This window comes from Cetorhinus maximus, chromosome 13 (assembly GCF_964194155.1).
Source record: "Cetorhinus maximus chromosome 13, sCetMax3.hap1.1, whole genome shotgun sequence".
In the NCBI taxonomy this organism is placed as follows: Eukaryota; Metazoa; Chordata; class Chondrichthyes; order Lamniformes; family Cetorhinidae; genus Cetorhinus; species Cetorhinus maximus.
The window spans coordinates 75,817,929-75,890,017 of NC_135891.1; the positions used below are offsets into that span (position 1 = coordinate 75,817,929).

At 45.0% G+C, this 72,089-nt stretch overlaps 1 protein-coding gene across 1 annotated transcript; it reads left to right on the plus strand.

Moving 5' to 3' along the window:
• The first annotated feature begins 17,257 nt into the window (after positions 1-17,257).
• LOC144688715 (tripartite motif-containing protein 60-like) lies at positions 17,258-54,744 on the plus strand. The gene is made up of 6 exons (XM_078555589.1): positions 17,258-17,783; positions 22,973-23,068; positions 34,737-34,967; positions 35,391-35,413; positions 36,926-37,053; positions 52,796-54,744. The coding sequence occupies exons 1-6, from the start codon at positions 17,262-17,264 to the stop codon at positions 53,344-53,346; spliced, it is 1,551 nt and encodes a 516-aa protein (XP_078411715.1). The 5' UTR covers positions 17,258-17,261; the 3' UTR covers positions 53,347-54,744.
• Positions 54,745-72,089: the final 17,345 nt, after the last annotated feature.

Below are 72,089 nucleotides of genomic sequence, written 5' to 3' on the forward strand. Positions count from 1 at the left end.
CTGAACATCAAGCCATTGTTTCCAGGATAGTTACTGACCTCATCTCCTCTGGAAATCTTCCTTCCACAGCTTCCAACCTCATTGTCTCCCAACCTCGGACGGCCCGCTTCCACCTCCTACCCAAAATCCACAAACAGGACTGTCCCGGCTGACCGATCGTGTCAGCCTGTTCCTGCCCCACGGAACTCATTTCTTGCTATCTTGACTCCTTTCTCTCTCCCCTTGTCCAGTCCCTTCCCACCTACATCCATGAATCCTCTGACACCCTACATCATATCAACAATTTCCAGTTCCCTGGCCCCAACCACCTCCTCTTCACCATGGACGTCCAATCCCTCTAGACCTCTATCCCCCACCGGGATGGTCTGATGGCTCTCCGCTTCTTCCTCGAACAGAGGCCCGAACAATCCCCATCCACCACTACTCTCCTCCGTCTGGCTGAACTTGTTCTCACACTGAACAATTTCTCCTTAAACTCCTCTCACTTCCTCCAAATAAAAGGTATGGCTATGGGTACCCGCATGGGCCCCAGTTATGCTTGTCTCTTTATGGGGTATGTGGAACATTCCTTGTTCCAGTCCTACTCTGGCCCCCTCCCACAACTCTTTCTCAGGTACATCGACGATTGCTTCAGTGCTGCTTCATGCTCCCGTCTGGACCTGGAAAAATTTATTAATTTTGCTTCCAATTTCCACCCCTCCATCATTTTCACATGGTTCATCTCTGACACTTCCCTTCCCTTCCTTGACCTCGCTGTCTCAATTTCTGATGATAGACTGTCCACCAATATTCATTACAAGCCTACCGACTCCCACAACTACCTCGACTACAGCTCCTCACACCCCGCTTCCTGTAAGGACTCCATCCCATTCTCTCAGTTCTTTTGCCTCCGTCGCATCTGTTCTGATGATGCCACTTTCAAAAACAGTTCCTCTGACATGTCTTCCTTCTTCCTTAACTGAGGTTTTCCACCCACGGTGGTTGACAGGGCCCTCAACTGTGTCCGGCCCATCTCCCGCGCATCCGCCCTCACACCTTTGTCTCCCTCCTAGAACCATGATAGGGTCCCCCTTGTCCTCAGTTATCACCCCACCAGCCTCCGCGTTCAAAGAATCATCCTCCGCCATTTCCGCCAACTCCAGCATGATGCCACCAAACACATCTTCCCTTCAGCCCCCCAATGGCATTCCGCAGGGATCGTTCCCTCCGGGAACCTACCCCCCTACCCGATCCCTACCCCCCACCCCACCCCCGCTAGGGCTATCTGTACCTTTATTATCACATTCCTTAGATAATATCACCAGCTTCAACACCTCTATGTCCTTTTGTCTATGACATCTTTTGGTTATCTCCACCTATCACTGGCCCTCTATCCAGCTCTACTTGTCCCACCTCCCCTTAAACCAGCTTATATTTCACCTCTTTTCTATTTTTCCTTAGTTCTGTTGAAGAGTCATATGGACTCGAAACGTTAACTGTGTTCCTCTCCGCAGATGCTGTCAGACCTGCTGAGTTTTTCCAGGTATTTTTGTTTTTGTTTTGGATTTCCAGCATCCGCAGTTTTTTGCTTTTACCACAACCATCTTCCTTTGTGCTAGATATGACTCCAACCAGCAGAGTTTTCCCCCTGAATCCCATTGACTCCAACTTTGCTAGGGTTCCTTGATGTCACACTAGATACTGCAAAGGCTATGGGCCCTGACAATATTCCGGCAATAGCACTGAAGACTTGTGCTCCAGATCTAGCCACACCCCTAGCCAAGCTGTTCCAGTGCAGCTACGATGCTGGCATCTACCTGGCAATGAGGAAAATTGCCCAGGTATGTCCTGTCCACAAAAAGCAGGACAAATCCAACCCATCCAATTAGCGCCCTATCAGTCTACTGTCGATCATCAGTAAAGTAACGGAAAGGGTCATCAACAGTTCATCACTATCAAGCGGCACTTGCTTAGCAATAACCTGCTCACTGACACCCACTTTGGGTTCCACCAGGGTCACTCAGCTCCTGCCCTCATTACAGCCTTGGCTCACACGTGGATAAAAGAGTTGAACTCCAGAGGTGAGGTGAGAGTGACTGCCCTTGACATCAAGGCTGCATTTGATGAGTGTGACATCAAGGAGCCCTAGCAAAGTTGGAGGCAATGGGAATCAGGGGGAAAACTCTCTGCTGGTTGGAGTCATACCAGCACAAAAGAAGATAGTTGTGGTTATTGGAGGTCAATCATCTCAGCTCCAGGACATCACTGCAGGAGTTCCTCAGTGTAGTGTCCTAGGCCCAACCATCTTCAGCTACTTCATCAATGACCTTACTTCCATCATAAGGTTAGAAGTGGGGATGTTCGCTGATGATTGTTTCTTGATATCACATGGAGTGAATCAAAATAGCTGAAGACTGGCATCTGTGACTTCTGGAGGAGGCCAAGACGGATCATCCACTCAGCATTTCTGGCCGAAGATTATAGCAAATGCTTCACCCTTATCTTTTGCACTGATGTGCTGGGTTCCTCCACCATTGAAGATTGCGGGTATTTGTGGAGCCTCCTCCTCCAGTGAGTTGTTTAATTGTCCACCACCATTACGGCTGGATGTGGCAGGACTGCAGAGCTTAGATCTGATCTGTTGGTTGTGGAATTGCTTAGCTCTGTCTATCTCTTGGTGATTATGCTGTTTGGCACGCATGTTTACCTGTGTTATATCTTCATCAGGTTGACATCTCACTTTTAGGTATGACTGGTGCTGCTCCTGGCATGCCCTCCTGCACTTCTCATTAAACCAGAGTTGATCCCCTGGCTTGATGGTAATGGTAGAGTAGGGGATATGCTGGGCCATGAGGTTACAGATTGTGTTCGAGAACAATTCTGCTCCTGCTGATGGTCCACAGCGCCTCATGTTACCCAGTCTTGAATTGCTAGATCTGTTCGAAATCTATCCCATTTAGTACGGTGGAGTGCCACACAACACGATGGAGGGTATCCTCAATGTGAAGGCGGGACTTCGTCTCTGTAAGGACTGTGCGGTAGTCACTCGTACTGATACTGCCATGGACAGATGCATTGGCGGCTGACAGGTTGGTGAGGATGAGGTCGAGTATGTTTTTCCCTTTTGTTGGTTCCCTCACCACCTGCCGCAGACCCAGTCTAGCAGCTATATCCTTTAGGACTCAACCAGCTCGGTGAGTAGTGGTACTACCACTTGATGATTTGGTGATGGACATTGAAGCCCCCCACCCAGAGTACACTTTGTGTCCTTGTCACCCTCAAGTGCTTCCTCCAAGTGCTGTTCAACATGGAGGAGCACTGATTCATCAATTGAGGGGGGTGTTGGGAGGGCAGTACGTGGTAATCAGCAGGAGGATTGCTTGCCCATGTTTGACCTGATGCCATGAGACTACATGGGCCCACAGTCGATGTTGAGGACTCTCAGGGCAACTCCCTCCTGACTGTACACCACTGTGCCACCACCTCTGCTGGGTCTGTCTTGCTGGTGGAACAGGACATACCCAGGAATGGTGATGGTGGTGTCTGGGGCATTGTTTGTAAGATATGATTCTGTGAGTATGACTATGTCAGGCTGTTGCTGAGACAGCTCTCCCAATTTTGGCACAAGCCCTCAGATGTTAATAAGGAGAACTTTGCAGGGTCGATAGGGCCGACCTTGCCGTTGTCGTTTCCGGTGATCAGATCAGTGCCAGGTGATTTTGTCCGGGTTCATTCCTTTGAGACTTTTTAGCAGTTTGATACAACTAAGTGGCTTGCTAGGCCATTTGAGAGGGCATTTTTAAGAGCAAACCACATTGCTGTGGGTCTGGAGTCACATGTAGGGCAGGCCAGGTAAGGACGACAGATTTCCTTCCGTTAAGGACATTAATGAACCAGATGGGTATTTACAACAATCAACAATGGTTTCATGGTCATCATTAGATTTTAATTCCAGATTTTTATTTAATTCAAATTCCATCATCTGCCGTGGTAGGATTACCCTGGGTCTCTGGATTACTAATTCAGTGATTGTACCACTTGGCCACCGCCTCCCCATGCTGTGGATTTGCAGATATACAGCATCCTAAAATCGCTCAGGTCAAGTGAAAATAGAACTGAAATGAAAATGCAAAATACTGGAGATACTCAGCAGGTGAGGTAGGATCTGTGCAGAGAGAAACAGTTAACTTTTCAGGTCAGGACCTTTCATCAGAACAAGGTAAAGTCAGAATGTTAACAGGTTTTAAGCAAGTACAGAGGTAGGGATGGGTGGCTGAGAAAGAGTGGTAATGAACAAAAGGAAAGATCTGTGATAGGGTGGAAGGCGGGTGTGATAAATACTGAATGTGGCCAGACAAAACAAAAACCAAGTTAGATCAAATGGGATGGGGAGAAGAGAGCCAAATGAGAAGGCCCTGGAAAAGATAACTTCCATAGGAGTGGGAATCAAAAGTTGGCTGTTGGGTGACATTACTGTGTAAACTAGATTGTCAGGCATCCTGCTCTCCAATTGCCTGGCCTTTTAACCTGTTAGCACCTTTGTCATAAACCTTCTATGATCCATTGCAATTACTAATTACAGTTTATTAGCAAAGTTACTAAACTGGTTTCACAACTGATGAATCAATGGAAACTGTCTAAGGACTTGCAATGAAGTGACAGGAAGCTGCTCAAGTTTAAAGAGATCTGGATGGCGTAAGATGCTGGGCTGAGAAATAGGAAATCAAATTCCATGTCAGCAAGAGAAAATGCCAAGAATAGGGAGGAAAACATATGGTTTTATTCTTTCATGGGATGTGGGTAGGTCACTGGCAAGGCCAGCATTTGTTGCCCATCCCTAATTGCCCTTGAAGGATTGGCAACAAATGCGGGCCTTGTCAGTGACACCCACATTCAATGAAAGAATAAATATTGGAAGTTACACTAGATAGGATGTAGGATGTAACATAGAAAAAGAACCTGAGGGAATTAGTGGGCAGCTTATTGAGGATTAGTTTATTGTCATCTAGGATACTGTGGACTTCTGGATACTATAATTACACAAAGGACATGATGGCTCTGAGCAAAGGACCATTATCTTGTTACCTGGCACTGGACATCTGAGCAGGAAAGAAAAGCTGGAGAAGAAAGGGGAGGGACTGAGAACACCATTAAAGGTATTGGTGAGTTAAACCCAGAGAGAGTGCTTGCCGTGGTCCTGGGAATAACAAGGGAATTGGAGGAGCTGCTAAGAGGGAAGGTGAAGGATAGCCCTTCATTTTATTTTCCTCAGGTTCCAATCACTGGACGCTCAGTCACACCTGACACTATAGTTCTTCACAGATCTCCGATGTGTTCAGAGAACAGGCTGAAAAATGAGTGAGAATGACTCACCTCATGAAGTGGCTGACAAAGATCGGATTGGAACATTTAATGAGAGACTTGATGCATATGTAAGGGATATCGGACAAGATAGGACAAGGTAATTAGAGTTAAAGGTTTGTATAAACAGTATTGTATAAACAGTATACACCAGTTCAGTCAAATGGCCGTTTCTGTGATGTAAACTCCGTGTCTATATAATTTTAACTCCCTCGGGATGTTTTGCCTTCTAATTTCTGGCCTCCAACAGCAGCCAAGAGACCTAAAATATCAGAGGCTTACAGTTACACTCAAATTTACTTACACTTCTGATGGAGCTAGACCCACCAGGAAATGGGCCTGTGTCAAGGGCAGGAAATATTAGCACACCTAACACTAGATGGAAACAGGGCATTTTGGGTGTGTTGCTCCTGTAAATGTCACGGCAGAGGTGGAAATGTGCTGCATTGTATCTCAGTCTATATCCTGACGTCAGAGTGAAAAGTAGTAAGACCCTCCCTGGATGAGGTAGTCTCCCTCTGCTTGACTTAAAAATTAATGCAACCCTTAACACCCAATATATACTGCAGAAATTTATGATAATGCAAAGCCAACTGCTTCACATTGACTTAAAGCTTAAGAACATAAGGGATAGGAGCAGGACTAGACCATTCAGCCCCTCAGGTTTGCTCTGCCATTCCATAATACGACTGATATACCTTAATTCCGCTTTCCTACCTGCTCCCCAAATCCCTTGATTCACTAAGAGAACAAAAATCTATTGATCTCAGTCTTAAATATTACTCAACGAGGGACAATCTACATATCCTCTGGCGTAGACAATTCCAAAGATTCTCAACCATCTAAATGAAGAAATTTCTCATCTCATTCCCAAATTATCAACCTCTTATCCTGAATTTGTGCCCCTGTGTTCCAGATTCCCCAGCCAGGGGAAACAACCTATCAGCATCTACCCTGACATGACACTTCAGAATCTTGTATTTCTCAATGGGATCACCTCTGATTCTTCTAAACTTGAAAGTATAGGCCTAATTTACTCAGCCTGCCTTCATAAGATTACTTATTATTAATGGCGATTGCTGAGACGTGGTTAAAGGGAGAACAGGTTTGGGAGTTGAATATCCAAGGGTACTCAGTGTTTCAGAAGGATAGGCAGGAAGGAAAAGGAGGTGGTATAGCTTTGTTAGTAAAGGAAGAGATCAGTGCTATAGTGAGGAATGATATAGGCATTGGAGAGAGAAAGACGTAGAGTCAATCTGGGTAGAAATAAGAAATAGCAAGGGAAAGAAGTCCCTGATGGGAGTAATCTATAGATCCCCAAACAGTAGTTCTGAAGTAGGGCACAGTGTAAACCAGGAAATACTGGGAGCATGTAAGAAAGGCACAGCAATAATAATGGGTGATTTTAATATGCATATAGACTGGACTAATCAAATTGGCAAGGGTAGCCTCGAGGCAGAGTTCATGAAGTGTATTAGAGATTGTTTCTTGGAGCAATATGTCATGGAACCAACCAGGGAGCAGGCTATTCTGGATTTGATTTTGTGTAATGAGATGGGATTAATTAATGATCACATAGTAAATGATCCTCTCAGGAAGAGTGATCATAGCATGCTAGAATTTTAAGTTCAGTATGAGAGCGAGAAACTTGAGTCCCGCACTAGTGTTCTGGAGTTAAACAAAGATAATTACATAGGCATGAGGGCAGATTTGGCCCTAGTGGACTGGGCAGGAAGACTACAAGGTAGGACAGTTGATGAACAGTGGCAGATATTTAAGGAGGTATTCAATTCCTCCCAAGTAAAATATATTCCAAAGAAAGATGGTAGGAGGGGAAAAAGCATCCATGGCTAAGCAAGGAAATTAAAGATAGCATAAAGGCAAAAACTAAGGCATACCAAATTGCAAAGGTCAGTGGCAGGCTTAATCAAGATTGAGAAACTTTTAAAGATCAACAAAGATAAAAAAATAATAAAAAGAGCAAAGGTAAATTATGAAAGAAAACTAGCGCAAAATGTAAAAACTGATAGCAAAAGCTTCTACAAGTATATAAAGGGAAAGAGGATAGCTATAGTGAATGTTGGTCCCTTGGAGGATGAGATTGGGGAGCTAATAGTGGGGAACGCAGAAATGGCAGAGACGCTTAATCAATATTTTGCCTCAGTTTTCACGGTGGAGGACACTAGTACCGCCCCAATAGTAACAGGTAGAGCAGAGGGTATAGAGAAGGAGGAACTTAGAACAATTACCATCACTAGAGAAAAAGTACTGAGCAAACTATTGGGATTAAAGGGTGAGAAGTCCCCAGGACCTGATGGCCTACATCCCAGGGCCTTAAAGGAAGTGGCAGCGGAGATAGTGGATGCATTGACTATAATATTCCAAAATTTCTTGGATTCTAGAAAGGTTCCAGTGGATTGGAAAAATGCTAATATAACACCATTATTCAAAAAGTTGGGAGGGGGTGTGGGGTGGGAGGCAGAAAGTAGGAAACTATAGACCAGTTAGTTTAAAGTCTGTCTTTGGGAAATTATTGGAATCCATTATTAAGGAAGTAGTTATGGGGCATTTGGAAAGTCAAAATGCAATCCATCAGAGTCAGCATGGTTTTATGAAGAGTAAATTGTGTTTGACTAATTTGCTAGAGTTCTTTGAAGATGTGACAAACAAAGTGGATAATGGGGATCCTGTAGATGTAGTATATCTGGACTTCCAGAAGGCCTTTGATAAGGTGCCACACAAAAGATTAATACACAAGATCACACAGAGTTAGGGGTAATATATTAGCTTGGATAGAGGATTGGCTAACCAACAGAAAGCAGAGAGTCGGGATAAATGGGTCTTTTTCTGGATGGCAAGCTGTAACTAGTGGGGTGCCACAGGGTTCGGTCCTTGGGCCCCAACTATTTACAATCTCTATTAATGACTTGGATTCAGGGATAGAAGGTACAATAGCTAAATTTGCAGATGACACCAAAATAGGCGGGAAAGTAAGTTGCAATGAAGAAATAAGAAATTTACAAATGGATATGGACAGGTTAGGTGAATGGGACAAAATTTGGCAGATGGAGTTTAACATGGATAAGTGTGAGGTTATCCATTTTGGTCAGAAGAATAAAAAGGTCACCTCTATTAAATACTGCCCAAAATGTCTGTTCAATGTCTCTCAGCTCCCCATTCCTCATGATAATTTTTCCTGTCTCTTTAAACTAGTTAGTGGGGGGGAGGGTTCAATTGAAGGGAAGTTTAGAAAATCAAAAATAAACGAGAGAGTAGAGGTGCAGGGTAGTGAAGAGGCGAAAGGTAATCAAAGTGTGACAGGAAGGGGCAGAAAATATAAGCAGAAGAGTGTGGCAGAAATTAGAACCAGAATGAGTAATAATGGTAAAAAGCACTGAGGGTGGCAAGGGCGCAGAATGTTCTCTGGGTGGGGGACTTCAATGTCCAGCACCAAGAGTGGCTTGGTGGCACCATTACCGACTGAGCTGGCCGAGTCCTAAATGACATAGCTGCTAGACTGGGTCTGCGGCAGGTGGTGAGGAAACCAACAAGAGGGAAAAACATACTTGACATCATACTCACCAACCTACCTGCCACAGATGCATCTGTCCACGACAGTATCGCTAGGAGTGATGACCGCACAGTCATTGTGGAGAAGAAGTTCCGCCTTCACATTGAGGATAACCTCCATCGTGTTGTGTGGCACTACCGCCGAGCTAAATGGGATAGATTTCAAACAGATCTAGCAACTCATGACTGGGCATCCATGAGGTGCTGTGGGCCATCAGCAGCAGCAGAATTTCACTCGAACACAATCTGTAACCTCATGGTCCGGCATATCCCCCACTCTACCATTACCATCAAGCCAGGGGATCAACCCTGGTTCAATGAAGAGTGCAGGAGGGCATGCCAGGCGCAGCACCAGGCATACCTAAAAATGAGGTTTCAACCTGGTGAAACAGGCCTACTTGCATGCCAAACAGCATAAGTAGCAAGTGATAAACAGAGTTAAGCGATCCCACAACCAACGGATCAGATATAAGCTCTGCAGTCCTGCCACATACAATCATGAATGGTGGTGGACAATTAAACAACTCACTGGAGAGATGGCTTCACAAATATCCCCATCCTCAATGATGGAGGAGCCCAGCACAGCAGTGCAAAAGATAAGGCTGATGCATTCGCAACAATCTTCAGCCAGAAGTGCTGAGTGGATGATCCAACTCGGCCTCCTTCGGAGGTCCCCAGCATCACAGATGCCAGTCTTCAGCCAATTGGATTCACTTCACGTGATATCAAGAAACAGCTGAAGGCACTGGATACGGCAAAGGCAATGGGCCCTGACAATATTCCAGCAATAGTGCTGAAAACTTATGCTCAGAGCTTGCCATGCCCCTAGCCAAGCTGTTCCAGTACAGCTACAACACTGGTATCTACACGGCTATGTGGAAAGTTGCCCAGGTATGTCCTGTACACATAAAGCAGGACAAATCCAACCCAGCAAATTATCGCCCCATCAGTCTACTCTCCATCATTAGTAAACTAATGGAAGGGGTCACCAACAGTGCTATCAAGTGGCACTTGCTTAGCAATAACCTGCTCACTGATGCCCAGTTTGGATTCCGCCAGTGCCACTCAGCTCCTGACCTCATTGCAGCCTTGGTTCAAACATGGACAAAAGAGTTGAACTCCGGATGTGAGGTGAGAGTGACTGCCCTTGACATCAAGGCAGCATTTGACCGAGTGTGGCATCAAGGAGCCCTAGCAAAACTGAAGTCAATGGAAATCGGGGAAAACTCTCCGCTGGTTGGAGTGATACCTAGCACAAAGGAAGATGGTTGTGGTTGTTGGAGGTCAGTTATCTCAGCTCCAGGACATCACTGCAGGAGTTCCTCAGGGTAGTGTCTTAGGCCGAACCATCTTCAGCTGCTTCATCAATGACCTTCCTTCCATCACAAGGTCAGAAGTGAGGATGTTTGCTGATGATTGCACAATGTTCAGCACCATTCGTGACACCTCAGATACTGAAGCAATCCATGTCCAAATGCAGCAAGACCTGGCCAATATCCATGCTTGGGCTGGCAAGTGGCAAGTAACATTCACACCACACAAGTGTCAGGCAATGACCATCTCCAATAAGAGAGAATCCAACCATTGCCTCTTGACATTCAATGGCATTACCATCACTGAATCCCCCACAGTTAACATCCTGGGGGTTACCATTGACCAGAAACTGAACTTGACTAGCCATGTAAATACTGTGGCTATAAGAGCAGGTCAGAGGCTAGGAATCATGCGACAAGTAACTCACCTCCTGACTCCCCAAAGAAGACGAATTTGTAGAGTGCATCAGGGATTGTTTCTTAGAGCAATACATTGCAGAACCTACCCTGGAACAGGCTATTTTAGATCTAGTAATGTGTGATGAGGTAGAATTTATAAGAGATCTCGTAGTTAAGGATCCTCTAGGGGGCAGCGATCACAACGTGGTAGAATTTCAAATTCAATTTGAGGGCAAGCAACTCGGGTCTCAAACCAGTGTCCTCAACTTAAATAAGGGCAATTACAGAGGTATGAAGAAAGAGTTGTCTAAAGTGGCTGGGAAAATAGACCAAGGGGAAGGTCAGTGGATGAACAGAGGCAGATATGTAAGCAGATATTTCATAACACTCAGCAAAAATTTATCCTGGTCAAAACAAGGATTCAATGCGAAGGATGAACATGGTTAACAAAGGCGATCAAGGAGAGTATCCAATCAAAAACTAAGGCATACAAAGTGGCGAAAACTAATGGTAGGCCAGAGGATTGGGAAGTTTTCAGGAACCAGCAGCAGATGACTAAAAAAGCTAATAAAGAGGGAGACAATTGATTATGAAAGTAAATTGGCAAGAAATATAATAACAAACAGCAAGAGCTCCTACGGGTATATAAAAAGAAAGAGAATAGCTAAAGTGAGCGTGGGACCCTTGGAGGATGCGACTGGAGAATTGATAATGGGAACTGGCAGAAAATTTAAACCAATATTTTGCATTAGTCTTCACAGTGGAGGACACTATAAACATTCCAAAGACATCAGAGAAGCAAGGAGCTAATGGGAGGAAAGATCTTGTAACCGTCTCTATCATGAGGGACAAAGTATTTGACAAACTAATGGGACTAAAGGCAGACAAGTCGCCAGGATCTGATGGCCTGCAGCCAAGGGCTTTAAAAGAAGTGGCTGATCTCTTTGGAAAGAGATAGTGGAGGCATTGGTGGAAATATTCCAGAACTCACTGGATTCTGGGAGGGTCCCAGCGGATTGGAAAATGGCTAATGTGACGCCCCTGTCCAATAAGGGAGGGAGACAAAAGCAACTTATTATTTAAATGGAGGGAAACTTCAGAATGCTTCAGTGCAGAGGGATCTGGGTGTCCTCATGCATTAATCACTGAAAGCTAGTATGCAGGTACAGCAGGTAATAAGGAAGGCAAATGGAATTTTGGCATTTATTGCTAAAGGAATAGAGTATAAAAATAGGGAAGTGTTGTTGCAACTGTACAAGGCATTGGTGAGACTGCACCTGGAATACTGTGCAGTTTTGGTCCCCTTACTTGAGGAAGGATGTAGTTGCATTGGAGGCAGTTCAGAGGAGGTTCACTAGATTGATTCCAGAGATGTGGGGCTTGTCTTATGAGGAGAGATTGAGCAGTTTAGGCCGATACTCGCTAGAGTTTAGAAGGATGAGAGGAGATCTAATTGAGGTATATAAGATGCTAAAGGGGCTAGACAAAGTAGACATGGAGCGGATGTTTGCTCTTGTGGGGCATTCTAGAATGAGAGGCCATAGATTTAGGCTAAGGGGTGGCAGATTTAAATCAGAGAAGAGGGGTAATTACTTTTCTCAAAGGGTCGTGAATCTGTGGAATTCACTACCTCAGAGTGCAGTGGATGTCGGGACGCTGAATAAATTTAAGGAGGAGATGGAGAGATTTTTATTTAGTAACGGGCTGAAAGGTTATGGGGAGAGGGCGGGAAATTGGAGTTGAGGCTGAAATGAGATCAGCCATGATCGTATTGAATGGCGGGGCAGGCTCAAGGGGCTGAATTGCCTACTCCTTCTTCTAGTTCTTCTGTTCTAAAAAGCAGGAAACTATAGGCCAGTCAGCCTAACAATTGTCATTGAGAAAATGTTAGAGTCCATTATTAAGGAATAAATAGCAGGACATTTAGAAAAGCTTAGCGCAATCAGAGTCAACATGGTTTTGTGAAAGGGAAATCACGTTTGATAAATTTGCTAGAGTTCTTTGAGGAGATAACAAACAGAGTTGATAAAGGGGAATCGGTAGATGTAGTGTATTTGGATTTCTAGAAGGCATTCGATAAGGTGCCACATAAAAGGTTATTCCACAAGGTAAGAGCTCATGGTTTTGGGGGTAATGTATTAGTGTGGATTGAGGATTGGTTAACACACAGAAGACAGAGAGTCAGGATTAGTGGGTCTTTTTCAGGTTGGAAAGATGTAACTAGTGGAGTGCCACAAGGATCAGTCCTAGGGCCTCAATTATTTACTATCTATATTAATGACTTGGAGGAAGGAGCGGAGTGTAATGTATCCAAATTTGCTGATGATACCAAAATAGGTGGGAGGGCATGTTGTGATGAGGACATAAGGAATCTGCAAGGGGATATAGATAGGTTGAGTGAGTGGGCAAAAACCTGGCAGATGGAGTTTAATGTAGGAAAGTGTGAGGTCATGCACTTTGGTAGGAAAAATCAAAAGGCAAACTATTGTTTAAATGGAGAGAGACCCCAAAAAAGTGCAGCACAGAGGGATCTGGGTGTTTTTGTGCATGAAACACAAAAAGTTAGCATGCAAGCGCAGCAAGTAGTTAAGAAGGCAAATGGAATTTTGACCTGTACTGCTAGGAGGTTGGAGTTTAAAAATGGGGTAGTCTTGTTACAACTGTACAGGGTGTTGGCGAGGCCGCACCTGGAGTACTGTGTACAGTTTTGGTCCCCGTATTTAAGGAAGGATTTGTTGGCATTGGAGGCAGTACAGAAGAGATTCACTAGGCTGATTCCTGGGATGAAGGGGCTGACTTATCAAGAACGGCTAAACAGGCTAGGCCTTTATTCATTAGAGTTTAGAAGAATGAAGGGTGATCTTATTGAAACATACAAGATTCTGAGGGGACTTGACATGGTAGATGTTGAGAAGATGTTTCCACTAGTGGGGGAAATCTCGAACCACTGGCATAGTTACAGAATAAGGGGGCACTCATTTAAAACTGAGATGCGAAGGAATTTCTTCTCTCAGAGGGCAGTGAATGTCTGGAATTCTCTACCCCAGAGAGTTGTGGAGGCTAGATCACTAAAAGTATTTGAAGAGGAGGTAGATAGATTTTTAAAATATCGCGGAGTTGAGGGCTATGAGGAGCTGGCTAAGAGGAGTTGAGTCCTGAGGCAGATCAGCCATGATCTTATTGAATGGCGAGGCAGGCTTGAGGGGCCGAATGGCCTGCTCCTTCTCTTATTTCTAATGTTCTATGTTCTTAAGGGGCCAATGCATACTTTAGCTTCCTTTTTATATACTTGTAAAACTCTTACAATCTGTTTTTATATTCCTGGCTAGTTTACTTTCATGTCCTATCTTTTCCCTTTTTGTGAACTTTTTGGCCACCCTTTTCTGGTATATATGCATGATACTTCGCTTGAGGTTCACAGTTTCTATTCCCTTCAGCCCTCAGATGTTTCCTACTTTGACATTTTAATTCCCTTCCAAAAATACCCCAGTTTCAATCAAAGTTTTCACTCACTCACTGAAGGGCCTTGCTCTATTTAACATTGTATTTGTGCATCAGAATAACTCAGAGATGCTAACATTTCAGTAGATTCTCTACAGTCTCCCATATTTGTTTACTTATTGTCACCAGGTTGAAGTAAATGGGAATCAGGGAAATCTTTCCACTTGTTGGAGTCATACCTAGAACAAAGGAAGATGGTTGTGGTTGTTGGAGATCAATCATCTCAGTCCCAGGACATCATTGCAGGAGTTCCTCAGGATAGTGTTCAAGGCTCAACCATCTTCAGCTGCTTCATTAATGACCTTCCTTCCATCATAAGGTCAGAACTGGGGATGTTCACTGATGATTACAATGTTCAGCATGATTTGTGACTCCTCAGATACTGAAGCAGTCCATGTCCATGTGCAGCAAGACCTGGACAACATTCAGGTTTGGGCTGATGTGTGGTGTGAATGTTAATTGCCACACAAGTGTCAGATAATGACCATCTCCAACAAGAGAGAATCTAACCATCTCCCCTTGACATTCAATGGCATTACCATCGCTGAACCCCCACTATCAACATACTGGGGGTTATCATTCACCAGAAATTTAACTGGACCAGCCACATAAATATTTTGGCTACAAGAGCAAGTCAGAGGCTAGGAATTCTGCGGTGACTAACTCACCTCCTGACTCCTCAAAGCCTGTCCACCACCTACAAGGCACAAGTTAGGAGCATGAAAGAACACTCAAGAAGCTCTACACCATTCAGTACAGAGCAGCCCATTTGATTAGCACCCCATCCACCATCTTAAACATTCACTCCCTCCTCCTCTGACGTACAGTAGCAGCAGCGTGTACCATCTACAATGTACACTGCAACAACTCACCAAGCCTCCTTCGTTAACACCTTCTAAACCCACGATCTCTACCACCTAGAAGGACAAGATGGGGACACCATTACCTGCAAGTTCCCCTCCAAGCCACACACCATTCTGACTTGGAAATATACCGCAGTTCCTTCACTATCACTGGGTCAAAATCCTGGAACTCCCTCCCTAACAGCACTGTGGGTGTACCTACACCACAGGGACTGCAGGAGCTCAAGAAGGCAGCTCACCACCACCTTCTCAAGGGCAATTAGGGATGGGCAATAAATGCTGGCCCAGCCAACGAAGCCCACATCCCATGAAAGAATAATAATAAAAAATGGTACAGTATTAAAAATACATCCTTGAGAAGGCTGAGCCAATGACTAACTAATAAATTCAACCTCTCTACTAAAGCTGGAAATCTGTAATATTGGCTCAAAATGTTAGAAACAATCAGCAGGCACACGATATTTGTGAAGAGTGCAGAGAGTGCAGTGTTTTAGCTGTGAACCCTTTATCAAAACTGGATTATTTGGGAACAAGACAGCCCACTCCTGACATCACTGGGAGCGGTATTTCTGAGATAATTTCCGTCTTCATGGTCATGAATTAATTGGAATCTCGGTCACACTGTGTCTGTCTGTTGACTTTATACTTGTACTTGTTTGGCATGAATGAGATTTTGGTGAAAAATTGCAGGCCCCGAGTCACATTGTTAAGGTGGCAACTGTGGGAGTTTTTTCACTTCTGAGTCAGAATTCAAGTCCACTCCAGACTGGCTTGAGCACAAAATCTAGGGCTAAACTTCAGTGCAGTATTGCAGGGGTACTGCACTGTCTGATGTGCCAACTTTCAAGGTTCTCTCGGGTTTTGTATGAGAAAAACGCCTTACATTTAAATGGTGCCTTTCATGACCACAGAATGTCCCAAAAAACTTTACAAGTACTTTTGAAATGTAGTCACTGTTGTTGCAATGTAGGAAATGCAGCAACCAATTTGTGCACAGCAAGATCCCAAAAACAATGCAGTTACCAAATGATCTATTTTAATAATGTTGCTTCTGGGCAAAATATTGGCCAGGGCTCGGCAGAGCTCCCCTGCTCCCCTTTGAATATCGTCATGGGATTCATTGCTTTAGAGGGTGCACAGGGCCTTGGCTTAGCACTTCCTGGTGTATCAGTCAACATTTATCCCGCAGCTAACATCATTGAAATAGATTGTCTGGCCATCATCTCATTGCTGCTTGTGGGACCTTGCTATGTGGAAATTGGCTACCATGTTTTTACATTATGGCAGCAACTCCAAAAAAAACCTGGTATTTGTACTGTGCCGTGCTTTTAACAAAATGATCTACCCTAAGATATTTCACAGGAGTGGGGGATGGTGGTGTGCTGGTGATGTCACTGGATCAGTAATCCAGGCTAATGCTCTGGGGTCACAGGTTCAAATCCCACCATGGTAACTGGTGGAATTTAAATTCAATTAATAAATCAGGAATATAAAGCTAGTCTCAGTAATGGTGACCATAACAACTATCATCGATTGTCATAAAAATCCATCTGGTTCACTAATGTCCTTTTGAGAAGGAAATCTGATGTCCTCACCTGGTCTGGCCTACATGTGACTCCAGACCCACAGCAATGTGCCGGCCGACTCTTAACTGCCCTCTGAAATGGCCTTGCCACTGGGTTGTCAAGGTGGCTCTTCACCACCTTCTCAAGGGCAATTAGGGATGGACAACAAATGCTGGCCCAGCCAACAACACCCAGATCCTCTGAAATAATAAAGGAAAAAAAGGAATGGTTATCAAACAAAATTTAATACTAAGTCACATAAGAAAACCTAAGGACAGGTGACCAAAAGTTTGTTCAAACTGGTGGGTTTTAAGAAGTGTCTTTAAAGGAGCTGGAGAGGTGGAGAGATTTAGGGAGGGAATTCCAGAGCCTAGGGCCTATTGGCACTTCAAAATGTTTCATTGCCTATAAATCAATTTAAGGCATCTTGAGGTCATTTCAAGTACAAGTTAAATGCAAGCTCTTTCCTTTTTTAAAGATTCACCCCTGTCAAATGACTCGAGTTTAGAGTATTAGGTCCTCTATCTAATAGTTTTACGTTAAACCTATTTTTCAATGCCATTTCATTACATTTACGTTCGTGTCAGATTGCTGCATTTCCCTTGGCAAATACCACAGCGCAATATCATTGAGTAAACCTGTGATGCTGCAATTCAGTTTCTTAACGTGCGCTTGCAAGTCACTTTCAGTTTCTATTCTTAGCTGAAGAAATGGCTACTGCTTCACCTCAAGCGTGGTTAGAAGAGGAGATGATTTGTTCCATCTGTCTACAGATTTACACTGATCCAGTGATACTCAACTGTAAACACAGCTTCTGTCAAGTCTGTATCAAGAAAACCTGGGATGAGGCAGTTTTTGATGCTTATCCCTGCCCTGAATGTAGGGCAGAGTACAGGAAGAGACCAATTCTGCAGAAGAACTTCAAGCTTGCGAATATAATCCAGAAATGTAAGGCTCAAGATCCTTCAACCTGTTCGCTTTCATGCACCAGCAAACCACACCCAGCTGTGAAAACCTGCCTGAAATGTGAATCTTTGATGTGCCCCATACATCTTGGAAATTCCACCAATAGCACTGCAGACATGTCCCTGTGGAATTGCACAGAGCACCAGGAGCCACTGAAGATTTACTGTAAGGATGATAAAGTGTGTGTCTGCACATTCTGCACTCTGATCGGGAAACACAAGGGTCACAAATGTGGGAGCATCAGCGAGGGGGAGAAGGAACTGAGGGTAAGAATGGGACATTAATAATTTCTTCACCAGGTGTCATTTTTTTCTATCTATATGCATTGCTGTTGGTGTGGTGCATATTACCTCTCTTCCAACCTGCAAGAGGGAGCTAAGCTGGTCTCTGACAGAAGCAGAGGTTGCATCATACAGTTTTATGGATAACATTTGGCCCACGTGTGATCTCTTGCACTGGTTTTGATAACCCGAAGATTTCAGAGAGGAATTTGCCTGAGTAATTTTCTCCTTATTGATCCTGGGTTTTTCTCAGACTTTTTGCCACTTTCGGGTTGCCATAGGGGTGGGAAAAAGATGAGAGATTAGGGAAGGGTTGATAACTCAGCAGGTCTTTTCCTGCTCATATGTTCTATCGAAAGAAGTATTTGTACTATATCTTACTGCAGAAGAACACTCTGCTCATCTTCAAATGGTTCTATCTTCACCTAAATCTCATCCCATTTAGCAAAGCTGGCACTTAAGAGTAACTTGTCCAAATCCTCAATTTTGGAAAGGTAGCACATGCTGCAGATTTGCCTTGGTAAAATTGACTGCTTGATGCACATTTAGATCTGGGAGTTACCTCACAGGAGCAGCTCCAAGGAGGTTTCCAGCCTGTGTTTCACATAGAATTACATAGCAAATACAGAAACAGGTTATTTGGTCCAAGCAGTCCATAACGGCGTTTATGTTCCACTAAAGCCACTTCACATCTTCCTTCATCAAATTCTATCAGCAAAACCCTTTACTTCCTTCTCCCTTATATGTTTATCTAGCTTCCCCTTAAATACATCTAAACCATTGGCCTCAATCATTCCCCATGGTAGTGATAAAAGCAAAATACTGCAGATGCTGGAAATCTGAAACAAAAACAGAAACTGCTGGAAAAACTCAGCAGGTCTGGCAGCATCCGTGGAGAGAGAAACAGAGTTAATGTTTTGAGTCCGTATGACCCTTCTTCAGAGCTGAAGAGAAATGGAAATGTGATGAAATTTATACTGTTTGGTGGGGGTGTAGGGCAGGTGGGGCTGGATAGAAGGCCAGTGATAGGTGGGGACAAAAGAGGGATGGACAAAGATGTCATGAGCTAAAGGAGTGTTAATGGTAGTGGTTAGCGCTAAAAAAGGTGCTGGTAGTGGCATAAAGGTAAGAAAGCAGAATGTGATAATAGCAGAACAAGGGTAGCATTGCGTGAAAGAGCAACATAGAACAAGTAACAGATGGCCCTGTAGGGTTTGGGGGAGAAGGCAGTGGTGGGGAAAAAAAGGATAGAAAATGGGATGGAATGGGGATAAAGAGGGGGTTAAAACCACAGATAAATGAATAAAAATAAGAATGAAAAATTGGATGAAAAATAAAAATAAATGTGGAAAAAAGGGGATGAGGATGGAGGAGAGAGTTCATGGTCTGAAGTTGTTGAACTCAATGTTAAGTCCAGAAGGCTGTGAAGTGCCTAGTTGGAAGATGAGGTGCTGTTCCTCCAGTTTGCGTTGACCTTCACTGGAACACTGCAGCAGGCAGTGGACATGTGGGCATGAGAGCAGGGTGGTGTGTTGAAATGGTAAGCGACAGGAAGGCCTGGGTCATGCTTGCGGACAGACCAAAGGTGTTCCAGAAAAAGGTCACCCAGACTGCATTTGGTCTCCCCGATGTAAAGGAGACTGCATTGGGACCAGCGGATGCAATAGACTAAACTGAAGGAGGTGCAAGTAAAGGGGCAGATGTTGCACCTCCTGTGATTGCATGTGAAGGTGCTGTGGGAAGGTGATGGGGTGTTGGGAGCGATGGAGCTGTGGACCAGGGTGTCCCAGGGGGAACGGTCCCTATGGAATGCTGACGGTTGGGGGGGGTGGGGGGGGTGGTGAGAGGAAGATGTGTTTGGTGGTGGCATCATGCTAGAGTTGGCGGAAATGGCGGAGGATGATCCTTTGAATGCGGAAGCTGCTGGGGGTGAACAGTGAGGACAAGGGGGACACTATCATGGTTCTGGGAGGGAGGGGAAGGTGTGAGGGCAGAGGCGAAGGAGATGGGTCGGACATGGCTGAGGGCCCTGTCAACCACAGTGGGTTAGGGGGAGCATCAGTTAAGGATGAGGGAAGACATGTCTGAATATTGGTGGACAGGCTATCACCAGGAATGGAGTCAGAGAGGTCAAGGAAGGGAAGGGAAGTGTCAGAGATGGATCGTGTGAAGCTGATAGAGGGGTGAAAATTGGAAGCAAAATTGATAAATTTTTCTAGGTCCAGGTGAGAGCATGAAGCAGCACTGAAACAGCCATCGAAGTAACGAGAAAAGTGTTGTGGGAGGGGGGCCTGAGTAGGACTGGAACAAGGAATGTTCCACATACCCCATAAAGAGACAGGCATAACTGGGACCCATGCAGGTACCCATAGGGCAGGATTCTCCCCCCATCGGGGACGAAGTTGAAGTGTGGTCGTGCACAGGCACACCTCCGATTGGTGCCCCCGATTGGGGGTGTGGCGTCATTTTACGTGGGCGGGCCAATTAAGGCCCGCCCAGAGCGATGTCTGCACGGAAGCGCTATGCGTTCCCTGTGCGGGCGGGGGGGATTCCCTAAACCTGAGAGTGCGCTCTTTTGCACATGCGCACGAAAGAGCGCACTGATCTCCCTGAGGCTAAGTGCTGCCTCGGGAAGATCGCCTCTACTGTCAAAAATATTTAAAATAAAGAAAAAAAAATTCCTTGACATGTCCCCTCATGTGACACTGTCACATGAGTTGGGACATGTCCATAATTTTTTAAAAAACTTTAATTAAATTTTTAAAACCGACATGAAACCTCATCCCACCGGTGGATGAGGTTCCATGCTTTTTCTAATTCCCGCCAGGGCTCCTGGCCTGCCCACCAACCTTAAGGTTGGACGGGCAGGTCCATTAATTACTTTAATGACTCTGTCAATGGCCTCAATTGGCCATTGAGAGGTTGGCGGGGGCACAGCTGATTTTGCTGCACCCCTGCCTACCTGAAAATTTAAATGGAGCGGGGTGATGTTGGGAGTTCTGCCCGACCTCACTGCGCATTATTTTATGCGTCGGCGAGTGGGGGGTGGGGCCCACTCGCTGCCGGGAAAATCCTGCCCACTATGTTCACTAATTGGCGAGTCCACATCAAGGGGCATTTGCCTATATTTCAACAATGACTACACTTCAAAAATACTGAAGCCTTTGAGATGGCCTGAAGAAAGATGGCCCCGCCCCCCGCTCGCCGACGGGAAAATCCTGCCCGTAGCCACACCTTTTATTTGGAGGAAGTGAGGCAAGTTTAAGGAGAAATTGTTCAGTGAGAGAACAAGGGTCATACAGATTCGAAATGTTAACTTGTTTCTCCACAGATGCTGCCAGACCTGCTGTGTTTTTCTAGCATTTTCTGTTTTAGTCCCTGTGGTAGTGAGTTCCGATCTCCGGACAAAGAAATTCCTTCTAAATTCCCTATTGGATTTCATGGTGACTATCTTATATTGATGGCCTCTAGTTTTGCTCTTTCCCACAAGTGGAAACAATCTCTTTGATTCTACTCTATCAAAATGTTTCATAATTTTAACAACTGCTATTAGGTCATCCTTCAGCTTTCCCTTTCTAAGAGAAAAGGGGCCCAGCCTCCTCCTTTCCTGATAGGTATCACCATGCATTTCTAGCATCATCCTTGTCAATCTTTTTTGCACCCTCTCCAGTGCCTCCATATCTTTCTTTTAGTATGGTGACCAGAACTGCATGTTGTACTCCAAATGTGGTCTAATCAAGGTTTGATACATGTTTATTAAACTTCCCTAATTTTCAAGTATACCCATGTGGCAATAAACCTAGTTCTTGGTTTTCCTTTCTTATGGCTCTGTTAACCTGTGTTGCTACTTCTAGCAACTTGCATATTTTTAATCTGAGGTCCCTTTGCTCCTCAACTCCATTTAGATTCCTATTTGCCTAGTAATGTGTATTCTCATTTTTCTTACCCAGATACCTCACATTAACCCATGTTGAAATTTTCTTATCAATTATATGACCATTCTACGAGTTTAATAATGTATTTTTGTAAGGTGTTTCAGCCCTCCTCAATATTAATTACCCACACACCCCACCCACCAACCCAATGCACCCCTCAACCCTTTCCAAATATCAACTACAAATATAGAAATCGTGTTTTTGATTCCAATGTATAAAATGTGACCAGTAATCCTTATGGGAACCCACTTTTCATCTTCAGCCATTCTTAATAGCTATCCATAAGCCCACACTCTATACCTTCTACCTTGCAGCCTGCTATCCATTCTGCTACTTGTCCTATGGCTCCATGCTCTGATATTATTCATTAGTCTATTGTGCGACAACCTATCAAAAGCCTTTTGGAATTATAGATAAATTATACCTATTACATTACATTACCCTTGTCTACTCTCTCCATTACCTATTCAAATAATTCAATTAGGTTGTTCACAGAGCCCTAGTCATTACGGCAGGGAGGAAGGCCATTCGGTCCATTAAGTCCATGCCGATTCTCTGTAGAGGATTCCAGCTAGTTCCATTTCCTCAACTCTAACCCTGTAGCTCTGCCAACTTATTTCCCTCAAGAGCCTATCCAATTTCCTTTTGAAATAATTGATCATCTCCACTTCCACCACCCTCTTAGGCAGTGAGTTCCAGATCATTACTACTTACTGTGTAAAATAGTTCTTGTCCCCTCCATCTCTTTCCCTTAAATCTATGCCCCCTGGTCCTTGAACCAACAGCTAATGGGAAGTTTTTTTTGCCAACCATATCTAAACCTGTCATAACTTGGCACAGCTCAATCACCTTTGCTCCAAGGTCAAGCAAGACATCACCTTTTGAAATCCTTGCTGACTATTCATTAATATATTTTGGTTTCTAGATTCTTTTTTCTCCAATTTCTCCTTCAGCAGGGATTCCATTTCTTTCCTGTTACTGATATTAATTTGACTATAGTTCCCTGGACATGTTCTACCTCCCTCATTAAGTATTGGCATGATGTTAACTGTCTCCTGTCCTTTTTCTAATGAATTATTAAATATGTGTAATGGTGACTCTGCTAACTCTTCTCTAGATTCTTCTAAATCTGAACATTTCCCATTAACTTTTGGATTTATAATTCTGAAGATATCAACGAGTTATCTGCACATATTTAAAATCAAGGGTGATTGAAGTAACAAAGTGATTCTATTCCAGACTTCCTTCAACAATCGAACAGAAAAGATCAGGAATAACATAGAAGCTGTACAGGCTACTCTTAGAGATCTTCAGAAAGAAAAGCTGAAAACACAGGTAGGCAGCTCCTGATAGTCACTATTGTAATGTAGAAATTGCAGTTGCTAATTTTCACACAGCGGGCAGAATTTCCTGGGTGACGTGCGGGGGGCGGGCCCCACACGTCAGCGTGTAAAATGGTGCACGGTGAGGTCGGGCGAGCGTCCAGACGTCACCGCGCGCCATCGCAATACTTAGTTCGGCGGGTGCGCAATGAAGTGCGACGCGTGCCCGCCATTAATTAAAGGGCTAGTTAAGGCCCTTAACTCGGCAATCGACACTGATTTTCAGGCGCCCGTGCGATCTTCGGTTCAGCGCATGGGCGCAATGGGCAGGCGGGTAAGCGGCTTTTTAATAAAACTCATCCACGGGCGGGATAAGAGGGCTCAGTGGGGTTGTCAATCTGGTCTGTGAGTATTTATTGCAGAAAGTTTTTAAAACTTGCCTGTGTGATCTGTAGCAGTTCAGAACGAATTCCAGCAGCTTTCTGTGTATTTTAAACCTTCAGCTCAGCACTCTTCAGTCAGGAATCCTTATCGGGCCTGCAGCTTTCCGGAGGCCTCCCTTAGCCTGGGTATGGGTTCCGATATCTCCACTAGAGGCAGCTCCTCTGAGGAGGAAGGGAGGGATAGAATAAGGAGGAGGGCAGGAGTGCACAGTCAGCTCCAGGGGAGCCACCTTTGGGAGGACAGGCGCAGGCACAAGGGGTGCAGGGCCAAGAGATAGTCCAAGGTGGAAGGGTCCGCGCCATCCTGCTGCCAGGGTATACAGGCGGCGAAGCAGCTACCTCAATATGTCAGAGGTGCAGTGCTGAAGGAGGCTCCGATTGTCAAGGGAGACAGTCAACTACATCTGTCAGATGATTGGGCTAAGATCTCTCCTAACTGTGTAGGTGGACACCCAATGCCTGTGGCTCTGAAGGTCACAGTTGCCCTCCACTTCTATGCCTCTGGCTCCTTTCAGGGCTGGGTGGGTGATCTTTGTGGTGTCTCCCAATCAGCTGTCCACACTTGTATCAAGCAGGTTACAGACGCTCTGTTCAGATGGGCATTGACCTTCATCCACTTCCGCTGTGTCAGACACAGCGAGCCAGAGGCTTCACGGCCATTGCTGGCTTCCCCCGCATCCAGGGTTCAATAGACCAGACACAATAGTCCACAGTAGACATATGTAGCCATCAAGGCTCCAGCAGGTGAGCCCGGTGCCTTCGTCAACACGAAGGGCTTCCACTCCATGAATGTGCAGATAGTGTGTGAACACAGGATGCTGATTCTACAAGTCTGTGCAAGGTACCCAGGCAGCTCCCACGACACCTACACCCTCAGACACTCCCAGGTGCCGGGGCTCTTCAGTGCTCCAGCCTGGCTTGATGGATGGCTGCTGGGTGACAAGGGCTATCACCTCAGAAGGTGGCTCGAGACTCCTCTCCGCTATCCAAGAACAGAAGCTGAGCAGTGGTACAATAGGAGCCACAGCACCACAAGGGCTGTGGTGGAGAGAACCATCGGTTTTCTCAAGATGCGCTTCTGATGCCTGGACCGCTCAGGAGGTGCACTCCAGTACCCCCCAGGTCAGGTCTCTGTGATAGTGGTTACATGCTGCACTCTGCTCAATCTTGCGCTGGAAAGGGGGGATGCAGTGGATGATGAAGATGCTGACACAGTGGATGCGGCTGCACACAATGAGTCCAGCAGTGATTCGGAGGATGAGGAAGCACAGGGCAATGATGAGGGGCTGAATGCTGACCCAGCACTACACCAAGGAGGCAGGGACACCCAGGAGACTTTAACCCAACGAACCTTCAGCTAGCTCCGCACAAATGGATCTGCAGGACCAGCCTTGCCTGGCGCTTCCACACGTGGCACTTAAGTGCTACACCTGCCACTTCATCAGCTGCAACTAAGAGCTTTGGACATAAACCTCAATGTCCACTCAAACACTCATGACATGTCTGTAAAACATACAAATGCAGCAAAAAGGAGCCACCCTCGGCCATGGTAACACATGTGGATTTTATTTTGACCCATCATATGGTCCAACAAAATGAATCCCAAACACTTTTACAACTCCAAAAAATTATAATTCCCTAATCTAGGGCCAACACAAAAGCACCAGTGAGAAACCCGTGGTGTGCCTAAGGTGCCTTATGCTTACGTTTGCGGGTGCTACGTCTTGATGCCGCCCCATCTCTTGGCGTGGCTTCTGAGACAGCTTGCTGACTGCTGTCCTGATGGCCTTGATGACCTTGGTGGACGTCCTCTGGCCCGTGGCCTCCTGCCTGGGAAGGAGTGGCCAGTTCCACAGCTGCCATCTCCCCAGTCATCGCAGCCTCAACGGATGCAACGGTCACTGGCAGAGGGGCAGAGGAGCTGCTGCCCTCATCCGGAGCACCCTGAGAGGAGCCCACAGAGACGACAGGCAGCTGCTGTGCCGACATGAGGTTGCTTCGGACCTCCCTGCTCACCATAGATGGATGGGCACCGAGCTGGGAAACTTGGTGCCCAGACCATCTCCCACGTTGCCAATGACCAGCTGTGGCCACTGGTGCTGTGAGGGCTTGCAGGTCCGAATGTATCCCCAGGAGAAGCTGGTTGTTCTGCTGGAAGCCCCTCTCCAGGAGAGTCATCACTCTCTCCATGGAGGAATCCTGACGCTCTGACATGAGGCTCATGGCATCACTCATGCTCTGTGTGGATTCCTCCACCATGGACACCAAACGAGGCATAGTCTCATGCAACACTCCCAGATGCTTCCGCGCACCCGGCCACATTTCCTGCAGCTGCTGCATCGCGGACGACTCCAGAGACACATCATCTCGGCTTGACTCAGCAAGTGCCTGGTCCCCTGCAGTCCTCCAGCTGCTGGCGCCATCGGCACTCTCTGTCTCTGCCATCTCCTCCAGCGATTGTGAAGTGCCCTCTCCACTGTGCCCCGGGACACTAGCCGATATAACAATTCCCACCGATGTGCTAGTCTCTGCACTGGTGCCTGCCTCACTGAAATGGTGTGATGCAGGTGACAGTTCAGGGCCCTCAGGTGTGAGAGGGACATCTGCAATTCCTCCTGGCAGCCATGCTCTGATGATGCTGAAATTAATAACAAGGACAGTGGATCAGTTAGCGTGCACACAGTAACACACTTCATCCCTTTCCCCCAGGTTCATAATGTGCTCAACCTTCCAGAACTTAAGGAGACGAATATTGGTGGGTTGGCAAAGTCAGGAGGAGGCCCAAACATTACTAGCAGATACAGATGGGCTGGTCAGATGGCCTAAGGAATGCCAAATGGAATGTTATGTGGATAAGTGTGAGGTGATGCACTTGGATAGGAGAAACAAGGTACGGGAATACACAGGGAATGGTAGGACCGTGGAAAGTAAGGACGATTAGAGGGACCTTGCTGGGCATGTCGACAGGCCCGTTAAGGTAGCGGGACAGGAACATAAGGCGTTTAAGAAGGTAAAAGCCATACTTGCCTTTATTAGCCGAGGAATAGAATGTAGGAACAGGGAGGTCATGTTGCAAGTGCAGAAAGCAAAGGCCACAGCTACACTTATGCGTTCAGTTGTGATCAGCGCTTCATGGGAGGGATGTGATTGGAGTGGAGAGAGTGCAGAGGTCGCTGACCAGGATGCATGCTGGCCTGGAGAGTTGGAGTTATGCGGACACATAGCATACACTGGTGAAATTTGCCATGGAACACAGGAGATTGAGAGGCGACATTATTGAGCTTGATAACATTATGAGGGGCATAGATCCGGTGGACCGAAAGCAACTTTTCCCCTTGGCGGAGGGATGACTAACCTGGTGGCATTGATTTAAGGTAAGGGGCATGAGGTTGACAGGTGAGGTGATGAGGAACCTTTGGACAGAGTAATATGGGACGCACTGGCTGAAAGGGTGGTGGGGGCAGAAACCCTCCTAAGATGTAATAAGTATTTGGATGTGCGGTAGCGATACCATGGCATACAACACCATGGGGATAGCGGTCAGAAATGGGATAAGGCAACTTTGGAAGGTGCTAGAGACGCGCATCTTCGAAGGGCTGAGGGACCTTTGTCTCTATGACCCACATATCTGACTCTATCAGTCTGTGAATGAGCAGTGTTGCTACATTAACGATTCCAACAATTATCAGTTCTTTGGATGGTGGGAAGACAGAGCGGATGGGACTGTGGACCTCAAATACCTGGCTGCTCCACCCCAGCCTCACCGACACCTGTGGACCTGGGCACATGGCGCCTTTCAAGCTCCAGGGCCTCCTGCTCAAAACGGCTCAATATCACCAACTGGGCCTGGCCACCTCCAGTGCGTGAGCGCTCATAAGCATTATGGCCAGCAAGTTCCCACAAACAGGAATGAGATAATGACCTAATAATCTGTTTTTTAGTGATATAGGTTGAGAGATGAATATTGTCCAGGTCACTGGGAAGAATTCACTTGCTCTTCTTTGGAATAATGTTAAGGGATCTTTTGCGTTCATCTGATAGGGTAGACAGGGCTTTGGTTTAACATGCCATGCAAAGACAGCACCTCCAACAGTGTAGCACTCCCTCAATGCAACTGTTACAGTTCACCCGGGGAGTTGCTGTGGTAACATGCACTTTTACATGTATGTTGCAGTCTGGAGCTGTGGATAGTGATGGTAGAGGCTCCAACTTTCTTTCCATCTCATGACTGACCAGGACTCTCTTCCACTCTTACCACCTGCTATTGGTGTGTGTTGGAATGATTTGCAGGTTGATAATCAACCTGTTTGGCCACTTTACTAATCCACTTTCCTTGGCTATCAAGTTCTGCGGTGTGACTCAAACCCAGGGCTTCTGGCTCAGAGGCAGGGTCACTACCCACTGCACCACAAGACCTAATAGACTCACTATTCTGGAATTCCAGCCTAGATACGGGGACTTGAACCAGCAATCAACCTGGCTCAGAGGTAACAGTGCCACGACTGAGCCGTGGCTGGCATGTTCTGGGTGCAGTGGTGTGGTGGTTATGTTGCTGAACTAGTAATCCTGAGAACATGAGTTTGAATTCCACAATGGTGGTTTGAGAACTTGCATTCAGTTTTAAATGAAATCTGGAAATAAATGCTGATATCAATAAAAGTGACCATAAAACTGTCAGATTGTTGTAAAATCTGATTCCCTTGTACCCTTTAGGGAAGAAAACCTGCTGTGATTACCCAGGTTGGCCTATATGTAACTCCAGTGCCACACCAACGTGTTACACTCTTAACTGGCTTGTCTAAGAAGCCTAGAAATACATACGTGTATCAAACTCATCACCACCTTGTCAGATCACATAGATACAATGAATGTCAGTCATACCAACAATGTCGCAACTTAAAAATGAATTTTTAACAAATCAGAAACAAAAAGGACTGAATTATCCTTGAATTTGCTGCTAATTTTTGGTATTGTTGGGATAAAGGGGGCAGTAACGGCAAACCTTGCATTAAAATTATTCTCTAGAAATAGCCATGACCTTTGTTAAAAACCACTGTAGTCCTACCACATTTAAGTGGGGTCAAATGGTCATGGCTCACCTCCCACCTCAACCCAAATGCAAGCAAGGTGGTTTGGAAGATGAATTTTTTTAGAATGCTTTTGTGACAGTTTCCTGTGGATCCAACTAGAGATAAAACCATTTTAGATTAAGTATTGTGCACTGAGGCAGGCTGATTAGTAATGTCATAGTAAAAGATCGCCTGGGAAATGGTGAATTGAATTCTACATTCATTTTGAAAATGACATACTCCAATCACAAAGAACAATTTTAAATTAAAAAAAAAGCTAATTAATAGGTATGAGGGGAGAGCTGGCTAAGGTTGATTGGATAAAGAGACTAAATAAAGAGTGGAAAACAATAAAAAAAAATACAGAATGTTCAACAAAAATACATTCCATTGAAAAATAAAAACTCAGTGAGAAAGATCCATCCGTGGCTCTCTCAGGAGGTTAAGAATACTATTAGGTTAAAAGAAGAGGCTTATAAAGTTGCAAAGAATAGTAGTAAGTCTGAGATTGGGAACATTTTAGAAACAAGCAAAGGGCCACCAAAAAGTTGATAAAAAGGGAGAAACAGAATATGAGAGTGAACTAACTATAAATATAAAAACAGATTCTAAGAGCTTTTACAAGTAAATAAAAAGGAGGGGAGTAGCTAAAGTAAGCTAAGGTTGGTCCCTTAGAAGCAGAGACAGGAGAAATTATCATGGGGATTGAGGAAATGGCAAAGGCATTGGACAAATATTTTCTGACTGACTTCACAGTAGAAGACACAAGCTACACACCAGAAATAAACGATAACCTACGGCCTGTAAGAATGAGGTCAGAAGGTAATTCATATCAGCAGAGAAAAAGTATGGAGAAACTCAAGCAACTAAAATCTGACAAATCCCCAGGATCTGATGATCTACATCCTAGGGTTTTGAAAGAGATAGCTGCAGAGATAGTGGATGCATTGGCTATGATTTTCCAAAATTCCCTAGATTCTGGAACAGTCCCAGCAGACTGGAAGTTAGCAAATGTAACACCGCTATTGAAGAAAGGAGAGAGTGAGAAACAGGAAACTACAGACCAGTTAGCCTGACATCAGTCATTGAGAAAGTGCTAGAATCTATTATTAAGGAAGTTTTAACAATACATTTAGAAAAGCATAGTATGGTTAGAACAAGTATGGCTTTACAAAAGGGAAATCCTATTTGACAAATTTACTAAGAGTTTTTTGAGGATGTAACTAGTAGAGTAGATAAAGGAGAACCAGTAGATGTAGTTTACTTGGATTTCAGTATTGCTGAAACAAGAGACATGCTGATGAAGATTTTTGTCTTGCACTCATCAGGACAGAGGCAAGAATACCAAATTTCAAAAGGAACAACAATTTATACCACATGAGTAAAGGGTGCTGATTGGTTGGCAAGTGAACTCTGACTAGTGGGGTACCACAGGGATCAGTGCTTGGGCCCCAGCTATTCATAATATATATCAATGATTTGGATGAGGGAACCAAATGTAATATTTCCAAGTTTGCTGATGACACACAACTTGGTGGGAATGCGAGTGGTGAGGAGGATGTTAAGAGCCTTCAAGGTGATTTAGACAGGTTGAGTGGGTGGGCAAATACATGGCAGATGCTGTATAACGTGGATAAGTGTGAAGTTATCCACTTCGTTAGGAAAAATGGGATAGCAGCGTATTATTTAAATAACGATAGATTGGGAAACATTGATGCACAAAGGGATCTGGGTGCCCTTGTACACCAATCACTGAAAGCAAACATGCAGGTGCAGCAAGCAGTTAAGAAGGCAAATGGTATGTTGGCCTTCATTGTTAGAGGACTTGAGTACAGGAGCAAGGATGTCTTATTGCAGCTATATAGGGCCTTGGTGAGACCACACTTGGAGTATTGTGTGCAGTTTTGGTCTCCTTACCTAAGAAAGAATACACTTGCTATAGAGGGAGTGCAGCGAAGGTTCACCAGACTGATTCCTGGGATGGCAGAATTGTTGTATGAGAAGAGATTGGGTTGACTAGGCCTGTATTCACTGGAGTTTAGAAGAGTGAGAGGGGATCTCATTGAAACATATAAAATTCTGATGGGGCTGGACAGACTGGATGTAGGGATGATATTTCCTCTGGCTGGGGGAGTCTAGAACAAGGGGTCACAGTCTGAGGATATGGGTTAGACCATTTAGGACTAAGATGAGGAGAAACTTCTTCACTCAGAGGATGGTGAACCTGTGGCATTCTCTACCACAGAGGGCTGTGGAGGCCAAATCACTGAATATATTTAAGAAGGAAATAGATAGATTTCTGGACTCTAAAGGCATCAAGGGGTATGGGGAAAGAGCGGGAGTACGGCGTTGAGATAGAGGATCAGTCATGATCATATTGAATGGCAGAGCAGGCTCGAAGGGCTGAATGAATTCCTCCTTCTCCTATTTTCTATGTTTCTACGATTGGTTCAGGCATTGCCATGTAGAATGCACCAGGGAACAATGATTCCCCAAGCTTGCTTAAATTCAAACAAGGCTTCACACGTAACATCCTCGAGGTCCTGTTGGAAAAGGAGATGGTGGATCCTGTTGGATGGTTCCCTGAACAAACTGTCAATGTCATTTGGCAGAATGCCTCATCACCAGAATTTTCAAACAAGTAGCTTGGCTGGTGGTGAGAAGGGCCCCGTCAGATCCTTCCTGCATGCCCAGAGTTTCGCCCCCTCTTCACGTTGCCCTCAAGGTGGCTGCAGAGGGGAAGAGACCATTGTCCTTCTGGAATGTGCTTTTGCAATGACTGCCTGGAAAGAGATGCAGTAGTTTTTGTCAAGGTTCACCCCTGTAACACAAGACTCTGTTCTACAGGCTGTTCTCAGGAATGCACACCAAGACAAATATCAACTGCTGCTGGAGCACCATCAACTTGATGAAAGATGCTCTTTCATCTGCCTGAAATTTGTTGGTCTTCCAAAGCAAAGAGTTGTCGATGATCGCATGATGCAGGCTGACACATTGCAAGGCCCAGGATTTTGTGCTAAGGGACGCACTTAAGCTTGGGGCAACTGCCACAAAGGCTCAATGGGGAAAGGTCACTGTCTAAACCACTCCTGCCATAGGAGATCGAGGGGCTGAAACCATAGCAATTAGAAGGAAGTGACTAGTGATGTCCCACAAGGATTTGTGCTGGGGCCTTAACTATTCACCAATTTTATTAATGACTTAGATAACACCAAAGAGGGCCATATATCCAAGTTTGCTGAAAACACAAGTAAGTTACAAAGAGACATTGATAGATTAAATGAGTGTGTAAAACTGTAGCAAACAGATTTCAACACAGGTAAGTGTGTGTAGTAATGATCTGTCCATGGCAGGTCCCCCTGCTCATGACCAACCCCATGGTTAAGTTAATTCATTTAAAACAATCTTTTATTCGTTTAGTGCTGATCTGTTCATGGCAGGTCCCTCTGCTCATTTCTCCATGCCTTGCATCCTGCCCTTTCCTCTTCAGTTGCTCGTAAGAGCCTTCCAGTTTCAATTTCAATGAACAATATGACTAGAGGAAATGTCTTAGCTGTTCCACAATCACTGCCAAAAGCTTGCTGGTCCGCTGTTGGCCATGGCTCATAACCTGAACATAGGACTTTTGCCTGGGCCTGAGGCAACTCACAAAAGGGCAGCGACAAACACCCCCTGAGGTCTCAAATGGCCTTGCTATCGTAAGATAAGTGTGAGGTCAACTGTTTTGGACCAAAAAATGATAGAACTGGGTATTTTTTAAGTAGTGCAAAGCTGAAAACAGTGGAGGCCCAAAGAGATTTAGAGATCACTAAAATGAAGTAGTCAGGTACAAAATATAATCACAAAGGCTAATTTTAGCCTTTATAATTGAAGGTCCAGAACATAAGGGGAGGTGGTATTGCTACAGCTATAGGGCCGCACCCCTAGCCAAGCTGTTCCAGTACAGCTACAACATTGGCATCTACCCGGCAATGTGGAAAATTACCCAGGTATGTCCTGTCCACAAAAAGCAGGACAAATCCAACCCAGCTAATTATCGCTCCATCAGTCTACTCTCAATTATCAGTAATGCGATGGACAGGATCATCAACAGTGCTATCAAGCGGCACTTGCTTAGCAATAACCTGCTCACTGATGCCCAGTTTGGTTCCACCAGGGTCACTCAGCTTCTGACCTCATTACAGCCTTGGTTCAAACATGAACAAAACAGCTGAACTCCAGAGGTGAGATGAGAGTGACTGCCCTTGACAGCAAGGCAGCATTTGACCGAGTGTGACGTCAAGGAGCCCTAGCAAAACTGGAGTCAATGGGAATCTGGGGAAAACTCTCCACTGGTTGGAGTCATACCTAGCACAAAGGAAGATGATTGTGGTTGTTGGAGGTCAATTATCTCAGCTCCAGGACATCATTGCAGGAGTTCCTCAGGGTAGTGTCCTAGGCCCAACCATATTCAGCTGTTTCATCAATGACCTTCCTTCCATCATAAGGTCAGAAGTGGGGATGTTTGTTGACGATTGCACCATGTTCAGCACCATTCGCAACTCCTCAGATACTGAAGCAGTCCATGTCTAAATGCAGCAAGACCTGGCCAATATCCATGCTTGGGCTGACAAGTGGCAAGTAACATTCGTGCCACACAAGTGCCAGACAATGACCATCTCCAATAAGAGAGAATTAACCATCATCCTTTGACTTTCAATGGCATTACCATCGCTGAATGCCCCACTATCAACATCCTTGGGGTTACCATTGACCAGAAACTGAACTGGACTAGCCATATAAATACTGTGGCTACAAGAGCAGGTCAGAGACTGGGAATTCTGCAGTGAATAACTCACCTCCTGAGTCCCCAAAGCCTGTCCACCATCTACAAGGTACAAGTCAGGAGTGTGATGGAATACTCTCCACTTGCCTGGATGAGTGCAGCTTCAACACTGAGGAAGCTGGACACCGTCCTGGACAAAGATTCCCGCTTGATTGGCACCACATCCACAAACATTCACTCCCTCCACCACCAATGCACAGCGATTGCAGTGTGTACCATCTACAAGGTGCACAGCAGGAATTCACCAAGGCATCTTTGACAGCACTTTCCAAACCCATGACCACTGCCACCTAGAAGCACAAGGGCAGTAGATAGATAGGAATACCACCACCTGGAAGTTCCCCTCCAAGCCACTCACCATCCTGGCTTGGAAATATATCGCCGTTCCTTCATTGTCACTGGGTCAAAATCCTGGAACTCCCTTCCTCACAGCACTGTGGATGTACCTACATCACATGGACTGCAGCTATTCAAGAAGGCAGCTCACCACCACCTTCTCAAGGGCATTTAGCCAGTGACACCACATCCCATGAATGATTTTTTAAAATTCAAGTTAGGTCAGGTCTGGTATACAATGTAAAAGTCTGGGAACAGCTCCTTAGGATATATTGACCATGAAAGGAGTCCAGCACAGATTGACTGGAATGTTAACAGGGCCCCAAGGAGTATTATTAGGAGAAATTACATAAACTAGGTTTGTAATACTAGGATTACCAGGGGTGATTTGACTGAGGTTTTTGGGAGTTTGAAAGGAATTGATCAGGTATAGATAAAGAAAAACTTTTTCTGCTGGTTGGAGAGTCTAAGCCAGGAGCACATAACCTTAAAATCAAAGCCAGGCCATACAGGAGAGAATGTTGGAAAAACCTATTGAAGGGAAGGGTGCTAAAAGTGTAGAATTCTTTCCCACTAAAAGCAATAGATTCTGGCTCAATAAATCATTTTAAACCTGAGATCAATAGATTTTTGCCAGGGAAGGGTATTCAGGAATCTGGAACCAAGGCAGATAAATGGAGTTAAGGTACAGATTTGCCATGACCTTACTGAAAGGCAGAAACTGCTTTTGGGACTGAATGGCTTTCTCAGTTCTAATGTGCCCTTGTTCTAGACTCCCTACCAGAGGAAAACGTTCCTCTCTATCTGCCCTATTGATTCCTTTCAAAATCCTAAAACCCTCAATCAAATCATCCCTTCACCCTCTATATTTTAGGAAATAATTAAGTCCTTCAGGGGTCAGAGTGCAAACACTGAGCCACAACTGGCACTTAAGGAACAGAATGAGATTGTAATGGAATCTGCCATGTCGGTATTATTTACAATTTGATGAACTTCTCCTTCCAAAAGGATGAAATAAAACAAAAGAAAATTAAAATAAAGGAAAAGAGTGATGCACTAAAGAAGAGAATTGAAAGTGAAGAAAGAGAAATTTTTGACTATCTGGACAGAGAAGAGAAGCGTGTAATTGCAGAGATTGATGCCCAGATCCAAGATCTCAATGGCAAAATGAGCGATTTCAAGAATTACTTGACCAATCTGAATAACGTCTCCAAGAAAAAGGAAATCTTCTTCATACAGGTAACAATTTCTGCTTCTGTAACCGAGAAATAAATGAACTAGGATTGTTTACCTGAAGAATGACATCAGCCAATTAGAAGTTGTTCCTTTAACTAATTTGAGCACCAGCCTATGTTGGTGATGTAAACAGAATAGTCCCTCTTTGAGTTGTACTTGTATCTTTCCCAGGATTTTAATGATGTTGGGATTGTTTAGCTTTGTGTTACGAACTTTTAAAACCCAAGCTTAGAGACCCTTAAACATTATCCCCTGAATTATTCCTTACAGTTTTCAGCCTGTACTGAGTCTTGCATTTCAATTTAGTCTCAATAAAAATGCAAAGGTCTACAGAAGCTATTATGTCTCTTGAACACTTACACTTTGTGCAGTTGCTAACACACATGTTATATATTAATACTCCTCCCCATTTGTATCTTATTCTAGATGTTTAATTCTGAAGCTGGCAGGTAAGTAGCAGATTGCTTCTTTTTTATTTGAATATTTTGGAAAGTCATGTCCAATAGCCCGCGGTCAGCTGCACCTGCTCTGACCTGATAGTGCCATTTGTCAGCTCTGTTTCTGTACTTTCTCAGACTTGGCTGTTGTGTATAAACCCTACATACTGGGGCAAAGGGACATGATCCAGCATTACTGAGGTAGGAACTGGGTAAGAAATTGAAGAGAGAATGAAGAGAGAAACCCAGAATTTGATGTAAGAATGTCCAAGGGAGATTTTGACCATTGCAGAGACTGATTGAAATCGGAGAAAGGAGGGGTTGGCTACATGAAGTGGTGCATTGTTCCTTTACTTCTGACATTTGCGTTTATATCCAGCACAGCTGGTTTAATAAATTATACAGTGATGTTGAATTTGTGCAAGGTATTGGTTAGGCCCATAACTGGGAGTATCGGGTATGGTTCTGTTTTACCCTATTAACAGAAAGAAACTGGAACCATGAAGAAAGTGGGGGGTTTAAAATGGTTTCAGGAATGAGAGACTATGGATAATACACAAGGCTTAAACACTGGGAACACTCTCACCAGAACAAAAATGTGAAAGAGAGGATCAAATAGCTGTGTTCAAGATAATAGAGGGTTTTCCCAGAAAAAAAAGTGAAAGGTTGTCAGTGAATCGGTAATAAGGTAGCATCAACCCTGGGTTATCACAAGGAGAATGAAGGGAGGAGTTGGAAGATTTATTTTCTACAGAGAGTTATTACAACATGGAATGTTCTACTGCAGGGGCTACTCAGGAAGAGATTCTCATGTCACTTAAACGGTAATTGGATGTGTATTTGAAGAGGAAGAATATAAAGAAATATGGGAAAAGGGCAGGGAATTGAATTGTAGTAAATAATTTAGGAATATCAGAGGTTCTATGTCTGGACTGTGCTGATTTAGATATTTTTTATTGAAATAACACCTCCATGTCCTCAGGACATCTCAGTATCTCAGTGCAGTATTGAGTGAGTCCTGCCCTATTGGAAGTATTGTCCTTCAGATGAAAAGTTAAACCAGGGCCCTGCCAACCCTATCGGGTGAACATAAAGGGTCCCATGACGTTAATTTGAAGGAGAGCAGGGGATTTCTGCCTAGAACCCGGACAATATTACCCCTGCACCAACATCACTAAAACAGATGATCTGTTCATTGTCACAGGGCTGCTGTGAACTTCAGCTGCTAAATTTCCTATATATAGCTATATATCAACTATATTTCAAAAGTATTTAATTGGCTGTAAAAAGCTTTGTGATGTCCTGAGGTATTAAGATGGGCTATGAAAATGCAAGTCTTTCTCCTTTATTTAAAAATAAATGTATGGAAAGTATTCCAGAATATTGAAAAGTAGTATACATTCCAAAGTAAAGGGCAAAATGTCAAAATGAAACAGTTTTACCTTCTGCCAGTAAAGGACTAATCTCTGTTGCATTCCTCAGAAGCTCATAAGTTTTTTTAAACGTGTTTGTGTGAATTATCAGATTGAGAATCTTATCAAAACCGTTCGCATCGCTTCCAACTCCGTGCTTGGATGCAACTAAACAGCAGCAGTTGGCGCATTGGTCGCAGGAACAGGTGGAAAGGAACAGAGATATCTTGGTCTCACTGTGTAAGTAGTGAATCTATAGAGTCTCCACTATTTACACTATCCAGGCTTAGCATAAGCAGCTGCCTACATTGGGCCAATGGGAGCTAGCTAATTGCAATTTCCATTAAAGTCAGTTACAAAGGCTACCACAGGGGACAGCAGTTAATCTGCAGGCCATGCAAATATCAAGCAGTTGACTGATGTCTGTTTTGAACATGGTATCAAAGAGTTTTACATCACAGATGTACATACCCGTGTTCAGTTCTAAACCAGCAATAAATCGTGAAAACCAAAACTGGTGCTCACTTCTCCAGAAAAGAGAAGGCTGAGGGGTAACCTTGTTATGGTCTTTAAAATTATGAAGGTGTTTTTTTGGATAAAGAAAATGTTTCCCCTTGCTGGGGAATCCAAAATTAGGAGGACATAATTATAAGGTATTCACTAATAAATGCAATCGGAAACTCAGGAGAAACCTCTTTACCCAGGGAGTGGTGAGAATGTGGAACATGTTATCACACAGAGTAGCTAAGGTGAAAAGTATTAGATGTTTTTAAGGGGAATTGAATAAGTACATGAGAGAGAAAGGAATAGAAGGATATACTATAAGGTTAAATGGAATAGTGATAGGAGGCTCATGTGGAGCATAAAGACCAGCATAGAACAATTGGGCCAAATGGTCTGTAAATTCTATGTAATTGTATGTAATTCTAGGCAAAGAATGAAGCCTCTTGACCCATTGTGTCTAAGCCATCTCTCCATCCACTTACTATGCCATCCTTCTGTCTTTCCCCCTTTTAAAAATACTTGTTTAAGTGTTATTGTAGCTTGCTTCACTGATCCCTTTTTTATTCATTCATGGGATGTGGGCATCACTAACTAGGCCAGCATTTTTTGCCCATCCCTAATTGCCATTTTTCAGAGGCATTTAAGAGTCAACCACATTTCTGTGGGTCTGGAGTCACATGTAGACCAGACCAGGTAAGGACAGCAGGTTTCCTTCCCTAAAAGGCATTAGCAAACCAGGTGGATTTTTACAACAATCAGCAATGGTTTCATGGTGATCATCAGACTTTTAATTCCAAATTTTTATTGAATTCAAATTTCACCATCTGCCATGGATGGATTCGAAACCAGGTCCCCAGGGGTCTCTGGAATGTTGGTCTAGTGGCAATACCACTATGCCACCATCTCTTGCAAAGCTCCATCCCATTTCCAAACTTCCTTTCTTATCCAAAGTCCTTGAATGTGTTGCCATCTCCCAAATTCGCGCTCATCTTTTGCTGGGCTCCATGTTTGAATCTCTCCAATCAGGTTTCTACCACCGCCACAGTACAGAAACAGCTCCACCAGAGTGACAAATGACATCCTATGTCACTGTGACAAAGGTAAATTATCCCTCCTCTTCCTTCTCTACCTGAATGCAACCTTTGACACTGTTGACCTATCATCTTCCTCCAATGCCTCTCTACTGCCATTCCAGCTCATTGGGACTGCATGCATCTGGTTCCATTCTTATCTATCTAATTGTATCCAGAGTATCACTTACAAAGGTTTCTCTTCCTGCTCCTGCACTGTCACCTCTGGTATAAAAACAGAAAGTGCTGGAGAAATTCAGCCAGCCTGGTGGCATCTGTGGAGACAGAAACAGAGTTAATGCTTTAAGTCCAATATTACCCTTCTTCATAACTGAAGAGGGGTAGAAATGTGATGGGTTTTATGCTGTTGAAAAAGGGGGCAGGGGCAAGTGGAGAAAAAGGAAGGTCCGGATAGGTTAGAGGACAGGAGAGATCAAATAACAAAGACTTCATGGAACAAAAGGGAAGGGAGTAGTAATGGTAGTAGTAAAGAAACAAAACATTGGTCCAGAGTAAGTGTTATTGGCAGAATAAAGGACAGCTCTATGTGAAAGCAAAACATGAAAACAAGATACAGGTTGACACTTGGCAAAAACACAAATCAAAATGGAGGACAGAGTTTATGGTCTGAAGTTGTTGAACTCAGTGTTGAGTCCAGAAGGCTGTAAAGTGTCTAATCGAAAGATGAGGTGCTGTTCCTCCAACTTGCGTTGGGCTTCACTGGGGACAGAAATGTGAGCATGAGAGCAAGATGGTGAAACCAAATGGCAAGTAACTAGAAGGGCACCTTTGGTGTTCCCCAAGGATCTGCCCTTGGCATCCTCCTATATCTCGTCAACATGCTACCCTTAGACAACATCATCTGAAAGCACAGCATTAAATTCCACATATATGCTGATGACACCCAGCTCTCCCTCACCATCACTGTTGCTAAATTATCACACTGCTTATCTGACATTGTGTATTGGATCAGCATAAATTTTCTTTGATTAAATATTGGGAAGTCTGAAGCCATCGTCTTCAACCCTTATTCTATACTCCTTTCCCTAGCTACCAACTCCATCCCTATCCCTAGCAACAAACAGAGACTCACCCAGTTTGTTCATAACCTTGGTGTCATAGTTGACCCCAAAATGAGATTCTGCCCATATATCTGGGCCATTGCTAAGACTGCCTATTTCTACCTCTGAAACATTACCCAACTTTGCTCCATCTCGGCTCATCTCATACTGAAACCCTCATCCATCCCTTTTGTCATAGCTAGATTCGACTATTCCAACACACTTCCACATTCTACCCTCTGTATACTTGAGGTAATTCAAAACTCTGCTGCCCATGTCTTAATTCCCACCAGGTCTCTTTCCCTATCATCCCTGCGCTCACTGACCTGTATTGATAACATCTTGATTTTAAAATTCTCTTCCTTGTTTTCAAATTCCTCCATGGCCTCATCCTTCCCTATCTCTGTAATTTCCTTGAGCCCCACAACCCTCCAAGATATACGTGCTTCGTTAATTCTGGGCCTTTTGAGCATCCCTGATGTTAATCATTCCACCATTGGCAGCCGTGTCTTCAGTTGCCTGAGCCCTAAGCTCTGGAATTTCCTCTCTAAACCTTTTTACTTCTCCCCCTCCTCTTTAAAACCTAACTCTTTGACCAAACTGTTGGTCATATGACCTAATAAATATCTCCTTATGTGGCTTGGTGTCAAATTTTTTTTAATGTGAACCACTTTGGGATTTTTTATTACATCATAGGCACTCTACAAATAGTTGTTGTTGTTGTTGATTCTGATAGGACATTCCATGCCTTAATTGTCTTCTGCATTGAACAAATTCTTCTTTGTTCTTTTGGACATAATATTAAATTCACAGCCTTTCATTGGCAACTCACCAGAGAGTGGAAACAATTTACCCCTATTCGCCGTCTCAAAACCTCATAATTTCGAATATCTTTATCAAATCTCCTCTTAAACCTTCTTTATTTTAAGGATAAGGGCTCAGTCTTTCCTCACAGCTTAAGTCTCTCATTCTTAGAATCATTTAAGTGAATCCCTTGTGCCCTCTCCATGGTCTGAAGTGAGGGACACATGACTGGACATAATGGGGCAAAGAAACAGCAGTGACCCACATAGCAGATTGGTCAGGAAAGTAAAAGCCCATGGGATTCAAGGTAATGTGGCAAACTGGATAAAAGGTTGGCTTTGTAACAGGAAACAAAGGGTAATGGTCGATGGATGCCCTTGCGAATGGAAAGTTGTCTCAAGTGGTGTTCCACAGGGCTCTGTGTTGGGACCCTTGATGTTTGTGTTATATATTAACAATTTGGACGTGAACGTGGGGGGCACGATTGGGGAATTTGCAGATGACACAAAGATTGACTGAGTAGTGGATAGTGTAGAGGATAGCCATAATCTCCAAAACGATATAAATGGGTTGGTGGAGTGGGCAGTAAAGTGGCAGATGGATTTTAACATAGAGAAGTGTGAGGTCATACATTTAGGGAGGTCAAACAGTTACAGGGATTACACAATAAATGGGAATATACTAAGACGGGTAGATGAAGTGAGAGATCTTGGCATACAAGTACACAGGTCCCTGAAGGCAGCAGTTCAAGTAGACAAGGTTGTAAAGAAGGCATATGGAATGCTCTCCTTCATTGGCAGAGGTATAGAATATAAAAGTAAGGATATAATGTTGGAATTGTATAAAACACTGGTGAGGCCACAACTGGAGTATTGTGTGCAATTCTGGTCACCACATTACAGGAAGGACGTAATAGCTCTGGAGACAGTGCAGAGGAGGTTTACAAGAATGTTGCCAGAGTTAGAAAAGTATAGCTACGAGGAGAGATTGGATAGGTTGGGGTTATTTTCCTTAAAACAAAGAAGGCTCAGAGGTGACTTGATTGGGGTGTACAAAATTATGAGGGGAAAAGATAGAGTGGACAGGATAAAATTATTTCCCTTGATGGAGAATTCTAGAACCAGGGGACATAGATTCAAGATAAGTGGCTGAAGGTGTAGGGGGGGACATGAGGAAGAACTTTTTTACGCAGAGGGTAGTGGGTGTCTGGAATTCGCTGCCCAAGTTGGTGGTAGAGGCAGAAACTTTAAACTCTTTTAAAAAGTACCTGGATCTGCACCTTAAGTGCTGTAAGCTGCAGGGCTATGGGCCGGGTGCATGAAGGTGGGATTAGAAAGGGCACCTGGGTGTCTTCAGGCTGGCACAGACAAGATGGGCCGAATGGCCTCCTTCTGTGCTGTAACTTTTCTATGGTTCTACGGTTCTATGGTTTTATGACCTGAAACCCTGTTTCCTTATGGTGGGTGGTTGGGGGCTGTCTTGAATTCCTATTCCACATATCCCACCTATTCTACAAATCCACTATGCTCTGGGAAATGAAGAACAGCCTAACAGTCCTGTACTTCCATAACTTGTAACTGTGATTCCTCGTCCTCCCTGACCTATTTTGTTAAAATAATTGGCCTACATAAACATAATTTAGTCCCTTCATTATTTTGTAAATCTTGCTCAAATCGCCCCTGAGCCTGTACCTTTCTAAGGTGCAGACACAGGGAATGCAGCTTGTGGTCCTCCTCCGCACTCTTTCCAAAGCTTCAATATCATCCACCTTGCGAGGAGATCAATAACAGGACAGAGTGTTCCAACTGAAGCCTAACCAAGGTCCTGTACATGAACAAAAGTGAAAGCTTTGTTTTATATGAGAGTGAAACAGCTAAGGAGGTGGGGGTGGTGTATTCAGAAATTTCATGCCTTAGAACACCTGGTGAGACCATTGAATTTTTTTGCTGCACAGCTCATAGTATAAATAGTTTGGGTATTGACACACCCAGTGACCTCCTGTCAAATCCACTCCCCAGCTCACAGTGAGACATGCTGATCATCGAAGAAAGACAATGCCCCTCCTGTTCTTAATTTGCTCCACCAGTATATCTCCACATCCATGTATGGGAACTGAGGTACACTGCTGGTTCTTGAACTGCCTCCAGACAACTTTTCTCAATCCTGAGATTTGTTCAGATTTGATTTGCCAGATGATTACAAAGCTTCAGGTTAGCTGAATGTGCCTGAATGAATCTGGCTATGATATCCTTGACAGCTAAGCGGAAGGGCTGCAGCTACCCTGGCCACACCAGGCTCCTCCTCCTCGTCCTTCTGCTTTGGTTGTTGCTCCCCATCTTCCTCCTTCACATCTGTAGATGCAGAGCGATCATCACCTCCTTCCTGCAACTGCAGTCCAGTCTCTGCTAAATTATATTGTGCATGATGCAGCACATCTCCACTCTCATTCTAGACACCCTTGCTGGGGCATCCTGAAGGGTGCTGCACCTCTATCTAGGTGCTTGAACCATAGCTTCAGCATTCCAATGGCTTGCTCAGTGATGACTCTTGTGCTATTTTGGCTTCAGTTGTACTGTTCATGGGCATCAGGGTTCAGCAGTGTTCACCTGGGAGTTGTACTTGTGTGCAGAGACTCTGGGATTCTACAGATAGCACCATCAGATCCCTGGAAGGAGCTGAAGGTGAAGAAATTCAGGGCTGTGGTGACCTTGGCAGCACTGGCACTGCTTGCCCACCTGTTCCATTTGGCAAGAGGTCTTCTTCCAGGAGGCTGCAAATGTTAGCACCAACCTGATGGAAAAGTCTGATCCTCTTGAGGCACTGGTGTTCTGACTTAGCTCTCAACAACATTACTAAAACGGTTCATATCTCATTGCTGTTTGTGGGATCTTGCTGTGTGTAAATTGGCTGCAATGATTCCTACATTCAAACAGCACCATGGGGATATCATGCAATATAGCAGTTCAAGAAGGTGGCTCATCGCCACTTTCTCAAAGGCAGTTAGAGATGGGCAATAAACGTTGGCTTAGCCAGAGACACGCACGCTCAGTGAAAGAATTTTAAGAAGTGACTACACTGCAAAAGTGGTTCCTTGGCTGTAAAGCACTTTGGGACATCCTAAGCTAATGAAAGGCGCTTTAAAAATGCAAATTATTTCTTCTTTCTTTATTGCCTATCCTTAGTTGCCCTGAGAGACTGACAACTCAGTGTTTTTTGGATGAACTGCTACACACTTTGTGGAAATTCCAGGGTTTGAATCCAGCAATGATGAAGGGAAAGCAACCTAAATTTCATTCTTCCACCACTCCTGTGTAGATGCAATGCAACCTTTGATTTTAACATCAACACAGCAGCTAGCCTCAGGTCACTTAGATACCCCTGGTACCCACATCATTTGTTTAAACACAGGAATCTAAATATGTACCTGTCAAACGAACATATGAACAAGGAGCAGGAGTAGGCCATTCAGCCCCTCGAGCCTGCTCAGCCATTTAATAAGAACGTGTCTGATTCGATAGTAATCTGAAATCTGCATCCCACTTACCCCTGATAACCTATTACCCCCTTGCTTACCAAAGATCTATCCACCTCTGCCTTAAAAATATTCCAAGACTCTGCTTCCACCACCTTTTCAAGAAGAGAGTTCCAAAGACTCACAGCCCTCTGAGTGAAAAAATTTCGCCTCATCTCTGTTTTAAATGGGCGACCCCCTATTTTTAAACAGTGACCCCTAGTTCTAGATTCTTCCACAAGAGGAAACATCCTCTCCACATCCACCCTGTCATGACCCCTCAGGATCTTATATGCTTCAATCAAGTCGCCTCTTATTCTTATAAACTCCAACCGATACAAGCCTAGTCTTTCCAACCTTTCCTCATAAGACAACCCACCCATTCCAGGTATTAGTCTGGTAAACCTTCTCTGAACTGCTTCCAATGCATTTACATCCTTCCTTAAATAAGGTGACCAATACTGTACACAGAACTCCAAATATGGTCTCACTAGTGCCCTGCACAACTGAAGCATAACCTCCCAACTTTTGTATTCAATTCCCCTCGCAATAAATGATAACATTCTATTAGCTTTCCTGATTACTTGCTGTACCTGAATATTAGTCTTTTGTGATTCATACACTAGGACACCCAGGTCCCTCTACACCTCAGAGCTCTGCAATCTCTCACCATTTAGATAATATGCTTCTCTTTTATTCTTCCTGCCAAAATGAACAATTTCACATTTTCCCACATTATACTCCAACTGCCAGATCTTTGCCCACTCACTTAACCCATCTATATCTGTTTGTAGCCTCCTTATGGCCCCTTCACAACTTACTTTCCTACCTATCTTTGTGGCATCAGCAAATTTGGCAACCATCCCTTCAATCCCTTCATCCAAGTCACTTATATAAATTGTAAACAGTTGAGGTCTCAGCACTGATCTCTGTGGCACACCATTCGTTACATCTTGCCAACCTAAAAAGACCCATTTAAGCCTACTCTCTGCTTCCTGTTAGCCAGCCAATCTTCTATCTGTGACAATATGTTATCCCCTATACTATGAGCTTTTATTTTCCACAATAACCTTTGATGTGGCACTTTATCAAATGCTTTCTGGAAATCTAAGTACAGTATATCCACTGGTTCTCTTTTATCCACAGCACATGTTATTTCCTCAAAGAACTCCAATAAGTTGGTTAAACATGATTTCCCTTTCACAAAACCATGTTGACTCTGCCTGATGACCTTGAGCTTATCCAAGTGCCCTGCTATAACCTCTTTAATAATAACTTCTAACATTTTCCCTATGACAGATGTTAGGCTAACTGGCCTGTAGTTTCCTACATCTGCTTCCTTTCGTTTTTGAATAATGGAGTTACATTTGCTGTCTTCCAATCTAATGGGACCTTCCCCAAATCTAGGGAGTTTTGGAAAATTAAAACCAATGCATCAACTATGTCACTAGACACTTCAGACTCTTGTCAGCCCGCAGCTCCAACAATTTACTCAGTACCACTTCTCTGGTGACTGTAATTTTCCTGACTTCCTTCCCCACTTCCATTTCCTGGTTTATAGCTGCTTCTGGGATCTTACTTGTATCCTCTATAGTGAAAACTGATGCAAAATACCTGTTCAATTCACCTGCCATCTCCTTGTTTCCATTATCAATTCTCCAGTCTTACTTCCTATAGGACCAACACTCACCTTGTTAACTCTTTTTCCTTTTTAAAATATTTATAAAAACTCTTACTATCTGTTTTTATATTTCTGGCTAGCTTTCTCTCAAACTCTAATTTTTCCCTCCTTATTAGTCTTTTAGTCATTCTTTGCTACTCCCTATATTCTGTCCAATCTTCTGGCCTTCCACCTATCTTTGCATAATTACATGCTTTTTCTTTAAGTTTGATACTATCTTTAACCTTTCTAGTTAACCACGGATGATGTGTTCGTCCCTTGGACTTTTTCTTACTCGTTGGAGTGTATCTATTCTGTGCATTCTGAAATATCCTTTAAATATTAGCCACTGCATCTCTATTGACCTATCCCTTAACCTAATTTGCCAATTCACTTTAGCCAGCTCAGCTTTCATGCCATCATAATTGCTCTTATTTAAGTTTAAAAATTTAGGGTGCAATTTTCCCAGGTTTGCACTAAGTGCGGTAGTGGGCGGGTAAAATGGAGTCCTACTCGCTGATGAAAATGGTGGGTTTTCACGCCATATCCTCCCGAGTCCGCCTCATTATATATTCACTCCCCCGAAACATGCTGTTTCCATGGCGGGAGGACTCTCATTCGCCCACTCGCCATCAACCCGCTGTTGCATCACGCCAGCCGCCATCTTTAAAAGGCAGCCACCAGCAAAGCGCTCATTGCACCAGCTCATCACCGCTGCCCAGGAGACATGGCCGGCAAAGGCAAAAAGACTGCAGCTCCCCGCTTCAACAACGGGTCCCTCGAGCGACTGCTGGGAGCCGTGGAGGCCCCCCGGGATGTGCTCTACCTCCCCCCCGCTCTGGCCGCAGGATGGGCAGCAAAGTCATCAGCCCGGCTTGGGAGGCAGTGGCAGCGGTGGCAGCGCAAACGCCCTGCAGAGGAGGACAGTCACCCAGTGCCACAAGAGGATGAATGATCTCCTCCGTTCCCCCAGGGTAAGTCACTCTTTTCATCACTCCCAACTCTCACATTCACAAACCCATCACACATCCACAGGGCCCTCGCTCACTGCCTGTGCAAGAGACATCACCATTCACTCTCTCACACACACCATCATTGTCCTCATCCCATCCATGGGACCACTCACCACCCACACAGACCAGGCATACTTATCATCTGACCTGGCAGGAGTCCTGCTTACACTCTCCCCATCCCTATCCATGCAGGACAAACTGGCTCACAACAGGAGGGAAAGGTCACAGACAGGTAGAGGGATGCCGGAGATCAAAGTTCTTACAGAATTTGAAAACAGAGCCATCTAGCTGGCCGGCGATGACCAGGACCGGTCCTGTGTTGACTGTGAGGTTGGCACTGCTCTAACAAGTGAGGATCCAGCAGTGCAACAACCACCAGACAACCATGCCATGAGTGATGTGTCCTGTTTCACAGGCCACTGCCATGCATTAATTATCTCCCCTTGCTTTCGCAGGCACATCCAGGAAACAGCCAACAGAGTCCATGACCCAGAGCCCCCAATCAAGGCTCATAGAAACCTCTGTAGAGGAATCTGGAGGTACCCTCCCTGAAGTCCCATCACAGCGCTCACCCACACCCTCCACCAGCACAGAGACTCACTTCTCGGTGGGAACTAGCTTTAGAGTAGCCTCGGGATCACAATCTGGTGAGCACATCGTACTGACTGATCCACAGCGGGCAGAGGCAGGGACTTCCTAGGTCCCCAGCACTCAGAGGACTGTTGGAGGCTAGAACATTTTTGAGTCTGAGTCAGATGACCAGCCTCTGGACTCGGTCATGTCACAGTTGCTGGAGCTGCAAAGGCAAGCTCGGGAACATCAGGAAGGGATGTCCGCTGCACTCCTCAGATTGCAAGGCACGATGGAGGAGTCCATCTGTCTTCAGGCTGAGATGATGGTGCTGGCATTGCAACACACCAAGGTCAACTGGCAGGATGGCAGCCACCATGGAGATCTTGATCTAGGACATCACTCCTGCACTCCTGCATCGCTGATGCCGTAGTTGGCCTCCAACAGTGTGTGCACAAGAGGGGTGCTGGGCAGCTCAATCTCACTCCAGCTTCCCCTTCCGTTCACAGAGTCAGCCAGGGGCCCTCGGGCACCCATAGGGAGGAGGACCAGTAGGTGCACACTCTGGGGCCATCCACCCAGGTGACTCTGGGAGCATCCAGCCCATCCAAATCCCCTCTTCCTGTGACCTCCACAGCTCCAGCTTCACAGCCTGATCATGTAGCGCAAGTGAGCTGCCCTCAGCCAGGCAGGAGTCAGACATTCTCAGAGGCTATGTGAAAATGTATGGAGTGTCCTCACTGAATGTTGATATCATCCTCCTGCGATCGAGCGACTATTAGGGCCTCCACTGCATCTCCTTGACAGGAGCATTCTCACAGACAGTATTGGCACAGCGATAAGCCATACTGGAGTCAAATGTTCACAACTGCGATGTGAGGATCTATGGAGACACCTCACTGCATGTCGTCATCATCCTCCACAAATGTGGCAGCCATGAGGGCCTCCCGAGCGTGCCTGCCTGCCTCATCTAGCCAGTGCGAGAGCTTCATCTCCTTCATCATCACCACGGAGAACCCCTCACCCTCATCCCTATCAGCGTCCTCCTCATCCAAGGAGACCTCCAGCTCCTCCATCTCCTCCTCAGCCAGCTCATCTCCCTGCTGCAACGCCAGGTTGTAAAGGGCGCAGCAGGCGATGATGATGTGTGACACCCTCTGCGGACTATTGCAGGACTCCACCAGACTGGTCCAGGCACCAGAACCACATCTCCAGCATCCCCATGGTCTGCTCCACCAAGTTGCAAGTTGCAGCATGAGCCTCATTATAGCGTCGCTCTGCTGCAGTCTGAGGCCGCCGCACGGGTGTCACCAGCCACGGCCTCTGCGAGTAGCCCTTGACCCCAAGGAGCCAAACCTGCAGTCTCTGTGGACCCTGGAAGAAGTCAGGGACCCGTGACTGACTGAGGATGTAGGAGTCGTGCACACTCCCTGGAAACCATGCACATACCTGCAGGATGCATTTCTGGTGGTCGCATACTAGCTGCATGTTCAGTGAGTGGAAGCCCTTGTGGTTGATGTAGTCCACCATGTGCAGCGATGGAGACCTGAGCGCCACATGGGCGCAGTCAATTGTACCCTGCACCTGTGGGAATCCCGAGATCAGGGCGAATCCAATGGCCCTTGCATCCTGGCTGTCCCGGTCCCGGGCGAAATGCACAAAGTTGTGTGCCATGGAGAAGATGGCATCCGTGACCTCATGGATGCATTTGTAGGTGGCAGATTGTGAAATCCCACAGAGGTCACCTGTGGAGCCCTGAAAGGAGCCACTGGCATAGAAATTGAGCACCCTGGTCACTTTCACAGCCACGGGTAGTAGATGCCCTCCATGTCCCCTTGGCTCCAAGTCCTGCAGTAAATGGCAGATGTGAGCCACCAGGTCCCTAGACATGCGCAGTCGTTGGCGACACTGGTTCTCAGTCATCTGCAGGAATCGCAGGCAGTGTCTATAGGCCCTGGGTGTCACTAGGTGCTGACCAGCCACGGCTCACTGTCACTCCTGGGCAGTGTGTGTGGGAGCCCCTGCTGCCCTTTCTTCATGAGGTTGCTGCTCCTGCCTTTGCGAGGCCAGGAGCCTTAGTCACTCTCTCCTCCATCTTCTACAGTCTCTGTAGGCCATCAGGCATACAGCTAGATCACCAAGATCCATGATCCTGACGTGGTCCTCCTGCAGCATGAAAGACAGAGACACGTGGTTATCATGGCTGTACTCAGCACCTTTCCTGGCCCTGTGTGACCGTCCCTTAACGCTTCCCGGAGACTGCTGGTCACCCCTCGGATGGCCAGAGATGAATGCGCTGCATGGCTGCCCTGTCAACCTGCAACATGGGGTCACTGGTCCAAACCTGGATGCTGAGATTGCAAGAGGCTGTGAGTGTCTCCAGCAGTGATTGCTACATGGCCAGTGTTGGTGAGGAGATTGTACAACGTGTTCAGTCCAACTGCTCTGCAGTCCAAAAAAGTGGTGACGGACTCGACGCCTGTGCAAGGGGGTTGGGGGAGGGGGGGTGGTGGGGTGGTAAAGTATGGAGCGTTTGGTGGCCCTTTGGTGCCTCCATGTTGCTTGCATGGGCGGGCAGCTAGGAGCCTGACCCCATATCACTGAGGCTGCGCCTGATCTGTCTCAGCTGCAGAGGCATCGTCAGTTTGTACAAGTGTCCCTAATGCGTGGCGACTCCCCTCGCTTGCCCTGACCCCAATCCCGATTGCCTGTGTGCGGGATGCCGCACCAGGGGAGCACTTGACCCCCTACCACTGACAACAGTCACCTCTGAGGCTGGCAAGCACTTGCCCTCAGACACCATCACCCCTCAGCAGTTGCCTCCGGGGCCGGGTATCAGTTTCCCCGCCCCCCCCCGGCGCCCCTGAGGCCTGTAAACAATGGGTGAGCTGTGGTGAACGCTGCTGCTCACTCACCTCAGTTCCCCCAAAGTGAAGGCCGCTAAGTGCACGTCGCCTGCGTGCTGTTGTGAAACACGTCGAGGTGCTTCCCCGCCGATGTGGACGGGCGATACGGCGGGGTTCCAAGAGCCTGGCGGGATGGCCTTTTAATTACAATTAGCTCCCCGCCCACCGATGGCGGGAAACACAGCCCGCCATCGGTGGGCTGAGCGGACAATCACAACCTGCGTTCACACCGTCGTGAAACAGGTTGCATCATATTTTACGCGCACGCCATCTATCACACCCTCCACCAGGGGGCTCGGAAAGTTCCAGCCTTATTCTCAGACTCACTCCTCTCTCCCCCAAACTGAATGTAAAATTCAATCATATTATGGTTGCTGCTACCCAGGGCCATCTTCAGTATGAGATCATTAATTACTCCCATCTCATTGCACAGTACCAGGTCTAGTATAGCCTGCTCTCTGGTTGGCTCCTTCATGGTCTATTGCACATACACTAGGGGAGTGGCCCAAAACCAAATTCTGGAGATGAGGTCATTTGCATAGCGAGGCAGCCAGAGGATACAATGACTCATCAATGCCAGGCAGTCCAATCCGTGCCAGTCCAGCCTCTCCTGGAACAGGACCCTCTGAAGAGTCAAAAGGGCTAAAGACAGAGATGCATGGATCTCTTCAACTCCTCTAGTTCAAGATATTGATGAATTCCATGCCCACCACCCCTCTTGCCAGGATCAATTCCCTTAGTCTACTAGAAGCCACTCAAAAAGATATGCCAACTGGTGAGATTTCCAATGAAGTCTGTCAGTGGTGCCAAACTTAGGGGCTCCCTGACCCATACCCTTGACCTGATAGTGAGGTGGGTGGGAATCAGCCAAAGGCTTCATAAAGTGTGACTCTCCACACTACTAGCCCCCTCCCCACTAACTCACACCCTCTCCAGCCCCAATGCTTTTGAACCATAGAATCATAAAAAAGTTATAGCACAGAAAGGGGTCTTTTAGCCCCTCATTTCTGTGCTGGCCAAAAAAGGAATAAAAAAGAATCTAGCCGCTCATTTTAATCCCACTTTCCAACACCTGGTCTGTAGCCTTGCAGGTTACAGTACTTCAGGTGCAGATCCAGGTACCTTTTAAATGAGTTGAGCGTTTCAGCCTTGACCACCGATTTAAGCAGTGAATTCCAGATGCCCACAAAGTTTTTCCTCATGTCCCCTCTAATGCTTCTACCAATCATTTTAAATCTATGCCCCCTGGTAATTGACCCCTCAGCTGGGAGAAACAGGTCTTTCCTGTTTACCCTATCCAGGCCCCTCATAATTTTGTTTCCCCTCAGCCTCCTCTGTTCCAAGGAAAACAACCCCAGCCTATTCATCTTTCCTCTTAGCTATAATTTTAAAGCCCTGGCAACATTCTTGTAAATCTCCTCTGTATTCTCTCCAGAACAATTATGTCCTTCCTGTAATGTGGCAACCAGAACTGTACACAAAATTCCAGCTGTGGCCTAACTAGCATTTTATACAGTTCCATCATTACATCCCCGCTTTTGTATTCTATACCTCGTCCAATAGAGGAAAGCATTCCATATGCTTTCATGACCACCTTATCTACCTGTCCTGCCATCTTCAGGGAGCTGTGGACATGCACTCCAAGGTGCTCACTTCCTCAACCCCCCCCCCAAAATACTCCCATTTATTGAGTATTCCCTTGCTTTGTTTGCCCTCCCCAAATGCACTACCTCACACTTCTCCAGATTGAATTCCATTTGTCACTTTTCCACCCATTCAACCAAACCATTGATATCATTCTGGAGACAACTATCCTCTTCACTATCAACTACACGGCCAACTTTTGCGTCATCTGCAAATTTCCCAATCATGCCTCCAACAGTTAAGTCCAAATCATTAATATATACAACAAACAACAAGGGATCCAACACTGAGCCCTGTGGAATGCCACTGGAAACCGCTTTTCATTCGCAAAAATATCCATCGACCATTACCCTTTGTTTCCTGTCGCTGAGCCAATTTTGGATCCAACTCACCACATTCCCCTGTATCCCATGGGATCTCACTTTTCTGACCAGTCTGCCATGTAGGACTTTGTCAAATGCCTTACTGAAATCTATGTAGACCACATCCACTGCACTATCCTCATCAACCCTCCTTGTTACTTCCTCAAAAAAGTTCTATTAAGTTAGTAAGACACAATCTTCCCCTAACAAAACCGCACTGATTATCCCTGATCAACCCATGCCTTTCTAAGTGACAGTTTATCCTGTCTCTCAGAATCGATTCCAACAATTTGCCCACCACTGAAGTCAGACTGACAGGCTATAATTTTCAGAACTATCCCTCTACCATTTTTAAATAATAGCACAACATTTGCAGACCTCCAATCCTCTGGGACCTCGCCTGTATCTAGTGAGGATTGGAAAATGATCGTCAGAGCATCCGTTATTTCCTCCCTGGCTTTCTTTAACAGCTTGGGATATGGCCCATCTGGCCCTGGTGATTTATCCACCTTTAAGGATGTCAGTCCCTACAGTACTTCCTCTCTCACTATGCTTATTGCATCTAACATTTTACACTCCTCCTCTAACTAGAATATCTGCTTCATCCCTCTCCTTAATGAAGATAAAGGCAAAGTACTCATTGAGAACCCTGCCCACACCTTCAGCATCAGAGCACACGTTACCATGTACATCCCTGATAGGCCCTACCCTTTCCTTAGTTATTCTCTTGCTCTTAATGTACTGGTAAACATCAAAGGTTTCCTTTGATTTTACCGTATTTTTTCGTATTGTCTCTGCTTTTCTAGTGTCAGGTCTTCAGAACAGCTCTCAAGAATGAAGGGCAAGCATTTATTCGGATTTCTGCTTTTATTCACAGATGGACAGACACCGATTCTGGATCCAAACACAGCCCATCCTCAATTGGTTGTGTCCCTCAGTAAGAGGAATGTGACGCTAACTAGGCAGAAACGAAAGTATCCTGATAATCCAGGACGATTCGACTGTTTCCCACAGGTCGTGTGTGCTGAGGGAATGAACTGTGGCCTCTCTTACTGGGAGGTTGACGTTCCAGGAGGGTGTTGGAGGGTGGGAGTCTGTTACAAGAGCCTGAGCCGGAAGGGCCCGGGTGCTAAATGTTCCCTGGGAATGAATGATAAATCATGGAGCTTGTGCTCAGTGCTAGGCTCATATACTGCACTGCACAATGGGAACAAAATGAAAATAACTGCTGAAAACCCATCCAGAGTGGGAGTCTACGTGGATTTTGAGGCTGGAATAATTTCATTTTACAGTGTGTCTAACAGGAAACTAACCCTGTTATACTCCTTCCAACAGCAAACATTAATTGAAGCCCTCTACCCAGCTCTGACAGTTAATGAATGTGATGATTGCATCACCATATGTGACTTGAGTTTCACATTTTCATAAGTCTTGAATTATTAATTTTTGATCTGTTTGAGGAAAGTACTCAGGAGTTTGATCTCTTAGTTCTAATGATGTGACCAAGTAAAATGTTAATGCTCTCATTTTCTATTGGCTGCAGATTATAGTATAATCAGATTTTAGACATTTAAAGGCAAAATTATGAAGAAATGCTTCTAGACAAAGATTACTGGTGGTTTCTGCAAAATTGATCAGTTTATTTTTAATAATTTTGATGTTTAAACTACATTCTATTTTTACATGTCTTTTGTATGTTAAAAATCTTATGTTTGTGTATACTTCTTGTCTATACACTCTTACTTCCTGATGTTACATTTCTCTCAACCTTTATCCATAATAAATTGCTTCATCCACATTTATAATTAAAAATCCCTATTGTAACATTGTACACTGACTTACCTGAGGTGGTATTCAATCCCCTATTCCTCTTTCTTAGGGGATCTAGTATCACAGAATTGTTACAGCACAGAAGGAGGCCATTCAGCCCCTCATGTCTGCACTGGCTCTCCAAATGAGCATTTCACCTAGTGTCACTCTCCTGCATTCTCCCCGTAACCTTGCACATTTTTTCTTTTTAGATAACAGTCTAATCCCCTTTGAAAGCCTCAACTGAACCTGCCTTCACCATACTCTCAGGCACTGTATTCCAGATCCCAACCACTCGCTGTGTGGAAAAGTTTTCCCTCATATTACTTTTGCATCTTTTGTCAATTACTTTAAATCTATGTCCTATCTTCTCAATCCTTTCATGAGTGGGAATAGTTTCTCCCTATCTACATTGTCCAGACCCTCGTGATTTTGAATTACTCTATCAAATCTCCTCTCAGCCTTCCCTTCTCCTAGGAAAACAATCCCAACTTCTCCAATCTATCTCCATAACTGATGGTAGATAATAAGATAACTAATCTTCATCCCTGGAACCATTCTTGTGAATCTTTTCTGCACTCTCTCCAATGCCTTCACATCCTTCCTAAAGTGCAGCGCCCAGAACATCATTCATCAAAGCTAAACTGTTTGTGATTTGAAAAACCCACCAGAAGACCTCATTGCTGTAAGACAAGAGTTCGTAAAGGGGAATTCTGAATAAACATCACTGTCTCCAATTAGAAACCCCATGAACTAGCAGCTACTGTGGACCGGAACCCTTCAGTTGTGAACAAACATCTAGACACTCCATGAATAATTTTTTTTCTGACTTTACTTGTTACCTGGCCAAGTTTTTAATATCTGATACTCTGCAGAGTTTTATTTTCTTTTTTGTGTGCTTGGGGGTTGAGGGGGGTGGGGTTGTGTCTGTGTTGATTTTTGCATTAGTGGGTAACTAGACATATTTGTACATTTTAAACCTTTTGTTAATAATTTCTGCATTTTTACCTGAGTGAGTTTTAGCAATAAAAATAACTCTTTACATGTTAACTGAAGAAACTTGGCTGGCTTATTTCTTGCACCAAGGTATACACAGTTAAATATATATTAAATTTGCAATATCAACAGAGGAGTCAGTTCACCCCTGTTAGCCTAGTCATAACACCCCATTGAAGCTGGCTTTCTCCCAGTTAATTATTCTTATTCTGGACTGCTCTTTGTCCTTTTCCATAGTCAGCCTAAACCTTATGATACAATGGTCACTGTCCCCTAAATGTTCTCCTACTGACACTTGATCCTCTTGGCCCACCTCATTCCTAGGAACCACCAGGTCTAGCAATGCTTCCTTTCTCATTGGACTGGAAACATACTGCTGTAGAACATTTTGTGAGCACACTCTAGGAACTCTTATCCCTCTCTGCCCTTTACACTACTACAATCCTTGTTGATAGTCAAATAATTAAAGTCCCCCATTATAACTACTCTATCATTCTTGCACCTCTCTGTGCCTTCCTTGTAAATGTGTTCCCGTACATTCTTTCCACTAGTTGGTGGCCCTTAGACTACACTAAGCAAAGTAATTGCACCTTTTTTGTTCCTTAGCTCTAGTCAAATAGACATGGAGGTCATATTTTCAGCATAGGATCCACTGGCAAAGATGGAGCTAACTTCAAATGGCCAAGAACCGGTACCATGGAGTTTTTGACTCTCCAGGCAGATGGTCATGGAGAACTGAATCACAAAATGGTTACAGTACAAGAAACCATTCAGCCCATTGTGTCTGTGAAGGGGCAATTTACCTAGTGCCACACATTTACCATGTGCCTAGGCCTGCACATCCTTTCTTTTCAGATAATAATCCAATTTCTTCTTGAATGCCTTGATTGAACCTGTCTCCGCCATACTGTCAAGCAGTGCATTGCAGATTCAAACCGCTTGCTGCATGAAAAAACTTTTCCTCATGTCTCCATTGCTTCATTTGCCAATTACAGAGTTCCAGCACCACATCCAAGATCTTATTCCAGATGGCAAAATCAACTCTGTGGATAGGAGTTTCACTGCCAATCTTTCCTTTCCAGTAGGAGGTGTATCCCCCACTTGTTCCTTCAGCTGCCCCTCCCCAGAAGGCGGATCTCACTAAGGGTGTCAGTGTCAGTTTGGAGTCCTGATAGCCCATGTGATATGGTTGTTGTTCTTTCTGGACAGTCACTCTAGAGATTATCCATGAAGGTTCTGACTTTAAAGTTTTCTTTTTTTGACCATGAAAATGGTGATTCCACAGGGCGTGGTTCCCCATCCAGGAGAAAGTGGGATGGCTTATTTTTAGGGCACCTTTTCTAGGCCCCTCCCCATTTGGGGTGAGCAGAGGGTATTCTGAAGAGGACTGCTCAGTCACAGAGGTTGCTGCCCAAAGACAATTCTGTCCCCACAGAGATGTCCAGTGGCCTTCATGCATCTGTCACTTGTGTGCAGATTCTTGACTAAGGACTCACAGGTTCACATCTTGTCCCTGTTACCAATCCTCCACCGCCACTGGACTTGGCAAATGGACCCTGGTAGAAGCTTGTACGTGACTTTGTTTAATGTGGGAACCTTCAGAAACCATCATTGTTCACACAATCTTGATTCCGGTCAGATTTTGGAGACTTGTCAAACCGCAATGATCAAGAACACATTGCCACTGCAGTCTTCTTCAGCCTTTGCAGCAGGTAAGATGCACAGTCTTCCTTCACCTGTTCTGGCATTGAGGAATTGTTGGGCTGCATTTTGCCTGGCACCTCCCCCGACATTGCTGCCATGGATGGTCCTACCAGGAGCTAAGTCTTCCTCATGGTATCGCTCGGAGTGCACACGCATGTCCACCCTGCCAAGGTGCTGATCCACAGAGAAGAGCACAGTGGTAGTGCCATACAACACAATGGAGCATGCCCTAAATGTGAAGACAGGACTTGATGTCACGGAAATCGGAGTGAACACTCAGATCCAGGAGGTTTGTCTCGGAAGCCTTTATTAATCGTGATATCACGGAGAGCCCAGTAGCATACAAGGTAGCTAGCTGACACTCTGAGGAAGCATCAGAGCACACACGTATTTATAGTAGAAGTTGTACATATCAAAGAGCTTGAAGGTGATAAGGCTGTCTAACTTTCAATGATCAATTACATTGAGAATCATTGTCACACAATTAGTCTATTCTAAGTTTATGACTATACAGGATATTGGGGGACGCTCACGTAGTAATAAAAGTGAGACAGAGAATAGATGACCATTGTTTGATCCTGGGGGCAGACATCTCGTCTCAAGGACTCCAGGAAGCCTGCCCATGACACTCCCCTTTCTCCCCTCCTGCTCAATTAGCTGGCAGCTGCAGGTGTGCCTGCTAGAACAAAAGAAGAAACTGTGCTGTAGTATTCCACCATTGTGCTAACGAGAGAGGGAACTAGTATTCCACCATTGTGCTAACGAGAGAGGGAACTAGTATTCCACCATGGTGCTAACTGTTTAACCCTTAGTTGACCTGTAGATGTATTTTATTCTTCCACAATCCCTCCTTGTTAATCTTTCAGATTAATACCAATGAGGAATAGTATCTTCATCATCATAAGGGGACTCATAACCATAAGGGAAAGGCCGATCCCTGGCAGGGTAAACCTTTTCTCTCCACCAGTGGGTTTCACTGGGGCCAGTGCGCATCAACTGAGGGACAACTGGAGCTCCTCCTAATCCAGTGGCGACACTGTTAATAACCTGGGAACAGCAAATCCGCAAAGCAATACATGCACAAAACCCTATAACACATGCTACGACCAACCCAATTAAAACGTATAGCAACCAACTTCCCCAACCGGAGAACCAACCTAGTATTACAGACCACCAAGAATCTTTTTTTATAAAAATTACTCAAAACTTCCGTTTCAATACATAATACAAGTTAGATCACTTGGTAACAGCTGCTATATTGTTCCCGGACAATGTCTTTTACAGTGAGTGGCGTGGACCCAGTCTTCCTTCCCTTTAATCTTCAGGGCCGTTCGAGTTGTTAGCAGCAAAAGGTAGGGTCCTTTCCACCCTCTCATGCAATTCAGTTGCTGTTTTGCGTAGAGGAAAATGAGTACAAATCCAACATTTAGTCTGATTAACTTGTGAGGCTACGGCCTGCATTCGTTGAACCGCAGAATTGGTATTCCATGCCCCCGCAAGGACCACGCAGGACAGGATCCAAATCAGAGTCAGCATTCCGACGGCTCAGTTAAAGTTCTTGCACAAGCACTTCCGTCCAAAGTCAGCGTCCGCTTGACGTGTGATGCGTGGATCCACAAGGGCGTCCTTCAACCTTTACGGCCATATGGGTGGTGAGCAGGACTTGGAAAGGCCTTTCCCATCGAGGTTCCAAACAGTTCTTTCTCCTGAAGGTCTTTACTAGGACTAGGTCCCCGGGCTGGTATTGATGGCAGTCTTCAATGGTGGGCTTTTTCTGAGCTTCTACTACCTGTATATGCAAGCTCTTGAGAGAATTAGTGAGCACTATACAGTATGTAATCATTCCCTCATCCATAGCGTGGATGTCCATTTCCCTAGCAGACAAGGGTGGGGTCACTGGGAGGCGCATAGGACATCCCATTACAACTTCATAAGGAGAGAGGGAGGTGGTACGGTTAGGGTGAGAGTGCATAGCCATGAGTGCCAAGGGTAGAGCTTCAGGCCATTTCAAACCAGTTTCTTCACATAATTTAGTTTGTTTTTCAGAATACCATTTTGTCTTTCCACCGCCCCAGTAGACTGGGAGTGGTTTGGGCAGGAAAGGTGATGGTTTCATTGTAAGGCCTTCGACAGTTCCTTTATCACTTTAGCAGTAAAATGAACAACAATTTTACTACAACAACAGCATCATTTCGTCAGGTGGGATACGCCTCCACCCATCGCGAGAACAAACATACTAGAACTAAAACATAATTATATTCCATACATTTAGGCATTTGTATAAAGTCCATTTGTAGGTGTACAAATGGGCCCCATGGCTGGGGTCCCGTACCAGCAGTCACTCTGGGCGTCTTGCCTGGGTTATGTCATTGACAAAGGTATGACAGGTATTACTAATACAGTGCCTATTAGCATATTACTATTCACTATACATTCAACATTCATTCTACATACAGGTGTTAAACCCCTGAGCTGGCAACCAGTCAAGTCATGATTCTTGTGTCGTGAGAGATTCAATAAATGCTCATTATTTACCCATAAAGGGACTACCCCTTCTTTAATCTGTCTTAAATTTTCTCGGGCTTGTTCCAGTGCCCAAGATCCATAGGTGCTGCATACAACATTTCTGCTTGCTTCGTCTGAAATATTTTTCCCTATTTCAGTTAATTTATTGATAGTCCCTGCATGACTTTCGAGCACGGTAGCCAGACTTTGGATTAACCAATGATGTCCCTAATTTGAGTATCATAGTGGCATCATTTATCAGGCTGCGCTTAACGCGGTTCCCTCCCAAGCCTGATCGCACCTCGCCATTGAACTGAACTGTTTCAGTCATCAACTGGCACGTCAGAGCTGTATAGAGTGCTTGGGTATGGGTTGAGCACCATTGGGGCAGAACGACACCAGATACATTCAAGACTAAGGGTACCAGCTCATGGTGTACATTATCATACAAAACTTCTGATTAACCAGTACCAAACCATTCGTCGGTCCTGGATGCATAGTTGGACAAGATGGATCAGTCAGTGTGGTTTGAGGGGCTTCAATTATCTCCACTCAGACTGTGAGAGTAGAGGTGGGAGGTGGCTGGGTATTGGCGGGCCTCCCATGCTCGATCTGAAGCAAACCCTTACTACAATTTGAAAGCACTTGTTCTCCTACTGTTACATTTATCATTCCCCGTGGCATGGACAGATGCACCTGTGATGGGTAGATTGGTGAAGACAAGGCCAGGTATGTTTTTTCCTCATGTTGGTTCCCTCACCACCTGTCTTTAAGCCTGTCCTAAGAGACTGGGAAAATTCTGCCCTTAGCTTCTGATCTTTTAGGGACATTGGACTATCTTTTGTGTGGAATCTCCTGCAGCTGCTAAAGGATGTTCCTCTGCAGAATAAGGTCCCACTCCTGATTCACCTTCTACATCAGGGGTATTCGCACTTTGATCTTTCTACAGGTTCAATCACGCAAAACACACAGCATGCCTCTAATTTTCGGGAGACACAGCTGGTTGCATATTTCTGAGGCCCTTCCAGAATGATCCAGACCACAGGATCAGCTCTTTAGCAATGTGACTAATGACAGATGGTAGTAGAATGGCTCTCATTGTACCAACAAGTGTAGTAAGAAGTCACAGGTATCAATGGAGGGTTAGGGTTAGGGTTAGCATTTGTTAGGTCTGAGTACCTTTCACTATTCCTCATCCAACTGGACTGTGCTTAAAAATCTGAGGATTCTTTGGAAGGATTTGTTCAAAATCATCAGTGATGTATCTGGGAATCTATCACATCAATTCACTACTTATCTCCAATTGAGTCCAGTTCTGAGTTTCAGCTTATGAAAGCTCACAACCTGAACCCTACTTCTCCTCAGTTCAGCCAATTGCATCAACTGAAGCAACATGGCTAAAACTGTACAAAACGTTCCAATGATGCTGCCAACAAACATATCTCTCCCTACCAGCCCTTTCAGCATAACAAAGGGGCATCCTGGTCCACTCATCAATCACCTCAACATCCCCTGGCCTTCTCTTGGTACCTTCCCATGCAAGCACAGGGGATACAATGCCTGTCCTCTTGCCTACTCCCTCCCCACTGTCCAAGGCCCCAAACACCCCTTCAAGCCAAAAACCATGATTACTGTACTTCTTTCATTTTAGTATATTGTATTCTCTGCTCATATTGCAGTCTCCTCAACACTGAACAAAGCAAACACCGATTGGATGAACAGCTCTGTTCAGTCCCAAAGAGTGACCCTGAGTTCCTGGCTGCCTATCATTTTAATTCACTGCCCCACTTCACTTTGACCCCAGCCTCCTACATTGCTGCAATGAAGCTCAACATAAGCTTGAGGAACAGCACCTCATCTTTCGATGAGGCACTTTACAGCCTTCTGGATTCAACATTGAGTTCAACAAACTCTGACCATAATCTCTGCTCCAGTCTTTTCAGTTGGTAGTGATTCTGATATTCCCATTTATACCTCCTCTAGATTCATCATTTGTTTTTTTATTTGCCATATTAGCAACTTCATTTGTCTTGCACCATCATCCCTTTTTGTCATTTAATCACTCCTGCCTTCCACCCTTTTCACAGGCATACCTTTTTGTCCCTTTCCTCCCTGACCCACTTTCCCTGCCACTGTATTTACCTAAAACCTGATATATCTCTAACAGTTGTCAGTTCAGATGCAACATCATTGACCTGAGACGTTAATTCTGTTTTTCTCTTCACAGGTGCTGCCGGACCTGCTGAGTATTCCCTGTATTTTCTGTTTTTATTTTTTAAATCACTAGTCCAGCCTCAGTTGGAGTACTGTGAACAATTCTGGGTAACACACTTCAGGTGTGAAGGTGTTAGCAAAGGGCACAGAGGAGATTTTCCAGGATGTTACCAGGGACATTAGTTAATGGGGAGAGGTTGGACAAGTTAGGACTGTTCTCAAGAAAGAAACAAGAAACAAAGAAAAGTACAGCACAGGAACAGGCCCTTCCGCCCTCCAAGCCTGCGCCGATCATATTGCCCGTCAACTAAAACATTTTGCACTTCCGGGGTCCATATCCCTCTATTCTCATCCTATTCATGTATTTGTCAAGCTGCCTCTTAAACACCACTATCGTACCTCCTTCCACCACCTCCTCTGGCAGCGAATTCCAGACACTCACTACCCTCTGCGTAAAAAACTTGCCCTGCACATCTCCTCTAAAGTTTTCTCCTCTCACCTTAAATCTATGTCCCCTAGTAATTGACTCTTCCACCCTGGGAAAAAGCTTCTGACTATCTACTCTGTCCATGTCACTCATAATTTTGTAAACTTCTATCAAGTCGCCCCTCAATCTCCGTCGCTCTAGTGAGAACAATCCGTGTTTCTCCAACCTCTCCTCATAGCTAATAACCTTCAGACCAGGCAGCATCCTGGTAAACCTCCTCTGCACCCTCTCCAATGCCTCCATATCCTTCTGGTAATGTGGCAACCAGAATTGCACGCAATATTCCAAGTGTGGCCTAACCAAGGTTCTATACAGCTGCAGCATGACTTCCCAGCTTTCATATTCAATACCCCTGACAATGAAGGCAAGCATGCCATATGCCTTCCTGACTATCTTATCTCGTTCTCCTTGCAACAGAGAAGGTTAATTAAGAAGCGATCTATTAGAGGTTTCCAATATGATGACAGTTGTGTAGAGTAAATAGGGGAAAAAATTCCTCTGGCAAATGGGGGTTGATCAAAGAGGTTATGGATTGGAAAAAGACCTAGGGTGGGATTTTCCGCACCCGCCCGCTGCTGGGATCTTCCGGTCCTGCTGCACGTCAATGGATTTCTGGCTGGGGCACCGCCTCACCCACGGCGGGTCCCACCCACAACAGGGCAGGAAAATCCCAGCCCTAGAGGGGAGTTGATGGGAATTTTTTTCACATGAAGGCTTGTTAGGATCTGGAACTTTCTACCCGAAAAGTTGGAACCTGATTCCATAAATAATTTTAAGAGGGAGTTGGACAGGCACTTGTGGGTAAGGAAGTTTCAGAGTTATGGAAAAAATGTGGCAATGTGAGACTAAACACAGCATGTCTTTCAAAGAGCCAGCAGAGACACAGCATGTTGAATGGCAGCCTACTGTGCTGCAAATATTTTATGAATACCAGATCCTAGCAACGCCCAATACTATCATTTCCTAGCAATAGCAAATAATGTCAAGTTCCAATGAACACTGAATAATACCAGATTCTAGAATTACCCAGCAATATCACATTATAGCAGCTCTCAGTGATACAAGATCCAAGCAACCCCAATACCAGTAATCTTCAATAATGCCAGATTCTGGCAGCTGTAACAGATCATATCATAACCCAATAATACCAGATCCAAACAACTCTCAATAGCAGATCCTAACAACACCCATTACTGCCAGATGCTGGCCAGTGCTGAATTTAGGCTTAAGCTAATTAAGCTACAATTTAAGGCCTCACAAAATGAGATCCCTCTAAATAAGAAAAAAAAACTGACTCAATATCAAGTTTTATCATAATCGCCTGATAAATGAAGATGTGAGAAAATGACTCTAAATATGAACTTTTTGTTCTAATATGACAAAAAATCCATATATATGATTACAGCTATTAGTCATATTGGGTTCATAAATTTGTGCTGATATAACAATAATTCAATCTCAAAGTTTCATGAAAATCCATTGAAAAACATTGAAGCCAGGCAAAATTAAAGATTTTGTTCAGTTATCCTTCTGCTATCCACAGAATTATTGTCTCTATCTTAAATGTGTCCCACTTTGAAGTTTTAACTTGTATACTGTATATAATACCCAGTGGCCTGCTGATTCCAGCTGCATGGCAGCACCAGTTGTGTCTCCGTCCAAGTCGCACAGGGATTCCTCCTCTCTTTGACAAAAGGTAAATGTTTATATTATTGAATATTGTGTGTAAATACAACAGTTCAGTGTGTTTAGAAGCTTTAAACGGAATACATCTTTATGAGAGTGACACAAGTTTGTAAAAACAAAGAATTGGAGTTGGAGGAATTAGAGTTTGTATTCATGTTGGAACTTTGGAATTGTGTGTTGGATCAATCCCACGAAACCAGCAAGGCCCTACAGGATGCACAGATAGCCCTTAGTACATGTGCAAAACTTTACACGTCACTCTCTCACTTCTTGAAAGAAACCTGTGAGAGTTTTGACGAACTGAATACAAAGTAAAAAAATCTGCCTGATGCAGACTACAAATGTGTAAATAAATGGAAAAGGATTAGAAAAAAAGAAGTCAATGATAGTTGTGCATCAAATGCTAATGAACTACTTTCTCCAAGAGAAAGTATCAGTTGAAATCCTTTACCCCTATGATGGATGCACTTGAAACCAACTTGAAGAAAAGTGCAATCATATATGAAAATGTTGCTCTCGGAAAAATGGGTATGTGAAAGTGTAAAGCTTCTTATTTTTTTAATTCATTTACGAGATGTGGGCTTTGCTGGCTAGCCTGGCATTTATTGCCCATCCCCAATTACCCTTGAGAAGGTGGTGATGAGCTGCCTTCTTGAACCGCTGCAGTTCCTGAGGTGTAAGTACACCCACAGTGCTGTTAGGGAGAGAGTTCCAGAATTTTAACCCAGCGACAGTGAAGGGACGGCGATATATTTCCAAATCAGGATGGTGAGTGGCTTGGAGGGGAACTTCCAGGTGATGGTGTTCCCATGTATCTGCTGCCCTTGTCCTTCTAGATAGTAGCGGTCGTGGATTAGGAAGGTGCTGCCTAAGGAGCCTTGGTGAGTTTCTGCAGTGCATCTTGTAGATGGTACACACTGCTGCTACTATGCATCGGTGGTGGAAGGAGTGAATGTTTGTGGAAGAGGTGCCAATTAAGTGGGCTGCTTTGTCCTGGAAAGTGTCAGGCTTTTTGAGTATTGTTGGAGCTGCACTTGTCCAGCCAAGTGAAGAGTATTCCTTCACACTCATGAATTGTGCCTTGTAGATGGTGGACAGGCTTTGGAGAGTCAGGGGGTGAGTTACTCTCCACAAGATCCCTAGCCCCTGACCTGCTCTTGTAGCCACAATATTTATATGGCTAGTCCAGTTCAGTTTCTGGTCAATGGTAACCCCCAGGATGTTGATAGTGGGGGATTCAGTGATGGTAATGCCATTTAATGTCAAGGGGTAATGGTTAAATTCTCCCTTGTTGGAGATGGTTATTGCCTGGCACTTGTGTGGCATGAATGTGTTATTTTCCACTTGTCAGCACAAGCCTGGATATTGTCCAGGTCTTGCTTCATTTGGACATGGACTGCTTCAGTATCTGAGTCGTCGCTAATGGTGATGAACATTGTGAAATCATCAGCAAACAGTCCCACTTCTGACCTTATGAAGAAAGGAAGGTCATTGATGAAACAGCTGAAGATGGTTGGGCCTAGGACGCTACCCTGAGGAACTCCTGCAGTAAAGTGGCCTTGATATCAAGGGCAGTCACTCTCACCTCACCTTGGGAGTTCAGCTCTTTTGTCCATGTTTGAACCAAGGCTGTATAGAGGTCAGGAGCTGAGTGGCCCTGGGGAAACCCAAATTGGGCATCAGTGAGCAGGTTATTGCTAAGCAAGTGCCGCTTGATAGCACTGTCGATGACCCCTTCCATCACTTTACTGATGATCGAGAGTAGACTGATGGGGTGGTAATTGGCCGGGATGGATTTGTCCTGCTTTTTGTGTACAGGGCCGACCTGGGTAATTTTCCACATTGTCGGGTAGATGCCAGTGTTGTAGCTGTACTGGAACAGCTTGGCTAGGGGCATGGCAAGTTCTGGAGCGCAAGTCTTCAGTACTATTGCTGGAATATTGTCAAGGCCCATAGCCTTTGCAGTATCCAGTGCCTTCAGCCATTTCTTGATATTACGTTGGGTGAATTGAATTGGCTGAAGACTAACATCTGTGATGCTGGAGTCTAGATGGATCATCCACTCAGCACTTCTGGCTGAAGATTGTTGCAAATGCTTCAGTCTTATCTTTTGCACTGATGTGCTGGGTTCTCGCATCATTGAGGATGGGGATATTTGTGGAGCCTCCTTCCCCAGTGAGTTGTTTAATTGTCCACCATTCACATCTGGATGTGACAGGACTGCAGATGGCAGGAGGAGGTGATGGCATAGTGGTATTGTCGCTAGGCTAATAACTCAGAGACTATGGGCACCGGGGTTCAAATCCCACCATGGCAATAAAAACCTGGAATTAAAAGTCTAGTAATGACTATTGTCAATTGTAGTAAAAAGCTAGTTTGTGTTCCGCCAGCCAGATTTCTGAACCTGGCTTTGGCCCATAACATGGGCAAAAAGAGCTGAACTCCAGCATTTGACTGAGTGTGGCATCAAGGAACCTTAGCAAAACTGAAACCTCTCTGCTGGTTAGAGTCATACCTAGCACAAAGGAAAGTGGTTGTTGGAGGTCAGTCATCTCAGCTCCAGGGCATCACTGCAGGAGTTCCTCAGGGTAGTGTCCTAGGCCCAACCATCTTCAGCTACTTCATCAATCAGCCTTCCATCATAAGGTCAGAAGTGGGGATATTCACTGATGATTGGGCTGACAAGTGGCAAGTAACATTTGCACCACACAAGTGCCAGGCAATGACCATTTCCAGCAAGGGAGAATCTAACCATCACCTCTTGATGCTCAATGACATTACAATCACTGAATCCCCCACCATCAACATCCTGGGGGTTGTTGGCCAGAAACTGAATTGGACTAGCCAGATAAATATTGTGGCCACAAGAGCAGGTCAGATGAGTAACTCACCTCCTGACTCCCCAAAGCCAACAGGCTTCTACAAACCATCTACAAGGCACAAGTCAGGAGTGTGATGGAATACTCCCCACTTGCCTGGATGAGTGCAGCTCCCACAACACTCAAGGAGTTTGACACCGTCCAGGACAAAGCAGCCTGCTTGATTGGCACCACATCCACAAACATTCACTCCACCACCAATGTGCAGCAGTGTGCACCATCTGTAGGAATTCACCAAGGCTCCTTAGACAGCACCTTCCAAACCCATGACTGCTACCATCTAGAAGGACAAGGGCAGTAGACACATGGGAACACCACCACCTGGAAGTTCCCCACCAAGCCACACACCATCCTGACTTGGAAATATATTGCCGTTCCCTCACTCCGCCTGCATGCGCGAGAGAGCGCAGGGAACGACTCAGGGAACTCCCCTCCCCGCCCACACAGGGACCGCTCAACGTTTGCGGGTGAGCGTCACGCTGGGCGGGCCTTAAATGGTCTGCCCACGTAAAATGGTGGCGCGTCCCTGATCGGGGATGCGATCAGGTTCAAGCCTGTCTCCGCCTGCCCCCACACAACCCCCCCAACGGGGGGAAATTCTGCCCAAAGAAAAAGCATAAAACTGTGCAAAGATGAGTGGCATATCAGACAATTTGTCAGAATATAAAGAACGGCAGAGAATGACTAAAAGGTTAATCAGAAGAAAGAAGTTTGAATATGAGAGGAAGGTAGCTAGAAATGTAAAAATGGATAGCAAGAGTTTCTACAGGTATCTAAAAAAGAAAAGACTAAGTAAAGTGAGTGTTGGTCATTTGGAGAGTGACAGTGGAGAGTTAATAGTGGATAATAAGCAAATGGCAGATGAAATGAACAAATATTTTGCTTCTATCTTCACTATCCAGGATACAAAAAACATTCCAGTAATAGCTGTAAATCAGGAGGCGGTGGGGAGAGAGGAACTTGGTGAAATTACAATCACGAGGGAAGCGGTACTGAGCAAACTGATGGAGCTGCAGGCAGACAAGTCTTCAGGTTCAGATGGACTTCATCCTATGGTCTTACAAGATGCTCGAAAGGTTCCATCAGACTGGAAATTAGAAAATATAATCCCTCTATTCAAGAAGGCAGGGAGGCAGAAAACAGGAAACTATAGGCCAGTTAGCTTGACATCTGTCGTGAAGAAGGTGTTAGAATTGATCATTAAGGAAGTTATAGCTGGGCACTTAGAGAAATTCATGGTAATCAGCCAGAATCAGCATGGTTTTATGAAAGGGAAACCAGGTTTAACCAATTTGTTAAAGCTCTTTGAAGGAAGAACATGTGTTGTGGATAAAGGGGAGCCTGTAGAGGTGCTGTATTTGGATTTCCAGAAGGCATTTGATAAGGTGCCACATCAAAGGTTATTGCGGAAAATAAAAGGTCATGGTGTAGTTGGTAATTGGATAGAGGATTGGATGGCTGCAGAAAACAGAGAGTATGCATAAATGGTCTTTGCCTGATTAGTATGATATGACTAGTGGAGTCTCGCAGGGATCTGCCCTGGGGCCTCAACTTTTTAACCATTCACAGCAATGACTTAGATAAGGGGAGCAAAGACATGGTAGCTAAATTTGCAGGCAACACAAAGATAGGTAGGAAAGTATGTTGTGAAGAAGCCATAAGGAGTTTGCAGACTGATATAGAAAAGTTGAATGAGTGGCAAAAATACGGCAGATGGAGTATAATGTGGGAAAATGTGAAGTTGTTCACTTTGGCAGGAGGAATAAAAAAACAGAATGACTGCAGAATTCCAAGGTGCAAAGGGACCTGGATGTTCCCATGCATGAGTCACAAAAAGTTAGTATGCAGGTACAATAAGTAATTAAGAAGGCTAATGGAATGCTATCTTTATTACAAGAGGAATTGAACATAAAAGTAAGGGTGTTATATTTCAGTTATACAGGGCATTGATGAGACCACATCTCAAATATTATGTGTAGTTTAGGTCTCCTTATTTAAGGAAGGATGTAAATGCGGTTCAGAGGAGGATTACAAGATTTCTCGAATGAGCAGGTTGTCTTATGAGGAAAGACTGAACTTGTTTTCACTGGAGTTTAGAAGGGTGAGGGGTAGCTTGATTGGACGGCCTCGATAAGGTGGACATGGAACCGATGTTTCTTCTTGTGGGTGAGTCCAGAACTAGGGGACACTGTTTTAAAATAAGGGGTCACCCTTATAGGACAGAGATGAGAATTCTTTTCTCTCAGAGGGTTGTGCAACTTTGGAATTCTTTACCTCAGAAAGTGGTGGAGGTGGGGGTCATTGAGAGATCAAAGTTTATCAGGGGTAGTTGGGAAGGTAGAACTCGAAACACAAACAGATCAGCCATGATCTTATCGAATGGCAGAGCAGGCTCAAGGGGCCGAATGGCCTACTTCTGCTCTTATTTTGTATGTTCGTATGTTTGTATTTAAGCCGCCTGGGCCTGTATCAAGTCATCGTCCAAGATAAAATTTGGTTGGCTTTCCCAACTTGTAGAAACAACATTGTGGCTATTTTTGAGTCTAACTGTAACAAACTGTTCGGGGAAAGGCCATTTTCATGACTGAGAAACACCAAGACTGAACTGTGGACAACAATGCTGTAAGGAAAGCTAAAACAAAAACAGAATTACCTGGAAAAACTCAGCAGGTCTGGCAGCATCGGCGGAGAAGAAATCAGTTAACGTTTCGAGCCTTCATGGCCCTTCGGCAGAACTGAAGCATAGTTAGAAGAAGGGAGAAATATAAACTGGTTTAAGGTGGGTGGGGCGGTGGGGGGTGAGGGGTGGGGGTGGGGAGAGACATTGAGGGTGTGGTGATTGTGGAGATGAGCAGATAATCAAAAGATGTCACAGACAAAAGGGTCAAAGAGGTGTTGAAGGTGGTGATATTTGCCTAAGAAAAGTGCTAATTAAAAATGGAAGACAGGATATTCAAAGTACAGCTCTAGTGGGGGTGGGGTGGAAAGACTAACAAGGTTTTAGTTTTAGATTTAAAAATAATGGAAATAGGTGGGGAAAGAAGAATCTATATAAATTATTGAAAAAAAAGCGGGGGCGGGGTGGGGGAGAAACGGGGTGGGGATGGGGGAGGGGGAGTTTAAGATCTAAAGTTGTTGAATTCAATATTCAGCCCAGAAGGCTGTAAAGTGCCTAGTCGGAAGATGAGGTGCTGTTCCTCCAGTTTGCGTTGGGCTTCACTGGAACAATGCAGCAAGCCAAGGACGGACATGTGGGCAAGAGAACAGGGTGGAGTGTTAAAATGGCAAGCGACAGGGAGGTTTGGGTCTTTCTTGTGGACAGACCGCAGGTGTTCCGCAAAACGGTCGCCCAGTTTGCGTTTGGTCTCTCCAATGTAGAGGAGACCGCATTGGGAGCAACGAATGCAGTAGACTAAGTTAGGGGAAATGCAAGTGAAATGCTGCTTCACTTGAAAGGAGTGTTTGGGCCCTTGGACGGTGAGGAGAGAGGAAGTGAAGGGGCAGGTGTTGCATCTTCTGCGTGGGCATGGGGAGGTGCCATAAGTGGGGGTTGAGGAGCACCCCCTACTCCTCAGCCCATTTCCAAATGCAGCAAGACCTGGACAATATCCAGGCTTGGGCTGACAAATGGAAAGTAACACTTGTGCCACACAAATGCCAGGCAATGACTATCTCCAATTAGAGAGAATCTAACCATCGCCCCTTGCCATTCAATGGCATTACCATCGCTGAATCCCTCACTGTCAACATCCTGGGGGCTACCATTGACCAGGAACTGAACTGGACTAGCCATTTTAATACTGTGGCTACAGGAGCGGGTCAGAGGCTAGGAATCCTGTGGCAAGTAACTCACCTCCTGACTCCCCAAAGCCTCTCCACCATTTACAATGGACGAGTCAGGAGTGTGATGGAATACTCCCCACTTGCCTGGATAAGTGCAGCTCCAACGCTCAAGAGGCTCGACACCATCCAGCACAAAGCAGCCCACTTGATTGGCACCCCTTCCACAAAGATTCACTCCCTCCACCGACGAACAGTGGCAGCAGTGTGTACCATCTACAAGATGCACTACAGAAACTCACCAAGGCTCCTTAGGCAGCACCTTCCAAACCCACAACCGCTACCATCTAGAAGGATAAGGGGCAGCAGACACATGGGAACACCATCACCTGGAGGTTCCCCTCCAAGTCACTCACCATCCTGACTTGGAAATATATCGCTATTCCTTCACTGTCATGGGGTCAAAATCCTGGAATTCTCTTCCTAACAGCACTATGGGTGTACCTACACCACATGGACTGCAGCAGTTCAAGAAGGCAGCTCAACACCATTTTCTCAAGGGCAACTAGGGATGGGCAATAAATGCTGGCCCAGCCAGCGAAGCCTACATCCTGTAAACAAATAAAAACAAAACTGATTGGTCATTAATATGCCTCATCAGAGATTGGAACACAGAGTTATGTTGGGTCACTCAATTCAACTTTAGCATCCCACGCAGGATTCAAGATGTTACATATCTGGGATGTCATCTTGGTCACCTTGATGTGTGTGCTAATGTTTCAGGGCCAAGTTGGCATCAGCCACCATGGAAGTAGGGCAGGAAAAATTATGGACCCTTACAGTCTCCAAACGGTCATCTTCTGAGCTTCACTTTCTTGCCCTTTGAATCATCAATTTTTAAAAATTCATTCATGGGGTGTGGGCTTCGTTAGCTGGGCCAGTATTTATTGCCCATGTCTAGTTGCCTTTGGTGGTGAGCTGCCTTCTTGAACCGCTGCAGTCCTTGTGGTGTAGGTACACCCACAGTGCTTTTAGGAAGGGAGTTCCAGGATTTTGACCCAGCAACAGTGAAGGCACGGCGATATATTTCCAAATCAGGATGATGAGTGACTTGCAGGGGAACTTCCAGGTGGTGGTGTTCCCATGTATCTGATGCCCTTGTCCATCTAGATGATAGTGGTCGTAGGTTTGGAAGGTGCTGTGGAAGGAGCCTTGGTGAATTCCTGCAGTGCATCTTGTAGATGGTACACACTGCTGCTACTGTGCGTCAGTGGTGGAGGGAGTGAATGTTTGTGGATGTGGTGCCAATGAAGTGGGCTGCTTTTTTCTGGATGGTGTCCAGCTTCTTCAGTGTTGTAGGAGCTGCACTCATCCAGGCAAGTGGGGAGTATTCCATCACATCCCTGACTTGTGCCTTGTAGATGGTGGACAGGCTTTGGGGAGTCAGGAGGTGGGTTACTTATCGCACTATTCCTAGCCTCTGACCTGCTCTTGTAGCCACAGTATTTATATGGCTAGTCCAGTTCGGTTTCTGGTCAATGGTAGCCCCTAGGATGTTGATAGTGGGGGATTCAGTGATGGTAATGCCATTGGACATCAAGGGGTGATGGTTGGATTGTCTCTTGTTGGAGATGGTCATTGCCAGAGAGAAGGCAAAAGCAGATATGGATCCAGGGCTCAATGCTGCCTTTGTCAGGGTCCTAATGCAATGGAGGAGGCGAAGGAGGGAGAGGCAACTCCGTGCGCAGCTCCAACAGGAGGAATATGGTCAAGTGGAGCCAGATCAGGAGGATCAGGAGGAGAGACCCAGACAACGGGGGTGACTTGCCAGACATGGAGTTTATCGTAGAAGAGTCTCCTATTTACAAATGAGCGAGAGGCAATGCTGTGCACATCTGCACTTGTCCTGAGGCTCTGGTTCATCACATATGCCACATTCTTCATGAAGACCTGATGCCACGTGGATTTGGAGGGTATCCCCTGCCATTGGCTTTGACGGTGACCCCAGCGCTCAATTTCTTGACCTCTGGTTCTTTCCAAAGATCAACAGGTGACCTGTGCAGCATCTCTCAGTTTCTAACTCATCAATGCATAAAGGAGGTCACAGATGC

Excerpts from the sequence above, each read along its gene's own strand:
- LOC144688715 (XM_078555589.1), top strand. The coding sequence starts at position 17,262 with ATGGCTACTGCTTCACCTCAAGCGTGGTTAGAAGAGGAGATGATTTGT. Across the intron at positions 23,069-34,736 it reads AAGAAAAGCTGAAAACACAG|GATGAAATAAAACAAAAGAA; the intron begins GTAGGCAGCTCC and ends TCCTTCCAAAAG. Across the intron at positions 35,414-36,925 it reads TTTAATTCTGAAGCTGGCAG|ATTGAGAATCTTATCAAAAC; the intron begins GTAAGTAGCAGA and ends GTGAATTATCAG.